The 72089-nt window shown below is 35.5% G+C and overlaps 2 protein-coding genes and 1 long non-coding RNA gene across 6 annotated transcripts; all 3 read right to left on the bottom strand.

The window, feature by feature from the left end:
• Positions 1 to 25270: 25270 nt before the first annotated feature.
• LOC108993848 (importin beta-like SAD2) lies at positions 25271 to 47905 on the bottom strand. 4 transcript variants are annotated; one of them, XM_018968882.2, is made up of 22 exons: positions 47651 to 47905; positions 47269 to 47404; positions 47093 to 47180; positions 46597 to 46746; positions 43940 to 44102; positions 43175 to 43359; positions 42824 to 42997; positions 33952 to 34097; positions 33746 to 33869; positions 33475 to 33655; positions 32369 to 32528; positions 32217 to 32258; positions 32008 to 32126; positions 31721 to 31919; positions 30756 to 30887; positions 29925 to 30028; positions 29565 to 29744; positions 28478 to 28617; positions 28143 to 28282; positions 27907 to 28064; positions 26271 to 26403; positions 25271 to 26137 (listed from the first exon to the last, which is right to left on the bottom strand). In XM_018968882.2, the coding sequence occupies exons 1-22, from the start codon at positions 47738 to 47740 to the stop codon at positions 25980 to 25982; spliced, it is 3102 nt and encodes a 1033-aa protein (XP_018824427.1). In that variant the 5' UTR covers positions 47741 to 47905; the 3' UTR covers positions 25271 to 25979. The 4 variants fall into 4 exon arrangements, with proteins under 4 accessions (XP_018824427.1, XP_018824426.1, XP_018824425.1 ...); XM_018968881.2 differs by having other exon boundaries at positions 27907 to 28067; XM_018968880.2 differs by having other exon boundaries at positions 32345 to 32528.
• A 17260-nt stretch (positions 47906 to 65165) lies between these two features.
• Positions 65166 to 65880, bottom strand: LOC108993831 (uncharacterized protein At1g05835). The gene is made up of 2 exons (XM_018968865.2): positions 65709 to 65880; positions 65166 to 65627 (listed from the first exon to the last, which is right to left on the bottom strand). The coding sequence occupies exons 1-2, from the start codon at positions 65773 to 65775 to the stop codon at positions 65320 to 65322; spliced, it is 375 nt and encodes a 124-aa protein (XP_018824410.1). The 5' UTR covers positions 65776 to 65880; the 3' UTR covers positions 65166 to 65319.
• A 3129-nt stretch (positions 65881 to 69009) lies between these two features.
• On the bottom strand, positions 69010 to 71133 carry LOC118343936. The gene is made up of 2 exons (XR_004797724.1): positions 70974 to 71133; positions 69010 to 69232 (listed from the first exon to the last, which is right to left on the bottom strand). It is a non-coding gene; the product is annotated as an uncharacterized LOC118343936 (long non-coding RNA).
• Positions 71134 to 72089: the final 956 nt, after the last annotated feature.

Consider the following 72089-nt stretch of genomic DNA (forward strand, 5'->3'; position numbering starts at 1 on the left):
GACGCGCGTTTTTTTTTTTATTAGAATTTTCTATCTAATGTAATATAAAATAATTGAAAACTATTTATTATTCATTATTTATAATTTAATTATGGAAAATACTTGTTTGCCTCTGATCAAATGTGCCCCTCCTATATTTTATTTATTTTTTTTAATGATTAATAAAATGATTACTATTAAATTTGTATTTTTTTTAAATGTTTAAAGATGTTTTTAAAATATATATCATTGAATTATGGTACATTTAAAATGCACATTTGGTGTGGACCGTGACATCGTCCTTTTTTTTATTATTAATAGACCTCACATAAAGAGATTGTGAGCGTAAGATAGTGGATAGAAATTTTCTTTACATTAATTGTGGTGCGACGTGAAGGAGGCCACACGCATTGCGCAATTTGACCATAAATGACTGATTGTCACATAATAATTTCATCATTGATCTCTCTCTCTATGTCGATATATGGGACCATGTAAAGAAGATTCCACTCATGGAACGTACGCCTTGAGCTCATTGAGCTCAGAGAGAGTTCTTTGTATCTAAATGTAACTTTTATACGAAATTTTAAGGGGGACATTTTGTACCCTATGTCAGGGTTTGGTCGTCCCGCCCGTTTGGCTCTCTTTGCATGGGCTAAATAGTTGACGATTCCTCTCCCATGTCGCTTCATGTAGCATATATTGCGGGGTTTGTATCCATCCACCTTCCTTCTTGAAGTGTGTGTCTCGCCTGTTACCTAGGTCAGTTCAACCAACGTGGGTGGCTATTTTAAAGCCCCTTCCTTTCCTATTTTGGGTCTGCTTGCCTTTACTCTCTTTTGGTGTCTTAGAAACCTTTCTCTTGTTCCCCTTCTTCTCCACTACCTTATCTCCTTCTTCCGTGTCTCTAAACAATCCCATTTTCTTGATCTAATGGCTGCTAAGAATATGTCTTGCACCACCACCCGAGGCATGAGGTCTGGTCATCCCACCGAATCCCTCCAAAACACTGGGGAACTAACCCATTACTGGTTCACGAATCCTCCCAACTTTTCGAGGGCTCCAACTAGAGGTTAGAGGTCACTTCTGCGATTTGACAATCGCTGAAGGCCACCTATGGACTCCAGACTTTGTCATCTTGAAGGTTCCTTGGGCCCAAGAGGGGGCCATGGATTTTGAAGGTTATGCCTCGAAAGTGGCGCTGTATCCTTGTATGTTTTCTAGCAGGTTGCAGCTCCCTCTCTGTCGGCCAGTACGTGAGCTACTGGACTTCCTTTGTCTAGGCCCTTGCGTAGCTTCAACCCAACACGTGGAGGATCTTGATGTGTTCTGCATCGTCTAGTGTAAGCCTTTGGAGGAGGTCAACCCCCAACACCTTGATCTCACCACCCAAGAGTTCCTCTTGACCCAAAATATTTTGAATCACAAAAGAAATACTTGCAATTTCTGCTCACATCCAAGGTAGGCAGTGACACGTTTCAAGCCATGATACAACCGAGTCAAAGACTGGAACTAGCGTTTCTTTTTCCTATTTGGCAAGGGGTGGAAGTTTCTAACAGGGCAAACTGTCCGACGGGAATATCCCGTGCAAGCCATATGGGGGGTTGTTCCTGAGGATAAAGACGTTAGGCCAAAGGCGGCCCTAGAGGAGGTGAGTCAATTGGAGACCGTTTGAGCTTGGGTCAAGGTACATTAATACTGTAAAAAATAAAATAAAATATAGCAAAGAGAAGCGAGATGGAGAGAGCGAGAATGAGGGAGAGACTTTTAGGGTTACATCTTTACTATCCTGAATTGTGTTTGAGTACATAACACACACACACACACACACATATATGTATCCCTATTTATAGGAGAATGAAGTTAAAGAAATAATAAAAATACAATAAATCAATGATATTAATTGATATTGATTGATTTACACAATAAAATAAGGGTAGTGCTACAGCCCCTGCTGGGGGCTCCCGCTGGGGCTGTAATATTATTTAATATATATTTTATTTAAATAATTTTTATATAGATTTTTTAATATTTTAAAATATTTTAAAAAAATAAAATAAAATAAAAATATTATTAAGAAAATATTTTTTTAATCCAAAAGTAAAAACTATATATTAAAAAATATTTTCTTAATCACGAAGTAAAATAAAAAATTATAAAAAAATATTTTTTTATAATTTTTTATTTTACTTCATGATTAAGAAAATATTTTTTAATAATATTATGATTTTTTTAAAAATATTTAAAATAGTCATATTACAGCCCCCGTTGGGGGCTCCCGTTGAGCTTAACATATACTTTTTTATGTGTAATTTTTTAATTTATTTTTTATATAGATTTTTTTTTACACTTATAAATATTTTTAAAAAATAAAATAAATTTAAAATATCATTAAAAAACACTTCCTTAGTCAGAAAGTAAAAAAAAAATCATTAAAAAATACTTTCTTAATCAGAAAGTAAAAAAAAAATCATTAAAAAACACTTCCTTAATCAGAAAGTAAAAAAAAAATCATTAAAAAACACTTCCTTAATCAGAAAGTAAAAAACAAATCATTAAAAAACACTTCCTTAATCAGAAAGTAAAAAAAAAAAACATTTCCTTAATCAAAAAGTAAAATACAAATCATTAAATATTAATTTTTATTCTACTTCGTAATTAAGAAAATATTTTTAAATAATATTATAATTTTTATTTTATTTTTTAAAATATTTAAAATTATTAAAAATATCTATATAAAAATAAATTTTAAAAAAATATATAAAAAAATGCTACAGGCCCAACGGGAGCCCCCAGCGGGGCATGTAGCATTTTCCATAAACTAAATATGGTAGAGAATAAGTCATATTACCATACATACTAGAATATTATAAATATATTCTAAGTATGATAATATTCTAACATCCCCTCAAATTTAGGATGAAAGGCTTTGAAATCTTGAATTTGAAGTTTGAGTGTAGTCTTCATATCCATTGATTAATCGCCGATGATATAGTGAAAATGGTGTTGGGGGCAAAATGACGTGCAACTAGAGCATCAAATCTAGAGCAGTGATCAACAATGGGTTGTATATGGTCATGGTCAACTATAGGACCAAAATTAGAAGGCCGAAACCCAATTAAAAGAGAAGATGACTCAAAGCTAATAACAATACTCCAGATGCATGGATGTGACGATATATGGGATCGGACTTTCATAGATTGGATTATTTGTACCATGCAAACTTAATTATGAAATTTGGTTTCAGAATATCGTGAAATTTTAATTATACTTGCAAGTGCACAAACCGTACCGAAATTTAGTTTAGCAAGAATGAGGTCGAACCTACATGGATTTGTAAAAACATAGGAAACCAATAAAATATAAACCAATTAAATTCTAATCTAATTCAAAAAGATGAGTTGTAAAATAAAATTAAGAAATTAACTACAAGTAAACAATGAATTAATCAAAGCAAGAAATAATTAATTTAATAAACAATCACAATAAAAAGAATTAAAATAAATTCTAAAGAGGCAAACTAATGTAGATAGGGAATAAACTATTAATGGAGAATTAACTAAGGTTTTGAACTTCACCTCATTAATTCATAATAATATATTTATGAGAATTGATTTTTTCTGATGTTATGAACCCACTAGGTAGAACTCACCCTTGAAAACTAGCTTACAAGGGAAGGGTGTCTAGGGGCTTATAAACCATCAACCAATCACATACTTAGTTGATGTGGGATTGTAACAACCACCACGCTCCGCAGCTGACGTCCACGGCGGTCCCGACGCTCACACAGGCTGGCTGTGTGCTAGGTCTTTTCCTAGCTCCGGCGAACACTGCCATGTCGGCATCACCCCCCGTGCCACACGATTGCAACCGTCGCAACATGGCTTTAGATGTGGGGTGGCTCTGATACCATTTGTTATGAACACACTAAGTATAACTCACCCTTGAAAACTAGCTTACAAGGGAAGGGTGCATAGGAGCTTATAAACCATCAACCGATCCCATACTTAGTCGATGTGGGATCATAACACCCGAACATCTATATGATAATCTAGAACTCAATCTTGTTATCATGGAAAATATCATTGTTGAAAATCTTTTTAAAGAAAATATCTAAAGTATGTTCTTGTTTGCTCAAATATTAAAATCAAACCATCACTTGTATCTATTAAAACAAATCACAAAAGATATATAAGATTTTATTTTTTAACAAAATTATAGATCAGACTCTAAATTGATTAAGATTATTCTAAATCATGAGAAAAACATGATTGAACTCATATCAAGAACTCTATTATATCTTTAAATTGATATGAAGCAAGAGTAATATATCCTTGAACACATAAATAACTGGGGAAAAAAATAAATCTCATAAATAATACTACTAATCATCATCAATGAGGTTTCATCCTCAATCTTAGTTGAAAACTTAGCTACACATGTTCATGAAAATAAACTTCAAAATATGAATGTAATAAACATTATCAAAATAATATTTAAAAGAAAATAAAGAAAAATAAAAATTACAATACTCTCAAAATATAAACATAGCTATAAGACTAGAGGTAGAACCCCAATTTTTCTCTCTCCATAGAAGCTCTACGGTGCGTCGGTGCTAGGTATTTCTCTTCATCATTCGGCGTGTAGAGTGAGAGTCCCTTATGTGTTGTTTCTCATGTATTTTGAATTATGTTACATACAATCACTTTAGCGTATTGTTTATACACTCCACTAATATAATTGATCAAAATAATTATTTTATATTAAAAAAAATAATGCAATCAATCACATTAATAAAATATATAAAGAACACACAAAACTAACTGCACATAAAAATTTTAATGTATTTATATGCCCCTCGCTTGCCGTTTCCAAATCCACTACTTCTTTTAATCACATACTTTTCATTCCTTTTTATTTCTTCCGCTGAGTCTTTTTTTTTTCGTGCGGCTCAAGAGTTTCTTTTTCACTTCTGTTCTTTTCATTTCACGTTTCTTTTCTTTCCTTTGCATTCCTTTTTCACTTGTCTTCTATTAGGTTTTTTTTTTACAATGGGGCCCACGGAAAAAGTCCATATTCCTTTCCACGTCCGGCCCTCAATGTGCAACACCTCAACATCATATTAATTTTGAAATACAATTCTTCCTCATTTCAATTCCAATCAAGATAAAATTTAAAGCTAATTGAAAAAAATAAAATATTTCAAAACTAATAAAAATATAATTAATAACACTACATAATTGTGATAATGTTTTATTTAAAATAATATACATAAAATTATTCACAATTTCACTATTATCACAGAACAAACAGCGTTGAAGGTTGAAAAATACCGAGAGTATATAGTGATCTATGTCATGATTATATATAGACACGTACGCATAGTTATCTCACAAGAAAGTTCGTCTTAAATTAAATTTAAAATTAGGTCGTAATCTGGTTATTATATTGTTGTATGTGACATAAAGTGTTAGTACAGTACCATTTCGAAAATTAACATTTGAATAAGCTATATATATAATACATATATGATATGTCAACAAATAATTATTAAATACTATGGTTGCTTTTCTTCCGAAAGGTAGTCATGCATTTTATATTTATGCTGACTGTCATTAGCTACATCAGATGCCGAACTGTTAATTAGACTAAAGATCCAATTAATAATTACTAGCTAGCTGTGTGAAAAAGCGATATATGTGTATATATATATATATATATATATATATATATATATATAAATTTAATTATGGGCAATGTGCCTAATTATGAACAACTCAGGCTAAAAATCGAAGATAGACCACATGCAAGGTCCAAGCTGATAATTGTTGTATGTGAAAGATGGAGTTTTAATATATAATATAATTAAATAAGACTACAGTCTTAAAAGTGACAAGTCCACATTGATTGGTTATTTAGGCTTTGTTTGGAAAAAAATTTTATCTCAAAGTTTTCAACTCATCTCATCTTCTTCTCAAACATCACTCAAACACAAATATTAATTTTAAACTAATCATTACAACTTTTTCAAATTTTGAAACAAAAAATAAAAAAATAATTCAACTTTTTCGAATCTCCAAACAAAAATACTATTAAAAAACTATATTCTAATAATATTTCAACTTTATAATATTTTTCATTCAGTTTTTTTTTTCTCTCATTTCCCAAAACCCCATAAAACATTACTCAAACTATCCTACTACTATTCACAAACTATTTTAGTACTTATATTCACAAAATTCTCATCTCATCTCACTTCTCAAGCATGCCTTAGTGGAATTGGCTTTATAATGATTCAGCAAAGTTCTGATAATAACATTGACTAATCATTTTAGAATTGAAGTGTAGATGTAGGCTAGTGCATTCGATGTGTCCTTAAAAACTGGCATTAGAGTTGATATCATGTCACAAGTTCAACTCACATAAGGTATGAATCATAAACAAGATTAAAATGTTATGACATTATATATATATATAGGCATACTTTCACAATCTTGAATCACACGTGGAATGATATATAGGTTTAATTAAAATATTTTGGTACTATATATATATATATATATGGATGAACTATATATTAAAAGTCATCAAATACTGATAAATGAGTGGATCTGCTAAATAAAAAAATTGTTAATTATCAATATAGTTAAACTGAACCGTCTTAGATATCGAATTCAGTGGTGGAATAATGTTATATTACATACGAGGTTATCTTATACTTAGAGCTGGTACGTACGTACATAACCACCAATCGGGCGGGAAAAATGCGAGACACAGATGAGAGTGGAAATTAGAAATGAAACAAGCAAACACTCGGAAAGTTTTCATAGTGAATTAACATCAATATCATCCTTAATTATATATAAATTGCAGTACGTGACCTGAGAAAACAAATAGATATAGCCGAATAAAATATAAATGGCCTGAAATATTCTCAACCTTATTGTTAGATGGAATGTTGCACTCAACTTTATATATAATTCCGTGTTAAAGAGTCTTATTTTGAGCGCTGAATGAGTCTTTGATCTATTGATTTATTCACCTAATATTCGCTGGTTGATTGAAAAGTGTGCGGTTCCTCTTCAATTGCCTGTCCAAATGCCTTGGACCCCTTTGATCTCTCTCAAACTAAAAGGACTTTAATTTGTTATATATAATTAAGCTCATGAGGCCCCAGCTTCCTTCTTTACATTAATATTCCATCCATTTTCATAAGCTGTTATCTGCATATTGCTGGTACGTGCAGTCTAGTAGTATATATACTGAAAAAGCAAAGAGAATGAAACAAGTAATTAATAATTTCAAATGGGTGTTTGAAGATTGAAGTTGCTTAATTAATTTGTATATAGTTTGTGAACAAAAAGGCTTGACGCTTCAAAGAAATATTATGTCCAACTAGTCTAAAATTAAGATGATAAACAGTAACAATGCTGCATGTAGCATGCATATATATATATATATATATGAGCCTTGCTAAGTACAAGCGGTTTGGCATATCAAACCACATACCAACATTGACATAGTTTTTTTTATTGAAAAGTAAAAAAAAAAAAAAAAAATTTGAGAGAAGAAGAAGATTATCTATCTCACGAAAATCATTTCGGTCTTCAATTCGTACTGTTTCATTAAACGGATGCCTTACATATCAGTATCGGTGTGCAGTTTGATGTGCAAACTTGCTTGTAAGAAGACTTTTCCTATATATATATATGCCACTCATTAATTAAGAAAGCTAGCTATAGTTGGAGTAGTCAATTAAACTTCATTATAATAATAAAAGATCGAAAAGGACGATTGTAGATGGGAGGACTAATTTAAATGTTAGGGCAAGTGGATGGAGGACAGTTTGATTAAGAAGCATGCATGCCAAGATAACCACAACATAAATCAAGCTATAAGCCAATGACCTTGACCCTGTCAATTGAGTAGGAGAGATGCATACCTCAGGCGTCAATTAAATCTGATTTCTGTATATCAAATGTGGACCCTTTGTTTTTCTGCTTGCTAAATCACTTGGTAATCGGAAATGTCGCACTTTCCAGCCGATCGATCGGGTCTGAAGAAGTGATCAAGAACTTCGAGTGGCATTAATATTTATGAAAAGTATTTTACAACTAGTAAGATTAATCAGCCCGATCGATTCACATCAATGTTTTCATACATAACAGCTGTATAAATTATTAGCTAGTAATTGTCATGCATGCATACATAGGGATATAATTGGTCGAAACATGATGAGTTCCGTCGATAAAAGATCCCCTCAAATTTACATGTCTATTTCTCTCACTTGAAACGTCTATCTCAAGTCTGAATAAGAATCAACTTTAAGAAACCTTGATACTGTGCAAAGTGGCTTGATCAAGGTCGGGAGCAGCTGAACTGGCGGGACAGTGAGCTAGCTTGTCATGAAAATTAAGAACCCTAGGATTCGAGCAACCATTTTTTGAAGATACCATAGAGCCAAATGCGCTCCCCTAGCTATAAAGTTTAAACTAGTGCTCGATATTCGGTTTCAATAATTGCGCAAGTATTGCATGGCGCGCTATTTTCAAGAGCTCTTAAAGATATCAGGCCTTGTTCCAAACAATGGGCTTGTACTCTATTTGGTACCTGTAAAAACAAAAAGGGCAGCTGACAAGCTTTCTTCTTCTCTTTTTTCCCCCTAAGAAAGCCTTGTTTTTTTATTGATTGGCATACCACTGTCATTCCTTCCCTAAGTGCCATCCCTAAGTGCCATTTACTTTTCTTACATGTTAATTTTTTTCTCGTTTGTTCAGTGGTAGTGCCAAAACTCAAGTTAAGTCCTAATTTAGTTTTCAGTGTCGAAATTCTTCTGTACTTACAAATGAAGGGCCAACATAAATCCATTTTTGTGCTTAATATTGAAAACATGAGTATTCCAAAATGCTACAGGACCAGCGCCATTTAATATTATCATGTTCAAGGATGAAAGGACGGATCAAGAGAAGAAACTCCCAAGTAGGGGTGTAAAATTTCCGGTCCGCATTGGACCGGACCGGATCGAAAACTTGTTTAATTGGTTTCAGTCCTCCATTTACGGAATCGAATGGGTTTCGGTCCAATTCTGGGATGGAGTTTTTTCCAAAAGGTTGAATAAAAATATTGAAAAATTAAAATATTGTTAGAATATAATTTTTGTTTTGGGATTTGAAAAAGTTTAATTATTTTTTTGTGTTTTATTTAGAAGTTTAGAAAAATTGTAATAATTAGGTAATGATTATATGAAAAAGTTGATGATTTAAAATTGAATAAGTATTTGTGTTTGTGGTGTTTGGATATTGAGATGAGATTTGAGCATTTCTCTATCCAAACCAAGCATAAGTCTCACTCTCATTTATTGATTTTGAAGTATCCCCACGCCCACTTTATGCAACTTGCTCAATTTCTCATGACATACCCGTGTTAGATGAACCAAAGGGCTAGATAATTGGGGGCTACAAAGTGTTTTTTTTTTAAGAAGAGCTGGTAGACACCCACATAGCACCCCTGTCCCAAGTTTATTAATGAGCCCTCACGCGTAGTTACAAAACAATCATCTGAGAGATAACACAGGTGGTGAATAAAAAACCAAGCTCAAAAAAAAATCATAAATCAAAATAAAAATTACACCCGTAAATATGAAAGTCCCCAATAATCCGTCCGTAATAAGCCTCCAAGAATCCCCCGCCCAATGTCAGAAGCTATAAAATACTTACACCGATTATAAGCACCTTCTTTAGCAAGATAATCCGAAACATATTAGCTTCTCTATAAATATGATGAATGGAACAATTTAATTCATAAAGCAACCTCTTTATATCATCCCAATAATCCCACAAATACCAGAAGTTACAATTGTTGTCCTCAACCCACCTCACAATAACTTCAGAATCTGACTCCACCTCTATGTCTCGAATACCCAATTGTTGAGCCAATTTTAACCCATCCATTAAAGCTCTTCCTTCAGCCACATTGTTGGAAACCGGTCCATAATAATTTGCAAAACCCGCAATAAAACGACCTCCATGATCTCTAATCACACCTCCTCCACCCCAAAAACCAGGATTTCTGAGCGAGCTACCATCAACGTTAAGTTTATACTTACCTCTACATGGTTTCTTCCAAGCCACAGCTCTCATATTTTTATTAACAACCTGAGCAATGGGGCAACCTAAATCTTGTACAATTTTAAGATCATTTTGCCACCATCTCTAAAACTTCCTGTGCACAGAAAAAATATCAAATAACATTAGCTTAATCCATCTCAGCACCCCTCTCCAATCAGTTTCTCCTTCCATTCTATCATCACAACGAGCTCTCCATAATGCCCAAATGATAGTGATAGGCAAAATACCACGGCAACACCTTGCTTGAGAAGAAGAAGAGGCCCGAACCCTCCAGAAATTCATGACTACATGCCATCTTCGGACTTGAGCCAAACGAACCCCCACAATACCTGCAAAAAAATTCCACACCGTAACAACCAAATTACCACTACAAAGAATATGATCAATAGATTCTTGCTGTGGTAAACACAACAATGACACTTAGAGACTAGAGATATTCCGAGCTTAATGAGGATATCATCAATTGGTAGCACCTATTTTTTAGCACGACAACAAAGAAAAGACATTTTCTTGGGGACAGATTTATGCCAAAGCCATTTTCTCCACAAAGAAACCGGTCCTTGAGCTCTAATGAGATGCCAAGCAGATTATTGTAGTGAGATTTCCATCCGAACTAGGCTGCCAAATACACACATCAGTACCCCTAGCAATCTAAATCGATGAAGCAATAATTTTTTTAACCATTTCTTCCGACACCAACCTACGCAATTTGACGACATCCCACCCTGTATTAGTTAGGATTTCAGCCACCAATAAATTTTCAACCTCTTCCGAATTCACAATGGTTGCATCCCCTAGCCAATTGTCAAACCAAAAATTACATTCACCACTTCTAAGCAATATTCTTGAATTATTAATCACAGTCGGCATCACTGACATAATACCCTTCCAAAACCTTGAACCATTAGAATTAGAAAGGAGCAATGGATACTTCTCACCCACATATTTAGCCAGAAAAAATTTTACCCAACACGATTTACTATCTAGTAACTTCCAAGTAAATTTCATGAATAATGACATTTGTACATCGGCAATATTCCGAATGCCCAATCCCCCTTCCTCAACCGGTAAGCAAATATTTTTCCAAGACACCCACTTCCTTTTCTTTTTATCCTCATTCAAGCTCCAAAGGAAATTAGAGAAAATACTCTTGAGAGCTTTGAACACACCCTTAGGTAAATTCACAATAGATAAAACATGAATTGGCATGCTAGATAAAACATGCTTGAGAGGCGTAATTTTACCTCCAAAAGATAAAATATGGCTCTTCCAACCAGCCAGTTTCTTCTGAATCTTCAACAACAAAGGGTCAAATAATTTGATAGTAAGCCGCCCCATATGCAACGGAACACCAAGATAATTACACTGCCATTTACCCTCCATAAACCCCATTACCCTCAATACCTCTAATTTTCGAGTAAGCGAAAATTTTGTAGAGAAAAAAATAGAGGATTTATCCTTACTAACCAATTGCCCCGACATAGATTGATAAGCATGTAAGGTCTTCATAATCTACACTAAAGATCTTTTACCTCCATTTGCAAAACTCAAAACATCATCAGCATAAAGCAAATGAGAAATCAAAGTATCTCCATTAGCATAAAAAGGCTTGATTGGCTTGATTCTCTCCTTTTGAAGATCATCATTAATCATCCGAGAAAGAAGCTCTTGTGATAAAATGAAAAGATATGGCGAAAGAGGGTCACCTTGTCTAATGCCACGAGAGGGTTTAAAAAAGCCCTTCATCAATCCATTAAACATAACGGAACACATTGGGGAAGAAATACAATTAAAGATTAAACTCCTCCAATGATCTGAGAATCCCAAATGCTTCATCACTCCCATCAAAAACCTCCAATTCACCCTATCATACGCCTTTGCTATATCAATTTTAATCATGGTACCGCCTCTCACTTTCTTGTTCATACTATGAATCATTTCTTGGGCAATAGAAATGTTATCAAAAAGCTCTGCCCCTTTAGAAACGTCGACTATTCCTTAGAAATTAATTTATTCATGATAGGCTCCAACCGATTCACCAAAACCTTTGAAAGGATTTTATAAACAACAAAACATAAACTAATTGGCCTAAAGTGCGAGAAATTCTTGGATCTTCCACTTTCGGAATCAAGACAATATTGGTAGCCTCAAAAAACGTAGTTAACGGCTTTCCCTCAAAAATTCAATAGCCAACTTCAATAAGTCATCTTTGATAATATCCCAAGCATGGTGAAAGAAACTTGCAGAAAAACCATCAGGCTCTGGACTACTATCTTGCAGAATCGACCATAAGGACTCCTTAATTTCAAGCATGTGAGAGACTCTACAAAGCAACCGATTATCAGCATCAGAAATAATAGAGGTTAAAAGATTCAAACCAGTTTCCGCAAGGACACAGCCGATGTCAAAAGCTGCTTCTAGAAGAAGTCCACAACCCCCTCAAGAACCGCTTCACTTGATTCCAGAATGGTATCATCTTCAAGAGTCATTTTTTCCACTACTTTAAACTTCTTTTTACAACTCAGGGAAGCATGAAAGAAAGCCGTGTTTTCATCCCCTTCACTCATCCATTTAATTCTTGATTTTTGACACCTCATTATCTCCTCTCTATGCAAATACTGAATATGCTTTTGCTTACATCTCAAAAGCTCTGCCTCCACATCCAAAGAATAGTGTTGCTGAACTGACGTCTCAAGTTCCAGGAGCTCCTCTTCAATTTCTTTAAGATACACTTCCACTCTTCCGAAGACCTCCCTATTCCACTTCTTCAATACTTGTTTCAACAATTTTAGTTTACCACTGAATATCACCATCGCACACCCTTGAATTTCCTGGTTCCAGCATTCCCTCACCACATCCAAAAAATCAACATGATGGCACCACATTCTTTGAAAGCAAAAAATCTTTGGACCAACACGCCTTTCCTGCAACAACGATGTAACCATTAGGCAATGATCAGACGACGCCCGAGGAAGATACTCCATACGGCCATATGGAAAATTCACTAAGAACTCTATATTCACTAGCACTCTATCAAGTCTAGCTCAAATTCTCCCACCCCTTAATCTTGCATTTCACCAGGAAAACCGATTACCGGAATAGGAAATATCAACCAAGCCACAAACTTGAATACAATTATTAAAATCTGCACACCCTCTAGATGAGTGACCAATGCCACCAATTCTCTCTCCTGCAGACAGAATAATATTAAAGTCCCCTCCAAGGAACCACGGCAAACCACCAGCATCCATATTCATCAGATAATTCCAAAGAAGACACCTCTGTTCTTGAAAGCAACTAGCATAGATAAAAGAAGCAAACACTTGAGAACTATCATGAGAAAACCACCCAGATACAGCTTGATCCATCACTAAATGCAGCTAAAAATCAATGCCATCGGCCCAGAACAACCAAACCTTACCACCCACTTCCATATTATTACAATAATTAGGAAGATGTAACCACCGACCCCAACGAACACACTTATTTACTGAAAGAAGTGGTTCTAACACTGCAACAACCGAAGGGCGATATTTATTAAGAACACGCCGCAACCTTGCCTTAGATGACCAAATCCCTCTAATGTTCCAGACCAAAATATTCATCGATTAATAACGTTTATTGGAGCGTGTTCTCCGTTCAAGAACAACAATTGACTTTTTCATTTTTCCTCCTCGAAATTTCTTTTTCCAGAGTTCAATCTCACTATCCGAATCATAACATTTAGCTGCCAATTCTTCGATCTCTTCTTTATTTTCGTTATCCGTCAATGAATGATTCAGCAATGGATGATCCAAACATCCATTACCCACAATAACCTTCCTATTATCACTTCAACATAATTCACATTAAAGAGTTTTAATGAACTTCTGGGTGACCCACACTCTCCTAACAGCTCATCAGCAACGACATTATCATCCTTCATCTCTGTTTCCTCAAACCAAGACAAATCGGGAGCCCGTGCTACTCCACTAGCCCGAACGTCTTTAGAATATTTTTCCTTCTTACCATCCGTAATCAACTAACCCAATGGAACATCCACAGGATTATCATGTAGAATAAATTGATTCTTTGAAAGTGACACACCATTTGGATCAACATACAAAACCTCCATCTGATGTTCATATTCGGCATTATTTTGTTTTCGAATACGTTCCAAAATATCCTTCCTTCTCGCATTCGATTTTTCTTTCTCGACCTCTATGGTAGGCTGAACATTCTCTTCTACTTTTTTCTTAGCCACCATTTTCCAAACCTTTTTCTCAGCCCCCGTTCTTTCTCGTTCTGCTACCACCTTTTGTTTCCCCTTCCTGATATTCTTATCCTTAGCTTTACACTGTTTTTCTGCATGGCCTTGTTTTTAACACCAAATGCAATATGCTGGAACATGCTCAAAAATAATAGTGACTGCTCTAGAACCAAGGCGGGCCAATCCAGAAATGGGATTTGAGTGCCACCGAAACATCCATCTCCACACATATTCTCGCCGCCTCCAGTCTCATAACGCACAACGTTGCATTGTCACATTTCAAGAACCGGCCGAATCCATCCCCAAAACTTTTTAGCATAGAATACGGTGGAAGCCCTGGTAACATGATCCATACAGGAACCATAGGAGATTCTTCATCTTCATTAAATCCTGGGGTCCAGTGGAAAATTTTATAAGGGACTCCATCAACATCCGAATTTCCTCTGGCCATAATAGACACAAAATCCTCCTCATTTATTAGTTTAACCAGAATATTACGTGGATTCCGTAATTGCCCAACCACTCGCATGGACTGTACACCCCATCTATGTTTGATAAATCCTCTAATAAGATCAAGAGATGGCCAACTACGTTGAAACTTGATAACAATCGCAAAATGAAATGGTTCGACCGATTTTGAGATTTTTGCCTTAGAAAACCTAAAGAACATCTCCCCCTCAACAAATCTAGGTTCACGAACCAAGATACTCAACGCTAGTAGAGGTTGTGGTATATCAACCACTATATCAGCATAGCCTCTACGTAAAATAGCTCCACCCACAATCTTCACAGATTCTCGAGTGCCTCCATATTCCTCCCCAGCCACAGCAAACGGTTGAGCCGTCGCCTTAGACAACGACTCCCCTGGATTCACCATGCAAGAACCCTAGGCCAACGCAAAACCAACGGCAACCCTAATTCTCACGTAGAGAGAAAAAAAGGTAAAAAAGTCCGGCTACAAAGTGTTAGAAATATAGTTTAATTAATAAAATCATATTACATTTAGCAATCAACTTCAAATATAAGGGGTAAGGAGTTGGAGGAGCATTAGTTCTTGGAGACGCGAGCATTAGGGTTTGGAGGAGTAGCATATGGTTTGGAGGGGGAGCATAGGATTTGATAAGCATATGGATTTGGAGCATACGAGTTTGGAGGGAGAGTATGAGGATTTGGATGAGGAAAGAGACTTTGAAGCGCATTGGGTGTTGGAGGAGCATATTGAGATTGTGTCCCAACAAATGTAGTTAATAATGGTGTTAACATAATGCCATAATAAGCCTAAATAAAAAGCAATAGTATTAGTTTAAGCCATCACCTTCGTAGAGCTTGACCAATCACTCAAAAATATCTTCGAGGTGCCATTAAAAGATCTATTATCTTCCCTTTGCTTATCGATCTATTTGACCAGAAAATAGCATAAACTATATTACAATGATATTTTTTAAAAAATGGAAATTAAGTTAAAAGGCTATTGATAACAATTTCATTCCAAACAACAACCAAGAACATATGAAGAAGTATCTATAAGAAGACCAATAAAAAAAATGCCTCTAATTTTATTCTTATGATTTCTGGACTATAGAAAACTCTATGTGATGCCTCAAGGCTACAAAACCAAGATAAGGTCGAATGACATAATAAAAGATGGACGTCAACTACATGAGAGGAATTGAAATTACTTTCAGCATTAGTAATGGTATTAACATCACTGTTTTTGGTACCGTACCGTATCGACCAGTACGACCGGTATATGCTGTACCAGCGACTCGGCTGGTACCGATAATATACAGATTCCATACCAGCCAAAATATCGGGTGTACCAGTCGGTATTTTTTGTTTCAGCCAAAACATATATTTCGGCCTGTACGAGACTCAACAACTTCCATTTGATGGAATTTTCGAAATTTTATTAAAAACATAGGGGCAATTTTGGAATTTCACTTAACATTAGGTTTTGCATAATTGCATATTGCTTCTCTCTTCTCTCTTTTCGGTTTCACTTCCACTTCCAGGCGGCAGCACGGCAGCAGCACTCGAGTTCCAGATGGCCAACCAGTAGTTCGTCAGCTCCACCGCCGGTCGTCTCCTCCGTCTCGTCGCCCTGTCGCCATTTGCCGTCATCTCGGATTCTCGATCGGTATTTTTTTGTTAATTTTATTATCTTTTTTACTTTTTTTTTAATAAATATATCATAATTGTATTTTTATAAATGTTTTAGATTATATTGTTATAGTGTTTGTTTGTATTTTTATAGATATTTTAGATTATATTTTTATATATATTTTAGATTATATTGTTATAGTGTTTTTTTTTTGTATTTTTATAAGTGTTTTAGATTATATTGTTATAGTGTTTGTTTGTATTTTTATAGTGTTTATTTTATTTTTATAGATGTTTTAGATTATATTGTTATAGTGTTTGTTTGTATTCTTGTAGATGTTTTAGATTATATTTTTATAGATGTTTTAGATTATATTGTTATAGTGTTTGATTATATTTTTATAGATGTTTCAGATTATATTTTTATATATGTTTTAGATTATATTGTTATAGTGTTTGTTTGTATTTTTATAGATATTTTAGATTATATTTTTATAGATGTTTGAATCTCTGATCAGTTCAGTAGCTTTAATCTAGTTTTACTAAAAAATAGTTCTTTATCCAAAAGAGAATGCTAAACTAAGTAATTTTAATTTTTAAGAACCCTATTCGAGTCTAGGATGCATATATGCATGTTGTTTTTTTAAAGCTAATCATGTTTGGATTTGATGAGTTTCTTCTTAATGGCTTACTTATAAGTGTTAATTTTTTTTATTTTAATAGTTAAAAATGTCTAGTTGTCAATCAACCGGTGGTATGACTTCAACTCCAACACTTGCTCCTGTAGGATCAGAAGATCCAGCATGGGCCCATGCACGTGTTGAGCCAGGGGCAAGAAATAATATTGAATGTTTATATTGTAATAAAGTAATTAGAGGTGGCAGGATCACTCGGTTGAAGTATCATCTAACCGGAATTCCAGGCGATGTAGAAGCATGTATAAAGGTGTCTAAAGATGTAAAATGGCAAATGAAGGAGTTGCTTGATGAAATGAAAAAAAGCAAAGAGAAGAAAAGAAGAATAAGGTCAAAGATTGGAGGCGATATAGATTTAACATCTGATGATATTGATGATAGTAATAGTATGTAGGGACAGTCTCAGGTTTCAAAAAGTAAGGGGAAGTCGAAAGAATCTAGAATTAGAAAGTCAGTGGGGGGATTGAGTAGATATTTTGCTCCAAGAACAACTCTTGGGGCCCAACCTTCAATTAAGAGTTCTATGTGTTCAAATGAGATGACTATAAAAGCAAAGATGGTTGTAGCACGCTGGTGGTATGATGCTAATATGCCTTTCAATGTGGCTCAATCTAAGTTTTATCAACCAGCTATCGATGCCATGACTGCCATTGGGTTAGGATTCAATGGCCCATTTTTATATGAGTTGAGAGGAAATTTGTTAAAGATGGTTGTGGATGAGATTCAAGATTATTTGCAACAAATTAAGAAGGTTTGGAATGAAACCGGTTGTTCACTAATGGCAGATGGTTGGACGAACCAGAAGCAACAATCAATAATCAACTTTCTAGTTTATTGTCCGAAAGGTACAATATTCTTGAAGTCTGTTGATACATCTGGCCTTAGGAAAGATGCTGAAACATTATTTAATATCTTTGATGAGGTTGTTCAAGAAATTGGAGCTGAGAATCTTGTGCAGTTCATAAAGGACAATGATGCAAGTTATAAAACTGCAGGAAAAAATTTACAACAGAAGTATGGTTCTTTTTACTGGTCTCCATGTATAGCTCATTGCATAGACTTAATGTTGGAGAATTTTTCTGATCCAAGATATTTTTTCCTTATTGATGATACCATAAAAAAGGCAAAAAAGATAACAAAGTTCATCTATAACCATGGTTGGGTTTTGGCATTGATGAGAAAAGACTTTACCAAAGGTCATGATTTGTGTCGTCCTGCAGTTACAAGGTTTGCGACAAATTTTTAAAGTATCCAATGCTTGCTCTTGTTTAAGAAAAAACTCAAACAAATGTTTACTTGTGATAAATAGATTGCATTAAGTCATTCTAAGAGCAGCATAGGGAAGGAGATAGCTAAGATTGTTTTAGAAGATAAAGAGTTTTGGGCTCAATGTCAATTTATTGTTAAAGTTAGTGAGTCTTTGGTTCATGTTCTACGACTTGTTGACGAGGATGAGAAGCTTGCAATGGGATACTTGTATGATGCAATGGAAAGAGCCAAAGAGAAGATAAAAGCAAGATGCAATAATAAAGTTAGTTTATTCAGTCCATTCACCAGGATCATTTATTCTAGATGGGATAGGCAGCTTCACAGTCCATTACATGCGGCAAGTTGTTTTCTTAACCCTGGAATTTACTATAACCCCAATTTTAAAAATAAAAACGATGTTGTAAGAGGCTTCAACGGCTGTATTATGAAAATGGAACTTGATTTCGATAATCAAGACAAGATCATTGCAGAACTTGACTTGTATAAGAATGTAGTAGGTGAGTTTGGACATTCTTTAGCAATCCGCCAGCGTGATAAGATTAATTCAGGTATTATCATTTATCAATATCATTTGTTAAATAGTGTGACCTTGTACTTTAAATTTTATCTTATTTTATTTTTACTTGTATTAAATTATTAATTTATAATTGCATTATTGTTATAGTTGCATGGTGGACCCAATTTGGTTGCGAGGTTCCAACACTTCAAAGGTTTGTTGTTCGAGTACTAAGTCAATGTTGTAGTGCAACTGGATGTGAAAGAAACTGGAGCACATTTAATTTTATTCATGCAAATAAGAGAAATAGATTAGTGCATAAATGTTTGAATGACTTAGTATTTGTTTGTTATAACTTGAAGCTGAGAGAGAGGTAAAATTTTTTAATACTAATGTTTTCACTGTTGAAAAATATATAACATTTTCACTTATATTTGATTTTATTTTGACAGGAGCATAAAAGGGGAAGAGATGCTTTAGATCCAATCAACCTTGAAAACATTGATTTGATGGAATAATGGGTGGGTGAAGAATCTAAGCTTCTTGATGGAGAAGATTTGGATTGGGCAAGTATTGAGGAGCCATTAGCCTCACTAAATGAGGAAGACAATGATATTGTTGGTGTTGATGTTGATGTTGATGACAGTGATGACGTTGATAAAAATATTTTGATTAACATGTTGAATCCTGATCCTTATTGTCTTTTTGATGAGGATGAGTATCTTTGATGACATAGTGATGTTAATGATTTTATCATGATAATATTGGTGTTTATAACTTTATGTTAGTTGTAACTTAAAACTTAAGACTTGTATTGAGAAGTATTGAGTTTATAACTTTTTTGTTGTTATTTTGGAATGCAGTTAATGCTTGTATATATATAATTTATCTAAGTTTAAATTATTCCAAAACGGTACCGATACGGTACAGTACCGATACCGAAACGATATCGTTACCGAAATATTATTTCAAAACGGTATCGGTACCGAAATATTTCATTCCAGTGCCTTAACCGGTATGGCTTCCAATACGGTATTCAAAACATTGATTAACATCCATACAAGTGAACAACTAATAGTAATATACTAATAACCTGGAAAGCATGTCAAGATCTACTTGAAGATCTTGAGCCATTGATCCACCTCTAGCACGGGCTCCAGCCAAAGCCTAGCTACTAACGCCAAGAAATTTCTGTGAAATTGCCGCTTCAGCTGGTTACAAAGTTTGTACAAGTCAAGCTAATGTTAGGTATTAAGTCCAAGGACTTTGAAAATATAGGAACTATCACCCAATAAAGGGTACAAGCAGTAACGGGAAAAGCTATTAGGTGAACAAGAATGTCAAGAAAGTAGCATACTAAAAACAAGCACATTGTGTGCAGATGAGAATCTAGTTTGAGAAAGACACATACCTATGAGCCTACCATTGGAAGCTGCTATGGATGAATCAGTTGGAGTTTCCATGGAAGAGGTCATCGGAAGCTAGCCATTAAGATGTTGTTTGACAAAGAAATTCATCCATGGAATTTCTTTTAGGTCGTTACATCCTCTCCTCATATAAAAAGGATTTTGTTTTTAAAATCTAAATGCGTACGTAATATAACTATTACTACAGAAAAGGAGTAGATAAATACTCACCCAATCTACTACCTTTCATAGGACATAGAGTGGCTAGGTGATGCGGGTGATGGTGAGTCAAGCTCTGGTGAAGTGGTATGCTACAGCAGATACTATAGCACGTCATTGCCGGAATCATGCACCATATTGCCGAAATGCTCGGGGGCAATATGCTCCTCGACCTCCTCATCGTCACTATCTAGAATGTGTTCTTGTATGAGCAGTCATCCTCGGTGAGTCGAAGACATAGATGATCTTGATGTCTCGAGCTCAAGATCGGCGACACGCTCCTCGATTGTGAACTCTGCCCATGTAGAGGGGTGGCAAGGTGGAAATCGCTCCTCATGGGGAAGGGCCTTCTGCTCGTATCCCTTACCCTCTCTATCGATATCCTTGGCATGGGTGTGGTGGTGCTCCCACTTCTCCATGGCCTGCCAATAGGCAGCGGTCTGCCTATCCAGCTCCATGAGTCACCTTCTACGGCACTCCCCTCTCATCTCCCTAATTTGTTGTACAGAAACTATCAACTTCCTCGTGGTCTTCCACTCACGTGCCATAAAAAGCTACAAAAGATAAGAGTCTATGAAGGAAACAAAAAAAATTCATAGAACAGCCATACACGGGGCCATAATAGATTTGAGGTGAACATACTTTATTTGATATCCAAATAAATGAAGTAGAATGACTGATTGATGCAATGCAACCCCATACAAAATAGTGAATTAAAAAATCAGTTGAGCCATGCTCACAAACAAAACAAAACTATAATATGATCCAAACATATGAGGGTACTTGGCTTTCATATATGCTTCTTTGTCCCAAGTTGCTTCCTGAACATTATGGTTTTGCCATAGTACTTTGACCAATGGAATCTTATGGTTACGCAATTCTATCTCCTTCCAATCAATGATCTGCACTGGTCTCTCCTCATAGGTCAGGTAGGGTTGCAATGGTATACTCTGGGATCCACAAATGCTGGTGTCTAATCCTCAAAGCTCATCTTCAGCAAAGACATATGGAAAAAATTATGGATTCCATGGAACTCAGTGGCTAAATCCAAATGGTACGCAATTACTCCCATCTTCTCCAAGATCTCATAGCGTCCCATGTATCTCGGACTTAACTTTCCCTTAATGCTGAATCGTGTCACTTCTCTCATAGGAAACACTTTCACATAGACCCAGTCTCAGACATCAAATCTAGATCCTTTTTTCTGTTGTCCACGTAGCTCTTTTGCCGACTTTGTGTCATTTGTCGTCTTCATCCTTTTTCTTTGATCATTAGGACTTGGTCCTTTATCTCTTACAAGACTTCCGGTCCAATCACTTTTTTTCCCGACTTCGTCGCAATATAATGGGGATCTACACTTTCTTCCATACAGAGCTTCATAGGGCGCCATCTAAATGGTGACCTGGACATTGTTGTTGTAAGCAAACTCTACCAAAGGTAGCTGCTTCTCTCAATTTCCTTCATGCTAAAGAACACAAGCCCTAAGCATGTCTTCCACAGTCTGAATTGTCCTCTCGATCTGTTCGTTTGTTTGAGAATAGTAGGCACTGTTGAATTTTAGACTAGTGCTCATCAAACTCTGCAAACTCTACAAAAATCGAGACGTAGATGAGAGTCTCTGTCTAACATGATCGTTCTTGGCACTCCGTGCAGTCATAACAATTTTAGACACATAAATCCTTGACAATCTTTTCACGGAATGTATATTCTTGATGGGTATGAAATGGGTACTTTTAGTCAATCGATCAACTATCACCTAGATAGTAATATTCCCAGCTGTAGTTCTTGGAAAAATCCACCACAAAATCCAATGAGATATCTTCCCACTTCCATTATAGTGAGTGTTATGAGCCTCCCTTAAAGCCTTATCTCTTAATTCCTAGTCGGCGGAAATCACCCTTCGATCCTTGAAATACAAAGTTCCATCTTCTCTGATGCTGAAGTCTTTTGGCCATTCAAACTTCTCTATTTCTTTTTATGATTTCCATTAGCTTGTTGTCCTCCCTCTGACAATCCTTGAGTTCTTCCCAATCCAATGGGACAAACTCCTAGATTGAGCTCAGAACGACCTCATGGCTACGGTTTTTGGTCAACAAACCTATCATGCTGCTCAAAAGAGATGTCATGTCTGATCGTGAAGCAAACGAATCTTCGATTCTGCTCTTGCGACTCAATGCATCTACTACCACGTTTGCCTTTCTAGGGTGGTCCTTTATGTCACACTAATAGTCATTGATCAATTCCAACCATCTTATCTACCTCATATTCAAGTTCTTCTACTCAAATAGATACTTGAGGCTTTTGTGATCTGTGAAGACTTCACACTTTTTACCATACAAGTAATGTCTCCGAATCTTCAAAACAAAAGCCATGGCAGCTAACTCCAAGTCATGAGTAGGATAATTTTGCTCATGGTCCTTTAATTGACGTGAAGCATAGGTGACTACTCGTCCTTCCTACATCAGTACACATCTAAGTCCTGCCTTGGATGTGTCACTATACACCACATAAGTACCGATGTTGTAGTAAGCCTCTTCTTCAACTCAAGAAAACGTGCCTCACAATTGTCGCTCCATACAAACTTTGCATCTTTCTTGGATAAGGTGGTAAATGGTCCAAACAAACTAGAAAATCCTTCCATGAACCTTTTGTAATAACCAACCAGTCTCAAGAAACTACAAATCTCGTGCACACTAGTCGACCTTTGCCAGTTCATCACTACCTTGATCTTACTAGGGCCGATCGCTAGTCCACCATTGAAAATCACATGACCCAAAAACTTCACTAAGCCAAAACTCGCTCTTACTGAGTTTGGCATACAGCTCCTGATCTCTAAGTATGGTCAACGCCATACTTAGATGGACTTCTATGCTCCTATTCGCTCTTTGAATAAATCAAGATGTTAACAATGAATACGGCAACAAAACTATCTAGGTAAGGTCTGAATATTTTGTTCATCATATCCATCAATGCGACTGGAGCATTGGTTAACCCAAAGGGCATTACCAAAAACTCATAGTGGTCGTACCTTGTCCTAAAGGCAATTTTTGGCACATCTTTTTTTTGACCTCCAGCTGATGATATCCGAATAGTAGATCGATCTTCAAAAATACTGATGCTTATTGCAAATGATTTAATAGGTCGTCAATTTGAGGTAACAGATACTTGTTCTTTATCGTCACTTTGTTCAACTCTCTGCAGTCAATGCACATCCTCATTGAACCATCTTTCTTCTTCACGAATAGCACAGTGCACCCCATGGCGAAGAACTGGGACAAATAAATCCATTCTCTTATAGTTCCTCCAGCTACACCTTGAGCTCTTTCAACTCTACTGGAGCCATACGATATGGCACTTTATGCATTAGAGTCATCGCAGATTCCAACTCTATTTCGAACTCTGTTTCTCTATCAGGTGGTAATCCAGGTAACTCGTCAATGAAAACTTCAGGAAAGTCTTCAACCACGAGTATCCCACAGATTCCTTCACTTCTGACTAACTTATCTACAACCGTCACCATAAACGTTGAGGCACCATCCTCAATGCACGCTTCTTCTTGGTTTCGAATCAGCATTTAAACTTGCCATATAGTATTGCTCCTAATTGAAATAAGAAATGGTTGAATTTGGCTTTTGTAGTAGCATGTTTTTATTGTTCTGTGTGTTGAAAAAGCTTTCTATTGCATTCACTTTATAAAACACGTCTCTTTTTTAAAACCAAAATATAAAACATTTTATTTGTAACCCTAAACATAACATAAATAACTTAATAGGATTGCCACATAGGAATTTTGTTTATAGAAATGTTTGATCTAAAAAAAATTACCTAAAGAACAACAAATAAATTTGATATATGTTAGTTTATAAGTTTTCTTTTTGTACTTCCTAAGAGTATTGGGACCCTATTGTTTACTAATGGCAAGAAGACTTATTGATCTTTAGTTGAGTTCCTTGATTCTTTTGAGATTTATAGGCATGTTTGGATAATACCAAACATTCTCAAAATTTTTCATCACTTCATTCCCAAACATCACTCAAAAGCAAAATACCGTATTTCAAGTTTTAAACTTTTTATCTAATCATTATCATATCATTACTCAAACACAAAAATCAATATCATTTTTACAAACTAATTTAAAACAAAGATTATATTAACAAATTATATTCAAACTATTTTTTAACTTTATCTATTCACTTTCACAAACTCGGAACACAATATTTTAAAAAATATTTTTATTCAACTTTTTCTCTATTCTTCACCCCAAACATACCCTTAGATGTTATAGTTTCAAGTATTGATCTGTCTGAAAATTTTGGTTGGTAGTGATCAAGACAAAGTGATATATAATATAACAAAATAACGTCGTCCTATAGAAGTTCTAGAGAATCTTTTTTAGCAGCATATAGGAACTCCAATTTCAGGCTATCTTTGCGCCTCCGTTAATGGAATTGCTATTTTAGGGTAAACCCAATCAATGAAGCGTTATATAATATTTTCCATTACATAATTTTCCTTGATTTTGTGCTAGAACATTGGTGGGTGCGCGTACACGTATCTAATGGTATTTAGCTGGAGTGTACAACCCCAAGAATGGAGAAATGATGCCCATTTTTTGTATAGCCATGGTCAGTGACTCAGTTACTACTACTGCTACTACTACTATCATTATGACTTTGGTAAACCACCTACCACGAAAGAAAATCATTGCAAGGAAGTACATACACATGATATCAAAAAGGATCTCTTCTCGTGAATCTACGTATCATATAAAGAATATGTAACGTAAATGTTTTACAATCGGCAGCAAAGCTACCCTTGGAAGCCCTCTGCAATCAAAACCCAAAAAAAACCAATATCGAACCCTAAGACTCTATACACCGGGGAGGGAGGGAGGGAATATCTGTTGGTGACCCAGCAGCTAAATAATAATAATAATAATAATCAATACAGCCATCAACCAGCCGTATGAAACGTAAAAGAAATCCTACATAACTTTTTGTATGCATGAAACCCACCCTGCTGCTGCTCTCAAGCCATGAGAGCAGAGATCCTATGGTTCCCAAATAACTCAAAAGGGAATATACTCAACCCAAAGAAATTGTGGCTAATGAACATGAGAGATGAAGGAGGAAAGGACAACACGGACTTTTCATTCGAGACGGGACAGCCATATATACCTCTGAATGCTGGAAGAACAGAACAAAGGACTAGCTCCAGTGTTCACTAATCCCACTGTATGTCAGTGGAACTTGAACAAGCAATGCTTCCATGAACTTTAGACCCAAGAAATCATTGGGGCTCAATGACCTTCGTGATCATCGAAACAACCAGATGCTTCGAAAGAGGGGTGGGGGAGACTCGCAAGAACTGTCTCCAAACCATTATGGATTGGATGTAATATGCAAAGCAAATTTGTAGCCACAACATGGCATCAAAAGCTTAAGAACCACCAGCAGCCACCTTCTCCATTCTTTCCTTTTCAATCTCTGCTTTCCTCTGTTCGGCATGCTGGGCAACACCATTGGCAAGGGCTTGATAATGAAAGTCAAGTGTTTGCGTGAGGTTCTGGAAGCTCAATGGATCTGATGCTTGCAAGGCTGGATATGAAAGAAAGTGAGGCAAAAGTAAATGTACGTTGGGGGGGAAGGGGGTGGTTACAGATTAGACACTAACAACAAATATTTAAATTGTTCAATCTAAAACATGATGGAAGGGAATATTCTCACTTACATTTGACAGTATCCACAAAGAAAACAAAAGGGTCCACCTCATCAATTGGTGATTGCAACTCTTCATCATCACTATAGTCATCATCCGAATCATCATCGTCCTCATCATATGGGCGAAAAGCCTTAGCCTTTGCCTAGTGATAAAAAAACATCAAGTTATGATAACGTAAATGAACAAAACAGTGAAGCTAGATATCAAGGAATAATACCAAGCCATAGCACAAATCGATAATGAATGGTGTTCTGATACATTAAGCAAGACTCTTTGTATTGGATTGAACCCACAAACTAACCCTGGACTCCTTGTTTATGGGGTGAATGTCATCTGGTCCAAACACCATTGTAATCATTTTGACCTTCTAGAGTGTCTTGTGCATGCACTATGTGGACAATTAGGCATGCCCATTGGAGGGCACACGTTTTTTCCCCATTCCCATGAGCTGTAGAGTTATTTATCCCTTATCATCCCTGGTATTCCTCCTCTCTATTGGATGTGGGATGCACCCGCAAGCCCTTCCCTTTCTACATCCTTTTGGATGATAAGGCATGCCTATCCATGTTTCATCCAGCCTTTGCTCCACTATCAACCACCAGTATGGTTATTTTGCCTGCCCCACTTTCCTCTCCCTTGGAGAGAGTGTGTTTGCCAAGTCCAAACTCCAAACTCCCACTTTATCATCCCACTTCTGCTCGGGCCTTGATTTTTCTTCCTTTTCTCCAACATAAAAAGACCAGGCCTTGTATTCATGAGCTGGGCCTTTGCTCCCCACTATCGACCTTTGCATAAGAGTTGGTTTTGATAGCTACAGGCAGGTCAAGTCAACTTCTGAAACACTGGTTTCTGCTTGTGCCTGCCCACAATGGCTACTTCACCATTTTCCTTGTTTCCCCATAACACCTCTTTTAGTAGTCTGTCACATAAGCTTGACCCACCCGACATAGCACCGCCATGTACTTCAACTCCACCTGGTATCCCCCATGGCCCTAGAGCTTATGCGAGCTCCTCCCATGAGCCATTACCATGGGACAGGAAAACCAAAGTAGCGGCTTTGTGCGCAAGGATGCATTTCTACCTTCCCAGACTTTTTTGATAAGTAATTTCTCCCTTCCCAGACTTTCCACACCTTTCAGTATTAACTCTGAAACCTTGCCGGCTTCTACAACCATATTTGGCAAATGCTATGTAGTGACCATGAGCTTTAGAGCAATGTTGAGCCAAGTATGTTCTGTTCTCATTGTATGTATTCTTTGAGTCCCAGCTGTAACATTGTGATCACCAGCCACCCTACACTGATATGACCCAATGAGAACTTGAAAACTATTGATTCCACCCACAAGCTGCTCAACAAAACCATTCTGTTCACCAAATCTATCGTAACATAATAACCAGCAAGAAAAGTGTAAACACACGATGATGCCACTGGCTTGAATCACCGCAAAGATCATCCATCACAAAGAGAGAGAGAGAGAGCACTTTTTAACTCATAAAAAATTCATGCAATTTCAAGAACTCAAACAATGCAAAACAAATATAGCACACGCAAAAACAAATGTCTACAATATAAACTGTGTAACCATTGTCCTGTATTTCGCAACACACATAAAATTAATTTGAAAATCTGGGTTAAAATCCACACCTGTTCAGCCAACTTTTGAAGTCTAATGCTGTCAGCTTTATCCCCATCCTCGGTATCAACTCCCATTTCCTTGTCAGATACATCACCATCATCCTCTTCGTCGTCCGTTTGAAAACCATCCATATCATCATCGTCTTCCACCTCTTCTTCCTGTGCAGCTTCTGCCCATCATATAAGTTTAGAAAGTAATAATACAAATGACACAGATATATCAACGGGGAGAGATAGAGAGAGACCTGCAATTTGATCCTTGTATGCAACTAAAAGATCAAGGGTTGCTCTGAAAACGCGTCCCAAAGCTTCCCTTGGCAAATGACCAGCAGGCAGTGCTAGTAGTGATGTCAATCCCAAGCAACAAACTTTCTTATCATGTTCCCTGTAACATAGAAATTCATATGGCATGCCATCCTCAAGGGTAAACGAGCAAGTACCAGATATATGGGGTATGATGGAATTAAAGAGGCTTTTCTTCCCTTTGATCTTCTGGGGGAGCAGAAGGGCAAGTGTGGGGGGGGATGAAGAGATGGAGGGTTGGCAGCACTAACAACAGGAAAAAGAATTGAAAGTTCACCTTTTAAAATTAACGCGTACACCACTCTTTTTAACTTCTTGCAGCATCTGGAACCAAAGATTAAATATTTCCGTTGCAACACCTAGCTTTTGCAATATGCCGAGTGTCAAAGCTGAATTGTAGAAAAGAGCATCTGCTATCTGCGATCAATTTTCTTTTTAATAGTAATCACCTCAAAGATGCTTCCATCTATCACAGGTATTTTTGAAGCACATGACTAGGAAAAGTTAAAAGTAAATCATCCACTGTTAAATCAAGATAATAAGAAAAACAGAACTATTTTCAGCTGATATCCAAACATTGAGTTTTTAGCACTGGATATTTGTATCAACTAACAAGGCTTTGATGGTTTCCTCTATTGGCTCGTGTATAATAAAAACCTCTGTTTTCAAGGCCATAATGGTCTATTTAATTGGTTTATATCTACTTCTAATATTTAAGGGCTCATTGCATCCAACTCTTTTTTTAGGATTTCAATAAGTTAAAAACAATGGACAACCAGACATGTGCTGCTAGAGGAACAAAGGTATGACACGTGACCAAACCTTACAACCAATTCAAGTTTTGTACATCATGTCAGGAAACATTTAGACGATGTAGATTCTAAACAGATCAAGTCAGAGATAAAATAGTTTTAGCCAGAGACAAGCCAACAAAACCATGTGTATTATGAAATCCATATCCAAGCCATCTAAATGCCTCAGTTGCAAGTTCAATGGTCACCAAAAGGTAGATGTGTTAAACTTGAGTAGTTTATCTGGCTAATGGGTCCGACACAAACATTATTGCAAGAATCACATGATCTCCAAGGACCATCAATGGTTTCATCTTTCAGTTACAAGGGAGATCAAGCTCGTAATTAAGAGTCCTATGCTGTAAATATAGCTCCCCATCATTTATTCTGTAGAGAGACTACACAGGTCAAATTTTCAATTCAAAAGGCAAAAACTAAAGCAATGGCTCTTATTTATTCTGTTAAGAGAGATGTGCTCCACATACCAAGTCCCCTTGCAACTCAGAAACACAATCCTTTTGTTAAAAGGAAAATTTGAATATTTGTAAAAAAAAGTTTACATATGCTCCCTACCACTTGCATGAGAAGACATTTCAAGTATGACTTCTCTGCCCGACGTAATCGCTCCACTGTGATTCTGAGATATGGCTCAACCCATTGATCCACCTGCCCCTTGCAGTTCTGGAAGACAACTTGAATGAGCTTTGGAGCTGGCTCAATATCATTGTCCTCGATATTTTTATCTAACATGGTCTGCAAAATTAAAACAGCACACATCTTATCAGCCAAAGGGGAGGAAAGGAAAGAAAACACAAGAAAAAATAAATACATCAGTGTCACAAAAAGTCACCAAGATTTTTCACATTTTCATTTCAATGCTTTATCTTAATTGCTAGGCATCAAAACAAACTTTATTAAGCAGAAAGAACTCACAGATGAAATCATAGTCCAAAGGCTTTGCTGGTAATCTGGTTCTTTACAAGTGAGGAAATATGCAGTTCCCCTGGATATGTAGTTGTCCAAAGGAACCAAGATATCTGCATGAAAATATCACTTCTCAGAATTAAAATACAGGAAATGTACATGGAAACTGATTCTAAAGATAAATCAAGCTTAAATGCTTTTGTTTTTTTTTATACAAGTAAATTGAAAGCGCATTACACAGAAGGTATAAAAGAGAAAGCACCTACTTAGGGGGAAGATGAACAACAAAAACTCCAATTCTAGTCTTTGGTCAGGCGGTAGACAGAAAGTTGAATACATGATACCATAGATATATAAGGAACTTCCTTGTTTAATATTCTTTCCTTTTATTTGTTACCCATCAAATGCGTATATATATACACGAAACTCAATTTAAATAGAATACTAAAAAGGGGATGCAAAAAGGTCTACAGAAGAGCCTTTTTCAGCTCCAAAAGAAATCACAGGAATACTTGGAATTGGTAGAATAGGTCTGCCAATGTTACGTTGTAAATGAATGGTTTTATATAGAGCATAGACACGGATTTGAATTTTTTTCTCTAGATTTGGTTTAATTTTACACTTTGGTTTCGGGCTTGATTGATTATGTATCCTCAAGGTGCTGGATTGTAACCGCAGCATCCACTCGCCATAAGTGAGGGCTTATCAATAATATTTAGGTATCATCCTCTTCTAAAAAATAAAGAATACCCAAACTAAACAAAAATACTAATTGCAATAGTGCCAATAAATTTCCCTTGAATATCCAGCTAAGTATATAAATGGCAGAGAAGATCATACTTGGAAAGTACTCAATAGCAAAATCTGCCAACGCTTCCATCATCAATGACCACAGACCCCACATATCCAGAGATATAGTTGGAGAAAAGAGAGTTATATATGATACAATTTCCAAAACTTCTTCAAAAACCTCTGCACAGGTAACAGGAAAAACAAACTATGTACTTAAGTGGGGAATGAGATATTGAACTCTAAGAAAAAGGGCAACTAAAGCAGCAAATCACACAAAAGTTTAAGATTCCAGCAGCTAAATGAAACAGTGACAATATTAAATAGGTAAACTTTATATCCCCTTTGATTTTCAATAAGCAGGAACGCTTCAAAATTAGGAAACTGCATGTGCTGCTTAGAGACTCACAAGAATCATTAATGTACTGCTCTCATGGGACTCCACAAAAAGCCGTCTAAAAGTGACAAAATTGATAAACATAGTTTTCTGCATTGTATATTATTTCCAAGTGTACTGTATTATGTGGACTTTTTTATATTATTTATACAATTTGGTTGATGCAGGCATGAGAGGAGATTTAGCTGCTTTTTGTACGTGTGCTTCAACTTTCATAGTTTAGGATTTTTATATAAGTTATGATTCATGTTGGGTAGGTCCACGTTAACTTAAAATACTTTAGAGATCAAAATGCCAGGCGTTCAAAGTCCAGATACTCAAACTTACGACGAACTCCCAGAAACTTGTCCAGAAAATGAACCTGACTCCTCGAGGAACAAAACCTTAAAAAAGCGGATTCTACTAACTTCAGCTTCAAGGGCTTTCATGACCTATACTATACCAACGATCTACTAACTAATTCAACAACTATGTTGCAGAATAATATACATTACAGAGGAAACTAGATTTCTTCATTTTCTTTATACATTTTCAATTTCTCAGTCATGAGTGAAAGACATCCACTACATATGTTGCGAAACAATTTATATTTTCATTTGTCAAAGTATAGAATGCACACCTTGGCCATCACTTGTCAACATTCTACGCATTATAGGAAGCAAAGTTGGCTCAATTTCCACAAAAATATGAGGAAGCCTGCTCACTGATTCAAGAATTGTGCTAATGGCACGTAAACAACCAACTGCAGCTAAAGCACCAGGATCATCAACTTCATCATCAGCTTCAGCAGTGTTCATACACCTCCAAAATGCAGCCGCCTAAATTTAGAGAGAAAAATGGACTAACATGAACTGAAGAAGGAAGTTACATATAATAAAATCAAATGAGATTGATAGCAAATATTACCAAATTCTTGCATAACCCAAGAGCATATGGTGCCATTTCCTCCCCAAACTTGTCGACTATAGTCTCCAGAGTAAATACAAGGTCCTCGTTCTCAACCTCATTCATAAGTTTAAAGAACTCTGGATGGAAGAAAAATTTGCATAATGTAAATCTTTTATTCACAAAGTCACATTGTTCAGAGTCTTGGCAAGATTTCATGAACCACATACCATCAAGAAGTTGAGGAAGAATTGGGCGAATTTCATTCAAATCTGCATAGTTAAAAAAATGCAAATTCTATCAAGCAGCCAACATCTAAACTAACAGAAAAATAAAATTATGAAAAACAAACACTCACACATAGTGTGCAGCATATATATACCTCTGCAAGCTTCAACAAAAGAGCGCAAAGCAAAAACAGAATCAATACGAACAGGAAGTTCTGGATCCCGCATCCCAGACACAACACTGTGTAAAGCCTTACGGAAAGTGTTCTGATCCGAGAAATTTATATGGGCATACTGTCCAGCAACCCATGCAGCCTAAATCCAGAACAAAATTTTCATTCAACTATAATAGGAGCAGGTGCAAAAGTAGCAGCACTAGCACACACTTCCCTAATACCAGTAAAGGCAGAAAAATAGTAATGCCTTTAAAATGAATGCCCAGCTAATATGAACGCTCATGCAAAAACAATCAAACGTGCATTTCTCAACCTTCTTTCACAAGGCAACAAAAAAAATCAATTGAAAACAATGTTTGTGATATGAAGATTTGGAGATCAAAAAATAAAGAAAAAATTAACATGAAGTTACTAAATCAGTGTTTGAAGAAGAAGAGCTGACAATCAGTGTTTGTAAAAGGCAAAGCCCAAAGTGCCATGGCCAAAGTGCTTTGCTTTCGGAAAGCAAAGAGCATTTACAAAAGCATACTTGTGGGCACGTTTTTTGTGCAGTTAAAGTGCATAAAGCACGCTTTTATAATTCTTGAGTTTTTTGGTATATTATGATCTAACAATGTATTTAATTTGATTATCGCTATCAAATCTAAATGATTTGTATACTAGTGAAGTACAAGAGAGTAATATCAAAATGTTATGTTTAAAAAAAAGTAATTAATTGATTACTTGATTTTCATGTTGCTTACTACTCTAATAAGTTGAGTTAATATACTAAATATGTTAGTATGTGCTACCATCTTACCATCTTACTTTTAAAGCCTTTTTTTTTATAAGTAACTTGTAAAGGCTTCTCGTATTATATTTTACAGATTTATCGTTATTCTACATCATCTTTAAAAACGTGCGCTTGCACTTTATGCCTTGTGCCAAGGCTAGACAGCGTTTATGCTTAAATCCGCCTAGCGGTTTCACCAACACTGCCAACATTAGAGTTTAAGACCATCAAAACTCACTGCATTATGAAAACTAATAAGTAGCCAAATTGCACAAAGATAAATAAACAGAAAATAAATTTTAGCCTAACAAACCTTGGCCCTAAGATGCCCAAATGGACTAGTAAACTCAGGGAAAACGTGTTGCACTAACATATGCTCAAGTTGAGACCTGTAAGGTTCAGTTTGCTTCAATTTATCACAAAGGGCTCCAATAGCGAGAAGTGCACCATCTTTCTGTCTATAGAGTTTGTACTCTACCGGTGCTTCATCATAACTGGAGGAGGAAAAATACACAGGAACAAATAATACACCCAGTTATTTAATACCCAAATGGTAGACAATAAGTTAAATAACAAATATATACCTCTTAAAAATTCCCACAATGAATTGAATAAACTTATGAAGATTTTCTTTTCCACGTTTTCTAACCAGCTCACTGACAAAATCCATGGCAGCAGTCCTTGGACTGTATAGATCTTCAATGATATCTGAAGCCAACAAAGAGAGTCCTAAATAACCTGCAGCAATCCAAGGCCTTTAAAGCAATAAATTCATATCTTGAGGCCATACCATAACCCTTCCTCACGTACTCATGTGGGTCTTCATCCCAAAGCTTTTGATCAGTGTCATTGAAGCACATAAGGGGAAAAATTATCTCAAAAAGAAGAGTATCAAGTCGAGATTGGAGCAGGTTATACATAGTGTTCTTCGAGATACTGCATATATATTAGAAATGAGGAGGTCAAATAGATTCTTTCCACTTTAAGTATATATCATGGCAACGAAGCAGCAATAAATAAGGCAAGGCATCAAGAGATTGATGATCTTGATATTAATTAGATGAACAGCCAAACACAACAGTAATTTCAGTTTCAAGGCCCATGGATAAGAGAAAAGGCGGTGTTGGTGGGATCTATAACTTTCAGAAGATGCATCATAGCTCGATGCAAATACAACTTTTTTCTTGTTTTTTTACATTAGTTGCCTACTTCTTTAGATGTAAACAAGAACTTCCACAGACTATGATCCTTTCATAACATGTAAGTTCCCATTCTCTCTACAAAAGGGATTTCAAAGAAAAATCCTGACAAAAAATGATGCTTCTCCGAATGACATGCAGGAAATCCTATCCTCGTGCCCAGAGTCATATTCAATATTACTTTTGGAAGTATGTGTTCCTTTACATGAAATGAAAAGGACCAAAACTATATTTACATAACACTACATGGACAAGGATTCCATAAGATAATCCTTGGATCAAAACACAACGGGAAGGGTCCTACGGCTCTCCAAGATAATCTGACAACAGTGCCAGAACGGATATGAATCCAATAATACTTGCATGGTACTTCTCAAATGTATCAGCATAGCTTTTGGACTTTGAAGATCAATCTAATACTTGCTTAATATTTATGGACTCATTTATACACAGCTCAAACATTAAGTTGTGAAATTCTCCCACAAAATATGATTGCAGAGAGAAACTTAACAAAAAAAAATAATGCCTCCAGCTGCCCCTCTCTAAAAAATCATTTGTGCATACCTTGAACAATTTAAACATATAGAGTATCACTAATGTTTTTTTTATAAGGATCACTATTGCTACCGAGTTCATCACCCACCTCAAGGAGCAAATGCAGCACAATGCCTCGAGAATTAGAATCCTCAGCCATATGCTAGTTACTAATAAAAAAAAAAAAGCTAGTAATTTTTAACCTGTGGACTCATTGAAAGTTTTCAGGCTGTGCATATGAGAATTTATGGCTTCAACCTTCACTGAAGTTGCAGCTGCATCAAAATGTTTTCGCTTCTCTGCTCTCCCCCAAGGCTCAAAAGTAAATAGAATTCCATTTTCACACAAGACACAACTCGTAATTAAATTGATTAATTGTAATCTCGTTTATCAATTTTATACTTTTAATATTTGACCGATAATTTCTTTAATTCCTTTATTTGTATAGATTGGGGAAACTATGGATTTGTGCAGTTACAACCTAGTCCGAACTTTATTTCACACTCTCCGAGACATCTCTTGGTCAAAAGACCAACTGCAAGCATGCATTGGCAAGAAAGATGTTCTTCTCTACCCTTAAAATTGATTCTCAAACAAAAGCTAAAAGCGAAGCCAAAAGAAGAATGAGGGTCAAGGAAGGTACCAGGCACTACAAGGAAATGGCTTCTTTTTTTTTTTGTTATTGGTAAATAAGATTTTATTGATCATAGGAATAGGCAAAAGCCGAAGCACACAGGTCATATACAAAAGCAACACCTAGGAGTGATGTTCTAGTGAGACAAGAAAATCATGAATGGTCATGCCATTAAATTCCACACCATGATATGGTATTTCTTAAAGCCATCATAAAATAGCCAACCCTTTATAGTTGATAACAGGATTTATTGAGTTCAGTTCAGTTTATCCAAAACTTATAATTTGAGCAAGATTGTAACATGAACAGATCTTCTAGCACCATTAAGAACAAATAATCATTTTTTTTTATAAATAAAAATATTATATATATCAATAGAAGTAACCAGGTACCCTGGACGTATACAAGAAAACACTTAGCCCATACTAGCTAGCCCCAAAAGACCTAAAAAGCCCATGAAAATTAGAAGTCTATCCAAAATACATCAAGAATTGGAATAGAACACACCTCCCCAACCCCCACCCTCCGTAAGACTAAGGAGACGTTTGGATTCGAAGATGACTTGAGATGAGTTGAGATAGATTGTGAATAGTAATGAGATGAGTTGTGAATAGTAGTGAGATTTGTGAGTTAAAGTTGCTGAATAGTAATGAATAGTAGTGAGATGAGTTGAGATGAATTGAGATGAGCTAAGATGAGCTGAGATGTCCTACGAATCCAAACGTCTCCTAATACTCCACCCGAAACTCCCTCTACAAGAACGTCTTCATAATATCCTCCCTTTCGTCTTCCCTCAACTTGAGCTACCTGGTAGGAATCCATGTTTTGTGGCCCATGGCCAAGCCACTAGCCATGTGGAGACAAGGCTAGACAATCCCAAAACAGTCTTAGGGGCATGCCATGAGGCCTGCCTTGACATGCCCAGGGTGCCCAAGGGGGCTAGTGACCAAGCCAACCCATTCAGCATGGTCATTGCATGCACCACGCGTAGCCCAGTGCGCCTAGCACCCATAGCCCGCGTGCGCGCAACACCCAGCACTGTTAGGGACCCCGGTCTTGTCCCTATCACTAAGGGTCCACGGCTAGTCTTGGTGATGATGGTGACCGAGTGTTCTTGCCACTTGCTTGGCCCTTCCACAAAAGGATGGTGTTTGAGTGATGGATGATGGTGTATTTGGGTAGGCTAAGTGTTTAGGCTAAGACAAATCGATGTGGGTGACTAGACTTGATCTTGAGTGAGGTGCCAAGATGATGGGGGCAATGATTGAATGGATGACATGAGATTAGGGTTCGGGTTGGAGGCAACTTGGGTTGTTGTGGGCTATGGTAGAATGAGGGTTAGTGTGGTCTTGGAAGATTCGCTTAGGATTATGGGTGTTTGATGCAATGGGAATGGCTTAAGAGTTACCCTTAATGTTTGGCCCACTTGGATAGTGATTAGGGTAGGTAAGGTGAAATCTAGCTAGGGTTTTGTGAGGTGGCTAGGATAGATTTCGAGATTTGCAAGAGTTGGCTTAGGGTTGGAGTTTAGGATGATTCTAGGGTTTGAAATGAGATAGAAGAGTGAGGCTAGGGTTTGGTTGGCTTGGGAATGGTTATGGAAAGTTTGTAAGATGGAAGGAATCTTTGAGTGAAGAGGAAAGTTTGAATTTTGAATTAAGATGGCAAGTCAATGGTTGACTTAGAGAGATTGTAGGAAGAGTGATTTAAGGAATTGAAAAGGATTTGCAATTCCTTAAATTAAGGGATTGAAATTGGGATTTGAATTTGAGTTTGAATTGGAGGGAGTCAAGTCTCCTAAAAGGAATGGGTTTCCTTATAGAGCTTTGAGGTGGGTGGCTAGGGCTTATGTGGATGATGGAGACAAGACTCCTAAAAGGAAAGAATCACCTTAAGGAGCCTTGAGGTAGGCGGCTAGGGTTTATGGTGGATGTCTTGAGGATAGCCGAATATGGTAAGTGGGTGGTGTGGCTAGGTCAAGTCCAAATAAGGCAAATAGTAGCCAAATAGAACTTTGCACCAAGGGGGAAGGTGTGTTTTGGCTAGGCTAGGATTTGAAGAGGCAAATCAAATATGGAAAGTTGACAAACACTAGGTTGGTCGACTTTTGTGGCTTGGATGGATTGGAAGAGCAAACTTATGAAGAACACTTAGGAACAAAAGCAACAATACTTATGAACTTAAATGAACAAAAGAACAAACAAGATAAATTCAACACTTGATTCACGAATTGCACAAGAATTGAATATAACTCATAAATTGATAAACACAACTTGAATTCACGAATTGCACCAAGTTGCAAGAACAAGATAGATAGATTGAACCACACATATTCACGAATTGCAAGGTGTGATTCTCTCTTTGGGATTCACGAATTGCACCCAAAAAGCCCAAGTGCCTAGCACCGATGGGTGATCTCAAGAACTAGTCTACCCACTTAGGGAATTTGCCAAAGGTTCAAAAGATATGAATGCAAAGCCTAAGGGTCCTATTTATAAGAGTTACAAGTTGGAAACCCCCAATAGGTCCCTTGGAAAATAAATAATTAAATAAAAATTAATAATGAAAAATAACATAGTTGGCATGGGTCAAGTTGACCCATGGCATGCATGAGCCCATGGATGGACTAGGTTGGCTGATGGCATGTGGCTGGCAGGGCCCTGGGCTGGTCTGGGCGTGTGCAAGCTGACATGGCCAAGGCAGGTTGCCTAGGCGCTGGGCCTACTGGGGCGCGTACGCGCTAGGCGTGTGTGCGGGGCGCGCACGCTGGGCGTGCTGCGCGCACGCAGCCACACGTGCTGTGCGCGCTGGGCGTGCGGGATGCATGCTGAATGGGCTGGTTTGGTCACCAGCCCCCTTGGGCACCCTGGGCATGTCAGGGCAGGCCCCATGGCATGCCCCTAAGGTTGTTTTGGAATTGTCTAGCTTTGTCCCCACATGGCTAGTGGCTTGGCCATGGGCCACAAAACATGGGTCTCTACCAAGCACGCCCAGCGCGCCCCCCGCACGCCCTACGCGCACGCCCAGCTCGCGCGCCCCAGCGCCCAGGCAGCCTGCCAACGCCCAGACCAGCCCAGGGCACTGCCAGCCACATGCCAACAGCCAACAGCCAACCCCTAGCCCACCCATGGGCTCATGCATGCCATGGGTCAACTTGACTCATGCTAACTATGTTATTTTTTATTATTTATTTTTATTTAATTATTTATTTTCCAAGAGACCTATTGGGGGTTTCCAAGTTGTAATCTTTATAAATATGACCATTAGGCTTTGCATTTACATCTTTTGACAAATTTCCTAGTGGGTAGACTATTTTATTCTTGAGATCACTATTCGGTGCTAAGGCATTGGGCTCTTTGGGGTGCAATACGTGAATCCCCTAAGAGAGGATCACACCTTGCAATTCGTGAATAGGTGTAGTTCAATCTATCTTATTCTTGCAACTTGGTGCAATTCGTGAATCCAAGTTGTGTTTATCAATATATGAGGTTTATTCAAATCTTGTGCAATTCGTGAATCAAGTATTGAATTATCTTGTTTGTTCTTTTGTTCATTTAAGTTCATTAGTATTGTTAATTTTGTTCTTGAGTGTTCATCATAATGTTCTTGGTGTTCATCTTATTTTTGCTCTTCCAATCCGTCCAAGCCACAAAAGTCGACCAACCTAGTGTTTGTCATCCTTTCCATAAGTTTGTCACTTTTCATATTTGATTTGCCTCTTCAAACCCTAGCCTAGCCGAAACACACTTTTCCCCTTGGTGCAAAGTCCTATTGAGCTACTACTTGCCTTATTTGGACTTGACCTAGCCGACCACATCCTTAACCTAAGTCCAAAACCCTAATCCTAAACCCTAGCCGCCCATCATCATCTTCCCAACAATAAACCCTAAACACAAGTGGCGCCAACCCTAGTGTTTCCATCTTACCATCCTTGTCACTTACCATAAATAGCCCCATCATCCACATAAACCCTAGCTGTCCACCTCAAGGCTCCATAAGGTGATTCTTTCCTTTTAGGAGTCTTGCCACTCTCTAATTCAAATTCAAATTCAAATTCCAATTCCAATTCAAATCCCTTAATTTAAGGAATTGCAAATCCTCTTCAATTCCTTAAATCATTCTTCCTAAAATCCCTCTAAGTCAACTATTGACTTATCATCTCAATTCTAATTCAAATTTCCCTCTTCACTCAAAGATTACTTCCATCCTACAAACTTTCCATATTCATTCACAAACCCTAGCCTCACTCTTCCATCTCATTCCCAAATCCTAGCATCATCTTGAACTCCAACCCTAAACCCAATCTTGCAAATCTCGAAATCCACCCTAGCCTCTTCACAAAACCCTAGCTACACTTCATCATACCTGCCCTAATCATCATCCAAGTAGCCCAAACATTAAGGGCAACCCTTAAGCCATTCCCATTGCACCAAACAACACCTATAATTCTAAGCCAATCTTCCAAACCCACACCAACCCTTATTCTACCATAGCCCACGACATTCCTAATTGCATCTAACCCGAACCCTAACCTCTTATCATCCATTTAACCCTAGCCTCCATCATCTTGGCACTTCACTCAATAACAAGTCTAGCCGCCCACATTGATTTGTCGTAGCCTAAACACTTATCCTATCCAAATACATCATCATCCCATCACTCAAACATCATCCTTTTGTGGAAGGCCAAGCAAGTTGGTAAGAACACTCGGTCACCATCATCACCAAGGCGAACCCGTGGACCTTAGTGTTAGGGACAAGACCGGGGTCCCTAACACTACCTCCCTTAGCGTCGTAGTTGATTGCCTAAGAAAGACGCTTTAACTCCCTACTTTTCTTAAAACTTGATTTGGTTTCAAGCGAGAGGCCCGCCTCTATCACTGTGAGTAGTGCTTTAAACTGGTCTTCACATCCTCCGTATGAAAGCCCCACAATATGCTGAATCTCATTAACTTTATGCAGAACCCAATCTGATGGTGAACCCGCTATGTTGTTTGTTGGAGGAAGAGAAACCAAGGGAACAACATTATCCCTTATCCCCAGACACAGTTCTCAACTGCTCTCCCAACCCGAGACGTTCCTCCTCACAAGGCACCAACGATAAACCCGTAATTTCCTCCCCACAATATCCTATATTCAAATCCCGAACCTCCTCAACAGTTATATTGTTGTTGTCACCATTAGAGGTTCCTTCACCTCTAGCATATGCGTCGTCGTTCCATTAACGAGAACATTGCTTGTAGGTGCTACACCCCCTGACAACCCTTTTTGTGCCACTTTGTCAAACCCTACTACTCCCTCAGGAGGCATAGAACAGGTAGGGGGAGCACTACCTTCTGTTACCCCATTCTCATCTTCTGAAAAAAGCTTGTCTGCTTCTTCCAAAGTACTCAAAACCCTGGAAGGACCCCCATCTTCAACTAAAGTAAACCCTGGAAAAAGGTACCAACCCCAATTGCAATTGGTGACTGAGGGCAGTCAGACGGCAAACCGGCGTGAACAGTGATGTCGACGTCTGACGACCCTATTTGTGACGATGTGGAAGTGCCCTTTGCCGACACACTTGAGGCCTTCAAACCCGTAGTATCTCCCCCCCACCCCCCATCGTCCGTTTTCAACCCACCACCCAAACCCAAGACCAGCTCCAACCCCTTATCCACATTAATCATAAGATCTCTCACATACTCCATAACTCCCATCAATTGAGCTTTAACAGCCCACAAGAACCCCTCCACTTCTCCCACACTCAAACACTCGACCAAGGCAGCCATTCCACCCTACACCACACGGTGCTTACCTCCACTTCTCCCAATTTCACCCGACAGCCTTTGTCTCCTACAAGTGTCTTATCATTTCCTTCCGCCGCAGAGCTATTCTCGACCAGACTACCCGCTGATGACCTCAACACCAAGGCACCTTTGACCAAGGAAGGCCTTCCCACTGTCTATGATGTTGAATGTGAGAACTCCATTACCCATCCTTAACTCCTTGAAGAATCCATCATGACAGATGAGTTCTAAACAATCCTCTATCCCCTTACCAACCCATGAAGCAGCCGTCCCACATAGGCACATGAACTTAGCTATATTTTTACTACGTTCAAAGATGCGAAAGCTATTTCCTCCCTCTTTCGTAAAAACGAAAGTTTTTTATTTCACCTTCTACCACCTCTCACCTTCCATCTTAAATGAATCCAAATCGCGCGTCATCATCCTTTGGTACCAAATCACAACATCATCTCCCAAAACATCAAGCTTCCTCTCACTTCGTCATCTCCTACATCATCTCCCAAAACATGCAGATCTGATGTAGGTTTGCGCTGGTGAAATCAAAGGAGTGGTTTCCTGAAAAAATCCGATCGCCGGAGGGAGGACCGACGCCAGAGTGCCCTCAGAGGAGTTGCCTGAGCCCGATGGTATTGTCTGTGGTGGTGGAGGCACAAATCCGACAGACGACAGTCCGAGAGATCTCCTTGACAATTCTAAATCTCGTTGCCAGAGGGAGGACTGACATCGGAGTGCCCTCAGAGGAGTCGCCAGAGCTCGTCGGTCTTGTCTACGTCGGGAAGGCACAGGTACGACGGTCGACAATGCCTCCGAGAAGTCTCCTCAACGTCTCCGAGAAATTTGAGAAATTCCAGGTCGCCAAAGGAGGACCGATGCTAGAAGTGCCCTCAGCAGAGACACCAGAGTCTGTCAACCTTGTCTATGGCAGTGGTGGGGTGTCTTAGGTGAAGGGTGACGCCGGTCAATGCCCTAGGCGAAGGGTGACGGCTGGGTTAGCCTTAGGGTTTTCTCTCTCACTCACCTATCTCCGCCATAGCATCGACAAATATCAAAGGAGACAATTATAAAGAATCTAGTGGGAGTCCTTTACGATTACGGAGAAATATGTAAGAACAAATAATCATATCATATGTAAAAACAAAAAAGACAGTATCATATTCAATTTTTTCTAATAAAAACATAACTAAACAGCTTATGCTACTGATAAGATTGAATGAACCAGAAAACTCATAAAAGAAAAAGATAGAAAGGGGTTTTTTTATAATTAATAAGAGAATTTTATTCCGAGAAAAAGATAGAAAAGAGTTTAAAGATTGGAACGAGAAATCCTATATGATATTCACCTTATTTTCTAAATAAAAACATAACTAAACAGCTGAAGCTACAGATAAGAAGATTGAATGAACCAGAAAACTCAGAAAAGAAAAAGATAAAAAGGATTTTAACATTTTGAAGGGGTTTAAATGTGAAAATTTGATTTTAAAATGGGAAAAAGAATGCGTAAAATAACCTGTTGGTTAGATATTGAAGAATCAGATTGATAACTCTGTCAGGTAAATATCCACCAACACGAATGACATTCAGCAAATTTAAGTGACACTCCAAAATCTTTCCTGCATAATTCTTCTGAAACATCTGTGCAAAAGCTTTGTTTTCTGGGTTTTGAAGTTTCAAATCACCAAACCTGTGACATGATAGTTTAATGCGGATGAAAAGTTAGAATAATAGTTCGTGAGTTCGATTCTCACAACACCCCCTCAACTTACCCCAAAATAATAGTTACTTATCAAAAAAACAAAGTCAGAATGCCTCGCAAGACTCATTCTTAGTTTCTAGGCATGTTTCAAATCTAGAAACTTACCTAGTGTATAGCCTATTTAAAATGTGAATTGTCCATTTCTTGACCTTCCACCACCCCCACGATTTCCGAATCTCAGGGTCAGCAGGCTGCCCTTCTAAGGGGACAGGCCTCTCCAATACATTTAGAAAAAGAATCATCCAAGCATTGAAGAGATTCGAATCAAAGAGCTGCTTTGGAATCTCCAACTGAAAAGAACAAACAATAAACCAGTCGTGCTAAACAATAAAAAAAGGAGCGAGTTTGTAGAGATAAAAGAATAAGAAAAAAACATGATGAGAAGAAAGTTAAAAGATCATCTGCCCCCAAGACTAATGCAAGCTTTTATGAAAAACCAACACTTTGTGGAAACCAACCTTGTTCAAAAGATGCCTTAGCCCCAACACACTTGTTTACAAGGCAATGAACTTCTCACAAGCTGGTGTGTGTGTGTGGGAAGGGGGGGTGGGTGGGGTGGGGCAATCTGCTTCTCATAGTAGGTTAGAGTGTTGAAAGAGATATCAAAGAAAACAGATTGGAGCACATCAAAAGGCCAGTTTTCAGCCATCTAAAAGCTCTGTAGTCAATAACAACTCAGTTCAAAAAAAAAAAAAAAACACCAAAGGATTTCAATGGATATTCTTAGGAAAGAACTGTAATGCAACCTCAATAAACATGTAACAAACAAAAATTGATACCCAGTCAAAGCAACTCCTAAAATGAAAATTCCTTGATGTGCTCCAATACTGATGGAAGGTAGACTGTCAAACTATCCATCTACCAACTTACATATATGGATGACCAAAATATTTTACAAATAAACTTGATCAGCTCTGCTACATCAAGCGATGGTTTGTCAATCTGCGCAAGCCTGTTATATATATTGAGCAAATGAGGGAATGTCTCCTCAACAATGAGATAAACCGGTGTTCTCTCCTCATCAGACTTGAACCTAAGTATATGAAAGAATTAATTGAATTTCAGTAAACAACCAAATTGGCATCAACACAAGTGCACCTTGTAAATAAAAGAAGGGTAGAGGCTTTAACGTGGGAAATTTATGATGTGATAGAATTCCTCAAAAATCAGAAAATGTATCCATAACTAGCATTGCAAATGACAACATCGAACATAAATTGAGTGCGCTAATCCCGTCCCCACTTACACCACTTCAATGCTGGCACTGTGCACACTAACATGTGCATCAACAAAAGTTGATAGATATACACAGGAACATATAAAGAATGCTTAAGAATGCATGAACAGAAATCAAGGATTTTGAGGCTACGTTTAGGTAGCAAGAATACTTGAGAAGTGTTGAGAATGTTTGTGAATAGTTATGAGTAGAGATTGAAGTGGGTTTGTGAGTCCCATTGAGAGTATTTTGAATTGTTTAGATGTATGAAATATGTTGAGTTGTTGACTTTTGGATAGATAATTGAAAAATGTGTGGGTTCCATCAATGATTGATTTTTTTTTTTAATGATGATTTTATTTATATATAATAGTGATAAATATTATAGTGATTTTATTTTTTATTTATATATAATAGTGATAAATATTATAGTGATTTTTGGAGAGACTTTGGTACGAAGATGGTTCACTGTGTTTAGCATGTGGAGTATTTTCATCCGTACAAGAATACTTGGAAAGTGTTGAGATATCTTCGCTACCCAAACGTAGCCTGAATCTTAAAGCTTCATATACAAGTAATATGGAAATATAAGAGAGGGGCTGACAGGTTTCAAAAGGCCGAGACTGCGAAGGTGACAGTGAGTCAAATGCATGCTCTCGTGCTCTTTTCACACAAATCAGTTTTGTCTTTCTTTGTTAAGTTAAGAAACTCTAAGAAATGTAACACGTCTCATCTGGTGCATTTGGCTTGAGAGGACCGGCTGGAGCTATGTAGATCAGGAACACTCTTTGGATGAACATAGATGTTTCTTTTCCCACACCTTATTTTTTTGGAGTTCGGCGATTGTATTCAATGGAACTAGTGTTCATGATTTTCTTGTATCCTTTTCTAGTTCCTAACTTGTAACTAGGTGTTTACTTTTGTATAATTCCTATGTACTTGGGCTACACCGAATTCAATAAAGTCTCATGTTTGGATAGTGAGATGAGATGAGATGATTTTATATGAAAGTTAAAGTTGAATAAAATATTGTTAGAATATTATTTTTTAATATTATTATTGTTTTGAGATTTGCAAAACTTGAATTGTTTATTATATTTTGTATGGAAATTTAAAAAAGTTGTAATGATGAGATGAGATGAAACCGTTTCTGTATCCAAACAGGGCCTCTAAGAAATGTAACCCATATGTCTCATCTGGTGCATTTGGCTTAAGAGGACTGGCTGGAGCTATGTAGATCAGGAACACTCTTTGGATGAACTTAAATTTTCTTTTTTTAAAAAAAAAAAAAAACTTAAATGTTTCTTTTTCCACACCTTATTTTTTTGGAGTTCGGTGATTGTATTCAATGGAACTAGTGTTCATGATTTTCTTGCATCCTTTTCTAGTTCCTAACTTGTAACTAAGTGTTTACTTTTGTATACTTCCCGTGTACTTGGGCTACGCCTAACTCAATAAAATCTTATTCTTGTTTATCAAAAAACTGACATGTAACAACCTATTTTTTCCTTGGAAAGGAAGAAAAAAATAAACAGGATCTCATCCTTTTTCATATACAGAACAATACATTAATTATCAAGAAAAAGGAAAAAGCAAGTGTTAGCCTATGCATGTATGTACAAAATGATATAGCAATAATAAGAAAATATATTTAAAAAAGAGAAGAAAAGGTATAAAAGAAAAGACTCCCACACATACAGAAATATAAACATTTTTGCTGCCCAGTTCTTTTCATAACAAACATGGGATTAACCAAAACATACCAAGAAAGCAAGCTAAATGATTTCTACAAATAACTGTAGTTAAATTTATCAACTATGTTCAAAATGTAATATTTTTTTTTTATTCGCAACAGATGTCTGGAAACAGCTTCCCGACTAATCCTGGGGGTGCACAGACCCTCGGCAAGGAGTTTTCCAAAAGTGCAACTCAGGTAATTCAAGGGAAAAATCCCCCAGTCTGATGACCCCTAGAGATTGTTTGGACCCAAGGGGGGATTTGAACCTTAGATCTAGGGGGGAGCATACCCCCAAACCAAAGGCCCTTACCACTTAAGCCAACTCCTAGGGGTTTTCAAAATGTAATTAAATTCCATTCCCGAAAAATTATAGCATGGAGTCTATTCACGTGTCTGTTCATGCGTCCTTCCTATTTAGGGGGAAAAAACAAAAAAAAAAAATACTAAATTAGATATACTTAAAGAAAAATTACACAAGCCCTTACAGAATTTTAAGGGAACATTACTTAGTTTTACTTTGTAATATTCTGAATCTCAACTCTAAGCCAGAATAGGATGAAAGATATAACTTACTCATATTTTCTAGCAAGTATCCGTAACACATACAAAGCTCCATAGACTTGCTTATCTTGTAAGTTATGCTTCACCCAGTCCAAAAGGTGCGGCCATTGTTCAGGGTAGTCAGCATGGATAATCGTCTTGAGGCACTCACCTATCTGTACCCTGTACAGCATGACATTTCATTGCAATTTTCTTCACATTAGAGATAAAAATGAAGTCCACACATTGCTAGGATTATATAAAGTTCATAACATGTATTTCAAATAACACCACTTAAAAATAGATGATCACAAAGATAAATGCATGGGATTTCATATCAGAAAGAACATATCGCAAGATGATGTTTTATCAGACAATCATCCAAAGTTACAATCAACAAATTACAACTTTGGAAAGCATGCAACATAAAGAACGGACACAGCGCAAAACTAGCCATTACAAACATAAGTATAGTAAAACTAATCAAACAGCAATCAAACATCAATCAACTGTAGTTAGAAAATGTTACCTTAACAGAGGAGGAAGTTGGGGTACGAACACTAGGATATGATCCCTCACCATGTCTTTGTCGGTTCGGGAAATCTTCTGCTGCTCATCTATATCAAACCGAAAATGAACAAATTATAAATCGAAATTAACCAACAGATTGAGACGCTAAACACGAACAAGCAAGGCGTCCCACACCAGGCTCATGAGGAGACCAGTTCTTGGCGATGAAGTTCTTGAAATGAATGCTGGCGACTTGGCGCACGGCTATGTCGCAGTTATTATCCACGATGATTTGCAATACCCTCACCAAATGTTGAGGTGCGTACTGAAACTGCAATACGAAAATTATAAAATTAATCTCAAAAGGAAACTGATTTGCTATTCTCAAAGAATTCTGAAAACTAAGCTATAATTGTCTCAATTCTTGAGAAACAATTGTTTCCCAAAAACAAAAAGAAATCAGCGATCACTTCACAATCGAGCTGAAACTAGCAATAACCATGGAGCATAATTCAAACACCAATCATTCACTTAAAAAAGAAAAGAGGAAGTAAAGATGGAGAATTGAATGAGCAACCTGATTGAGGCTTTGCTCCGCGGCCTTGCGCTCATCGGGGCTGGGGCAAAGAGCACCCTGGAGGATCACGACGAGGCTGGGAAGGTCCATATTGATCAGGAGTGAACTCGAGGATCGGAAAAGAATCTACGATCGAAATTGATCTGAACCTTAACCTCCCTGTCTGGAGTGTTCTCTCTAGTATCTATAGGGTTTTAGGACAGGGAGAGAGAGTAGCGTGTGCTCGCGTGTCTCAAGATGCGGAGGGAGAAAGCTATAGGGCGTGGACTGTGGAGGGTCTATTTAAAGTTCTAGGGTTTAGCCTTCTGTTTTCTAACTTCTATTTTTTTTAATTTTAAAAACTTTCAAATTAAAAAATTACATACTACGGTTTGTTTGGATTGAAAAATGATTTCAATTCATTTTATCTCGTTTTATCTCATCATTATAATTTTTAAAATTTTTATATAAAATATAATAAATAATTTAAATTTTTTAAATCTCAAAATAATAATAATATTTAAAAATAATATTTTATTTAATTTATTTAAAATATTATTATTTCATTTAATCTTATCTTTTAATTCAAACGTACGTCTCATTTTATTCTTTAGTCCTTAATCACTAATAAGGGGTCATTATTTATTAATTTTTTATATTTTAGAAAAATAATAAGTGTTGACTCAGGAATGATAGATAGTGATATTTTATATATAAAAATAAATAAAAATAAGATAAGAGTGTAGTATATAACATAATTTTTTAATTTCAATCATATAAATTAATATATCAGATTTAGAATAACAAATATGTAAAGCATGTCATGAATATATATGATTGAAGATAATAAAATAAACTTAAAGATATTTAAAAGTTTGAAGGTAGACAAATTGATAGTTCAATCTATAAATATTATTGAAATATTTTAGCTACTAACGGCGACAGAAACAGCAATTATTTTGAGGGATGGCAATTTTTATATCGTGTGACAGTTTATGTAAAATTAAAAAAAATTAAAAAATCATAATTATATATAAAATTAGAAAAATTTTACTTATTATTCTCATACCACATATTATATATTATTTTTTTATTTTATTTCTCTTATTAAATGTGTTGTGTATTAATGATGAGTATAAGAAATCAATTAGTTTAAAAAAAATAAAACCAAAAATAGAATCATATCTAGATAATTTGATATATAAATGTAAAAAAAGAAAATCTAAAAACACAATTTTTGCATGATTATTGATTATTGATAGATGCAAAAAATATTTCTTCATTGTTTTTATATTTTAAAAAAATATCAAAAGAAAGATTATTAATATATTTTATAAAAATATAGTTAATAATAGGAAAATGTATCGTAATTCTAGAGATGAAATTATTGTAGGAATGAAGTTACTATAAAGGAAAGAAAAAAGGAAACACATAAAATAATAAAATATTAAAATGAAGATGCTACAATTTCCTTCATATATGACTCTAGGGATGAAATTATTATCACTTATCTTCTAAATGAATTGTGTTTAGTTAATCTAATGTAACAAAATTTAGTGGACATTCATTAAAATATGACTTTAACTTCATTTAGTTAAATCAATGCTAGTGTTTTTAGATGCAGTTTAGATAGTGAGATAAAATAAAATAATTTTAAATAAAAAATAAAAATATAATATAATATTATTATAATATTATTTTTTAATATTATTATTATTTAAAAATTTTAAAAAAATTAAATTATTTTATATAAATATTTAAAAAAATTATAATAATTAAATTAGAAGAATGTTTTGTATATAAACAGGCCGTAAATCCGTATATATTGGAGATTGAGAATGTTGGGCAACAGCTAAAGCAGTAGCAGAGGATATTTGCAGGTTCGAGGTTTCCGTCCAGTAGCAGACAAGGGACGGATTTTCATATTTTAGATGATCCCAATCCCATGTATAAATGCGCTGCTGGATACCTGAGCATTCTGGCTGCATTTGCGTTTATTTTCTTTATTTATAACAAATCTTTTTAACTTTATGATACGGGATCTCACTAAAATATTAATTCCGGATAACGTTAGAACCAATAATTTAGAGTGGTTCGAATCAAATAATTTAAAATATCTAAATGGACAGGAGCTAATATGAATAAAATCTCTTAATAAGAAAAATATTATTTGCACCCATAAAATATATAAGCACTATACATTTTTTAAAAAAAATTGAATAAATATGAAATTTATATAAAAAAAATTAATTTTTTAATGATGAATCTCACTCTTTTTCAAGAAGAGTGCTCATTGCTTACACTATTTATGTCTGTATATATCATTACTCCTCTTATAATTCATTTTTCTTCTTGGATGCTTACATTAAGGGTAGGCAAAAACTCTGACAACTCCGACTCTGACTGACACCCACTCTGATTTCAACTTCGTTGAAGTCGAAAAAGTCAAAATTCAGAGTCAGAGTCGAAGTTAAAAGATAAAAATAGTCAGAATCAGAGTTCGGAGTTGAACAAGACTCCGGACTACCGACTCCGACTCTGATAAATATACTTAATATTAGGATAATGATAGAGTTACTATCCTTTTACTATTCTTTATGTATTTTTTTTTTAATTTTTTATTTTACTTAATGGTTAAGGAAGTGAATATTAATGAAATTATATATTTTTTTAATTTCTTCTTAATGATTAAGAATGTTAAAAAAATACTTAAAAGAAAATGATAAAAAATAATAAAAAAAACTTCAAATATACTATAAATAATAAATGTGTAATAAGAAAGTAATAACCCTATCACTACCTATTTAATATTATAACATAAATAAGTGAGGCCGGATTAGCCTAATGATTGTTGTTGTTTTTATTAATCTCCATGATTAGAGTTTGAGCCCTAGTGCCCCACGAGAACAAATTTTGTCTTGACTCTTTAACTCAAACGGCACTGTACCCCAATCCCAAACTTATTTCACTCTTCCCCATGAGAACAATCTTTGATTCTTCACTGTTCCACAGTCCCACCCCCCTTCAGACTTATTTCTAACCCCCAATCCTCCCTCATTCAGCCTTCTTCACTTTTGGATGCCGAGATCATATCTAAATAAGAAATTTCTTAATCTAGAGTCGAGAGAAGCATGGTGCGATAGAGATGGTGCATGTTGTCTGACGAAGATGGTGGCTGAACCAAGATTGGTTAGATCTGTTGTATGATGTGAGATGGGTTTCATTAGGATGAGAAAGAGAGGGAGATAGATCAAATCTAAGTAAGAAATTTCTTAATTTTTGTTTGAATGTTGTTGTATATTGTTTGGAATTTTTGGATGGTCGGGAAGTGAGAAGAAAAATGAAAAAAAAACTAAAAACTAAAAAAACAAAACCCCAACTTCGAGTTGGGCTTCGACTTTCGACTTCAACTCTAGAGCTCCAATCGTTGTCAGAATCGGAGCCCACCTACTTATATCATGAAGTCCTAAAACGCTATTACCTATTGTTTTGAAATATTAATTTTCTCCTAGCGTCGTCAACCCCACACATATAATGTGTTTATGAACAGTTCTCCATTCCTTTAATTTTATAAGTTGATCAGCTCAAAATTAATTTTAATTACGCAAATTAAATGATAAACAAACTAAATTCCTATTAAATCAACTCGATTTGATTTAAACTCGCGAATAAAGATTGTTTTGATTTGTTTAAAACTTGTAACACCTACACATATATACACATATATACACATACATATTATGCTTAATATTTTAAAAAAGAAATTTTTTATACAATACATTACCATCTTACTTTCATCAAATTATGTAAGATGTGACATATTTATCATCATTGAATAATAATATTTATCTTCTAATAATGATAAAAATGTCACATCTTACATAATAGGATGAAAGTAGGATGGTCGTATAAAGTATATCATTACTTATATATATATATACATATATATAATATGTACACTCACATACACACATATATGATAAGCACTAATCTTAGGTCTCATTTGGAAAAGTTGTAATAATGAGATAAAATGAGTTGAGAGCACTTCTCAAGACTCAATCCAAATCGGGCCTTAATTTTAAGTATAGTACATAATCATCTAGAAATTAAAGTGACTATTTATTTTCACTAAATCCTTACCCTCGTTCATATTTGTTTAATTTTATTATCTGTATATTTCTTGTATTTTCTGTTTTATTTGCTACTGTTTATAAAGAGCACAGAACACAAACATATATAATTCGAGAGAGAGAAAAAGAAATACAATTGCATGCATGCATGCAGTGAGTCAATTTCCTTTTATAAACGCTAGCTTATTATTATCGCTTCTTCTTCAGGAAACTAACAAAGCTAATTAATTTGCAAGCTTTTCTTTTTCTTTTTAAGCAGCAGCTAGCTAGCCCACTCATATGTTTTAAGTCTGTATATAATATATATATTTATATATATATATATATTATTTATACATATATATCCATATTTATTTATCCATATATTATCTATCCATATTTATTTATACATATATATATATATATGCATTTTGTAAGTACTCTGATGAATTAATTAATTTTTTATATTATTAGTACTACTATATATATTATTATTATTTACAACCAAAAGTCTAAAACTACTGCTAATATATATCAATTGCTCTAGATTTGTTACTTTTCTTTTAATCGGCTATCTAAAAATATTTTTTTAGAGAAAATATACTTACAACCGTGAATTGCGTAACCGCCGCGTAATTACTTTGAAAAAAATTAATAAAACATGAGACCCACATGAAAAAAATTAATTTTTTAATAGTGGACCCCACTCTTTTTCAAAGCGATTACGCGGCGGTTACGTACTTCACGTTGTATGTAGAATTACTCATTTTTTTAAGTTAGGTGTTGCGAACATTCTTTGTCGTGCCAACGGCTTACTCGAAGAAGATTATAATTAATCACGGATAACTCGAGGAATGCGTGTTAAACAATTACATAAAATAAATTTATAAATTGATTTCACTTAATCTGATTTATTATATCTATTTTATAATAAAATTAATTTTATAACTTGACTAACTACATCAATTTATAAAATTATTTTTATGTAATTATTTTACATCTAGAGTATTCCCTTATAGTAATAGACTTGCATTTTATTTATAATCATAATGTCTTTTCAATTATTTTTTGATTCATTGTGAGATGGCCGGTAGGTATTTATGGGCGTCCAGTAGGGGTATAAGACTATCGGTCCAGACTGGAAAAATCGATCGGACTGAACCATTCGGCCCGAACTAGACCGGACTGATAGTCTTATTGGTCAGTCTTGAGGTGTGGTTTTTTTTAATCGGACCAGATCGAAACCAACTGAATATATACATATATATTTTTAAATATTTTATATATATAATATTATTTTATATAGTAATTGTATAAATTACTTATGTAATTTTTATCTAAGGGATCATCATTAATCATATATATAATGAAATTATTTAATATTTATTAATCATATATAAAATGTTAAAGATATCACTTAATTTTAATTTTATTAATTCAATTAATTTTTTGTATCAATTTTTTTGTCAAAAAAAGAAAAGACAAGAAAAAATATTTATAGACCGAATAGACCAACCGAACCAATAACTAATGAATCAATCCGGCAAAATGATGGATCCAGATTTTCGATCCGTGACCTCCCCAGACCCAACTGAACCAATTACACTCATAGCCGTCCATTAAGTGTTTTTGGGATAAGTGTATAGCCATAGAATTGCAACTTCGGTATGTATGGAAGGTCGTCCCCTTTGATACGGTGTTTTTGGTTGGAACGTAATGATGCTAGCTAGCTAAGACTTTCAATGATTAAGGCCTCGTTTGGTAGTAGAGCCAATCAGCTTATACCATGTGGTGCTAGAGTAGTAGTATTGCAATGTGACATGACATGGCTTTGACAAGGATTATGATTTTGATCGAGGGAGATTGTGACATCTCAAACTAAGTTTGCATTGGGTGGATGAATTGTGAAAAGGATGCATGGATGCCAACTCCTCCACATAAGATGTTGATTAGGTAAAATTGACATTAGAGCCAATTTAGTAATGCCCCGTAGTGCTAGAGGCTAGATGAGATTTTATTATGATTCTAGGAAAAGGCTTACTTGGCTACACGTTATGAATCTTCTCTATACTATGCCACCAAACACAATGGATCGCCAGAGAATATATATATATATATATATATATATATATATATTGTTAGTACTTGGTACTCTATAACTCATTTTGTGTCCATATAGATGGAAACGTTATTAATTATTTACCTCCACACCACTAAGAGTTAATTAACTTCCTACCACTACCACTTAACTTGAAGGAAGTTAATTAACCACTCATGAAAAAATTCTTTAAGAATAAAAGCTTTCCTCTCTCTCTCTCTCTCTCTCTCTCTACAATTTCCAAAAACAACTATCTAGATTTCTTGATCTTGAAGCGTAGAATTTTTTAGAAGACTAATAGCCTCCTAAGCGACGTAGAGGTGCAAACAATAAAGTGACATGGGGTATAAGACAAGCAAAGGTATAACATGTTTTAGATTAAATTCTCTACATGAAAATATTCTTTATAATTTCAAAAACATGTCCTTTAAATTTGTTGAAATTTCGTTGCATGTAGAAGAATAAATCTTAAACCCTAATTTTAAAATTCATGTTCGAACCATGACTTTGAGCTAACTTTTAACCAAACAAATTTTATTTTCTGAAAATAAATTTTATATGGTTAAAAAGCTGGGTTCATAATCTTTAAATTGACATATTAAATGCTTGATTTGGACATAATATGAATAAGTTATGACCAATTGAAAATGGATGGCCTAAATCGAAAAAAATGAGAAAAATTGATTGAGGAAGAAGATGATAAACAGAACAATTATGCATTGCTTTGTCCACGATGGAATCAGAGTACTTTGCTTGTTCAACAACTGTACAAGAGGTTGTTTGATTGAGGAGATTTTTTCAGCACTTAGAAGTTATGGCTCATGCAGATGAAGCCGTTAAGATATTCAACGATAGTATGTCAGCTTTAGCATATGCCAAGGATTCCAAATTCCATGACAGAACCAAACACATAGATATTTATTTTCATTACATTTGAGATATTGTTACGTGAGGTAAGGTGATCCTACAACATATCTCTACTAGTAAGATGATAGCTGATTCTCTTACTAAGGCTACTAGTAGAATTAGGGGTATAACCGGTCCAGTCCGGTTTTGGTTTTGGACAAATTTAGGACCAAACTGGTATGTACCGGTTTTGCATTTTCCAAAACCGATTACGCACCGATTACCCTCCTAAACCGGTACTTCCGGTTTCACCGGTTTCCAGTCCAGTTCAGTCCGATTTTTCGATTTTCTTAATTCATCTATCCTGCATTCTCTAGATTTTCTGAATTCATCTATCAATTAGTAGTACAATATTTAAATGTTTCAACTTTAATGACAGAAATTCCATTGCATCAAAACAATTAGGACTTTCTTATATCGTTAGGATATCACAATCTTATATTTGAAAATGATTCTGGGTCCAAGAATTGCTCACATGCAATATAATGTACAAAATATTATCTAAGGGGTTAATGTCAGTTGTCACTTTGATTTTATTAGATTTAATAAGAAAATGGGATTTTATTAATTCAAATGATAAGGTTCAAATACTACATACATGATTGAGCATGAAGATTCACACTTGCATGCCCATTAATGTATTAAAATCTTTTGTACATAGTTACAAAGTTAATTTTTTTATCATACATATTTTTTTCATACGAAAGTATGCAGATTGCAAACTTATTTTTTTTGTTCTCTGTTTTTATTCTAATTATATAATATATTAGACTATATAATAGTATTAATATTAGACTATTAGAATTAGTTATAGTGATTAGAATAACTATATTAGTATAACTATAAATATAGTATATATTAGACTATTAGTATTAGTTATAGTGATTTAGTATAACTATATAAGTATACGTATCAATGTTTTGAATACCGTACCGGACGTCGTACCGGTCAAGGCACTGGAACGAAATATTTCAGTACCGGTACCGTTTCGGGATAGCGTTTCGGGATAACGTTTCGAGATAATAAATATATAAATAAATTATATATATAAATATATATATAAATTATATTTCAAAATAATAGTCTATATATAAATAAATTATATATAAATACATATATATAAAAATTATAAATAGTTTAGTCTAAATTAGGGGTTAAAAAATAAATTTGTAGTTCGAAAAAACGAAAAAAAAAAAAACATACAGGCCGAAATATCGGCCAGTACCGGCCGGTATTGGCCGAAATATAGGCCGGTACAGGCCGAAATTCAGTCTGAAATGGCCGGTACCGGCCGGTACGGCCGGTATTTTAACCGGTACGGAACATATATAATACCTGTACCGATCGGACGGCCGAAACGAAAAATTTCGGCCGTACCGGCCGATACGGTACGAAATTTAAAACTTTGATACGTATAACTATAGTACTCTATATTAGTATAACTACTAATGTCCTATGTACTTATCAAAATTTAGTAATAATATTTGAGTGATTTTCTTTCTTTTTTATATTATATATATAACTTATAAATATATATATATATATAATATTTTGTATAATATTATTTTTTTTATTTTTTTCTTCAACCAGGCCGGTCTGGTTCGGTCCGGTCCCGGAAACCACGAAATTGGATCCGGACCTAATCCGGCCAATTTGTGAAAGTAAAGAACCGGTTCCGGACCGGAAAAGGTCCAAACTTACACCCCTAGTAGAAATGTTTTCCAAACTCATGTTAGGAGTTTGAGACTTTATTGGATTTGATATATGTTGTATTAAGGAAACATTAAATTTTATTGTACATTTGACACTATTAGTATCTATCGCATCAGTGAGATTATTGTGTGTATCTCATATTATGTTAAATGATACTACGTGAAAGCACACACTATAAAGATGTCACCAAGAAAAATATTAGTCCACTCACATGGATGTTAACTTTGGCGCTTGAATAGCAAGGAAGATGAGACAAATTAATTATTTTGGCTCTTGGAAAGCGAGCAAGTAAACATCTTGATGCTTTGGGAGCATTCAAGATAAATTTAAAGAATGTCACCTTAGTTTGACTAAGATGAGACTTACAAGAATAGTATATGAAATATTTTCACAACTTTATGAAGCCTGCTTAAAGAGGAATGTGAGATCTTAGGCAGATGCTAGATGAGTGACAGTGTTAAGAAACTCAAATTGGAGCGCTTTTGTGCCAACTAGACTAAGAATCCTACGACGTTCGAACGTGACAAGCCCAAATAAGTAGGAGTTCCACCGTAACATACATTTCATACTATATGTGTTACATATGACCATATGAGGGAGTGATTGGATGGGTCTTTGCTCTATCACTATACGAGCCATAATGGATCAATAAATGATCTATTCATATGCCTTTGAATATGGAACTATCATATAAATGATCTATTCATATGCCTTTGAATATGGAACTATGTCATGAGATGAAAACTTGATGTTGTTACTTCAGCATGTTTTCTCAGGGCTACAAATGATACGGTCTCACAGAGCATGTCTAGGAAAACAATCAAATCTAATTGAATTGACTTGAATGTCTAGGGAAGATTATTTGGACTCTTACTTGTTATTTTATATCTCATAGCCCAGACAATTATGTCATTTTGAATCGATATAATCATGAGCATATTATATAATGTGAGGTCAAGAATTGCTTTGAGTTATAAACTCATGAGAGATTAAGAACCCTTGACTTAGTGAGATCAAGTAGTCTGGGGCATAGAGGAGATGTTATGAGCGATGTATTATGTTAGTGAGATGGTAACTTAATATAGTACTCCTATCATTTGCATTCTTGTCAGGTCGCACGATTTATTTTTTGTATAAGTGATAATTGATTGAGAGATCAAGAAAAAATTGTCAATGGGCATAGCATCCATTGTGGACAAGTGAGAGATGTTAGAAGTGGATACCCCATGACCCATGTTGTGTCCACATTGGTGATGAAGTTATTAGTTAACTCTCCACCACTATGAATTAATTAACTATTCACAATTACCACTTAACTTCAGGGAAGTTAATTAACCACCCATGAGAAAACTCTTTAAATAAGAGTTTTATGTACGTTAAAATAATAGAAGTGGAAAAGTGAACGTACAAAAAAAAAAACCCTTATATCTCTTTACAATCAACCATCTAAATCTCTTGATCTTAAAGCGTCGAATTTTTTAGGAGATTATAGTAGCCTCCTAAGCGACATAGAGGTGCAAACAACAAAGTGATGTGGGCTATAAAATGAGTAAAAATAGGACTTGTGGTAATTCTGCTCTTTGAAGTAATTCGAATTAACCTTATTTCATATATATATATATATATATAGGTTGCACACTTCCTGTGCTTTAGGCACTATTGAAGCCTGGAAAAGTAGTGGTTTTATCCCATACAACACCTAGAGGGGGGGTGAATAGGTGCAGTTCAAATTATGTGGACTAATAAAATTTAATGGCAAGAAGCAAATAAAAGATGACACAAATCATGCAAATAATCAACACAAGGATTTGGTCACGAAGTGGAAACTCATTTGAAGAACGTCTTCAAATTCTAAAACCACTTCGGGTGTAAGCCACCACCTAAAATCCACTATAGAAAAAGTTCATTACAACCAATTTAGAGACACTCACAAAACCTTTGTAGTTCCTAAACTTGGCTTGCAACATCACGAGTGACCCACTCGTTCTCTACACGCATGTAGTGTCGGAACTCCGACCTTCTATAGCTTTCCACGAGAACCTCTCGATCTCTGCATCAACAGCAGCTCCGGAAACCTTCCGGCCAACAAAACGTCCACTTCAATGGACTTTGAATGAGATTTGATCTTGATAGTGGTGTGGTGGATTTGTGTTTGTCCAAAAGAGATTCACAAGGTGAGGAATAGGTTTCTCTCTTTGGCGCTTGAAACACTTAAGGTTTTGCTCTGTTTTTCCACACCATAGAACAGAAATGATCTGTTCTATTTATAGTCCCAGCAAGTCACGGCGCCCAAAACATGAATTTTAGGTTGTCTTTGAACATTGGCTCGAGCGAGGTGTCGAGCGAAGGTCGAGCGAGCGTCTCTGGATGAGTTCTGCTCGCGAGCAACATCGAGCACACATCGAGCGAATCACTCTAGATGGGTTCTGCTCGAGCGCCACGTCGAGCGCACATCGAGCGAACCACTCTGGATGAGTTCTGCTCGAGCGCCACGTCAAGCTCACCTCGAGCGAACCACTCTGGATGGGTTCAGCTCGAGCGCTTCGTCGAGCGCACATCGAGCGAACCACTCTGGATAGGTTCAGCTCGAGCGCCACGTCAAGCTCACCTCGAGCGAACCACTCTGTCTGGGTTCCGCTCGAGCGTTGAGTCGAGCGCCCATCAAGCGAACCTCTCTGGAAGGTTCCGCTCGAGCGCCATGTCGAGCGCCAATCGAGTGAACCTCTCTGGAAGGTTCCGCTCGAGCGCCATTCGAGCGCCAGTCGAGCCATGTTGAGCACACTTCAATATTTTTCATGTACCAATGCATCAACACTTGTTACAACTCAACTTTACATAGGTTTTCACAAGAATATGCCAATTAACACATTTTTCCCTCAACAAAGCCATACTTTTCTGGGTCGTCTAACTCACAAAGAGTGAAAAGAAAAAGTATTTTAGAAGATTTTACTCTCTATATAAAGAAGAGCCTTGTTTTTGGGCTTTTATGACTATTTTGCCCTCATATTTGTGTTAAAATTACAGTATAAGCCACTGTTAAGAGCCACACGATTTTGAATTTTCCCTTTTGCCATTGAAATCGACGATCTAATGATTATTCCCATATGATATTGTGTGGAAAAAACAACAATTATATTCATTTTGTTTATACAATAATTCATAAAAAAAATTATTTGTTTCACAATTTAACGTGAACATTATGTTTGATCACCCTCCCAACCAAGATCTATAGAGACGAGACAGGGAAGATGGCTCATAAAGCTAGAAGACAAAACTTAAAACACTGAGGACGAACTTGAAGTGGGGGGAGAGGCAATAAACATAGAGATCTATTTCATTTGAGGCTCCCTTGAAGTTGGGAATGAGTTGGAAGGATGAAAGGAAGACAACGAGAAGGCTCCTAGACTATTTAACAAATAGAACTCCATGGGATTGATTGAAGAGAGTTTAATGAGAATTGAGATCTAGCTTGTATTCACCAGTGACGTTTATTACATCTAATGCTCGTGGGCGTGGGCGTGGGCGTTAGCTAGAGTCGAACCACGTAAATATTTGTGTTCTTTATTTCCATTCACTTATCATTACGCACGTTCTAACTAAGCACACCATCACCAAGAATCACTGCGTGAGGACAACCATAGTACTATTCAGGCTGAAGAATGCATCAACATTTTGTGCTTTATATCTTTTTTAAAAGAAATAAAAGAAATGGAGAAAATTATTATTTCATATAACAAGGAACTTATCATTGGAGGAAAACAACAAAACACAAGTTATCATTGGAAAACATTTACTGAGAATGAAAATGCTATTTTTTAATCTTCAATTATTTAATTAAGTATCCATTAGGCATATAAAATATTATGGATAAGTGACTGCAGCTTGGTTTCTTTAAGGTTTAGGTTATATTATGATATTACAATTACAAGACATGCGGCATTAGAGAAAAAATTAGTTTTGATTTTTGTATTCAAAACACATTGTAAACTGGTTTTTTGGCACCTTCGATCTGTGATGTTTAAGTCTAATATGCTACAAGAAAATTGTTTATTTGTAGTTAACTATTTCTTGCGAAAATGATTATTTTCCTTTAAAATGAGTCTGTTTTTGTTGCAAATAATCATTCACAAATGCTCGTTTTTCTTGTAGAGTTATCCCAATCAATGGCCAAATATGGAAGAATGAATTATTCTCATATTGACAGATCTAGTTCATATATAGGCATGCGTTCAGTATTCTACCACTCTTATAAAGTGTTTGCTTGTATTTCAGCATTTCGAACCCGCAAGGTGTGATGGGTTACGAGTGTCGTGCCCTTTGGTTAACAGTCTTTTTTTTTTTTGGCAGAAAATAGTTGTTGTTTTATATAAGTAAGCAAGTCTAATGCAAAAACATGACCTGACCATAGATTGAGATTACTAAAGTTTACATAGCACATTGTCAAATGGATCGCTATTTATATATGTAAGCTATAATAAACTATATTTACGTCCTTTGCACTGCACATTTCATCCACATAAAATAAATATATTTTACTCTCTTCTTTTATATTTTTTTCCTTTTTCGGCAAGTTAATTTCATTAAACTAGAAAAGTGATACATGAGCAGGAGGTGGGGTTCCACAACAATCATCCCAAAAAGCAATAGAAAACAGTACAAAGTGGTGAACGAGTTTATTTGGGACTAATTTCTTGGTCCATAACCCTGTCCTACGAAAGGACGCCGTCTTATAAAAAGACGGAAATATGTTCACAAAAAAGCGAACGTTGGAACCACCATTAGAGATGGTAGAACCTCTGGTGGAAGTAGTGAAGGTGGCGGGTGCATTGTCACATTGTTTGGAGATGATTTTAGGAGAGGTCCACGATCCCTCTTACAAGATCACTGGTTAGGAAAAGCGGTAACATAGGGTAGCAGCCGGAATCTAAGTCGACTCGCCGGTGACGGGTCAACACAGGCAGTGGAGGCAAGTGCAGGACACCAACCACCTGAGAAGGTGAACGGACGAGCATATCTAAAGGACCTAAGGCCTCTGAAGTTGGTGGGGCCGCACGTGGCCGCCAATGCCACTCTAGGACGTGGTTGCGACTGGAAAACCCACGCGGCACGGGCTGCACATGGGTCGAACGCGCCAAGTAGAAACACATTTTTCTTCTGCGAACATGAAGATCAGTGACCAGAGAGGCTAAACAGGCGTCGCGTGTTGGTCGGAGGTCGCCGGAAAGTAGTAGATCGGCGAGGATCAGTGCTAAGGAGAGAAAATTAAGGAAAAACCTAGGGAAAAAAAGTCAAATAGAAAAGCATAAAAATTAAGAAGCCTTTGGGGCTAGCTAGGGGTGTAAATTTAAACCGAAAAACCGGTCCAGACTGGACCAAACCGGACCAGTTTCATTGGTTTTGAACCGGTCCGGTTCGGGACCGGTTCTTGGAATGTAAAAACAGGCCGGTTCCGGTTTTAGGATTTTTGGGACCAAAACCGGGACCGGACTGGATCGGTTGATAAAAAAACTATACAAAAAATAATATTTTTATATATAAGTTATTAAGTTTTATACAAAATATTATATATATATATATATATATATTAATATATAAAATTATAAATTCATATGTGAAATTTTTATATATAATATATATATTCATATATGAAATAATTTCATATTATAATTTATAAATTATTACATTAAATGTTAATACTAATATATAAGTTTATAAATAATACTAATAGTCTAATATAGATTATAGACTATAGTTATACTTATAATTAATACTAAAAGATTTTACTAAAAGTTTATAACTAATACTAATATTAAATATATAGTTTATAACTAATACTAATATATAACTTATAACTATACCAATAGTCTTATATTAATACTATTATATAGTCTGATATATTATTTAGCTATACTAATATTAATATTATAATATATAAGTCTATAACTATTTAACTAATACTAATATTAAATATATAGTTTATAACTAATACTAATATATAACTTATAACTATATTAATAGTCTAATATTAATACTATTATATAGTCTAATATATTATTTAACTTTACTAATATATAAGTTTATAACTATTTAACTAATAGTCTAATACTAATAGTTTAATATAGACTATAGTTATACTTATACTAATATAGTTATACTAAATCACTATAGACTATAGTGATACTAAATCACTATAGACTATAGTTATACTTATACTAATATAGCTATACTAAATCACTAAAAGTTTATAACTAATACTAATATATAGTTTATAACTAATACTAATATATAACTATACTAATAGGCTAATATTAATACTATTATATAGTCTAATATATTATATAGCTATACTAATATACAAGTCTATAACTATTTAACTAATAGTCTAATACTAATAGTTTAATATAGACTATAATTATAGTTATACTAATATAGTTATACTAAATCACTATAACTAATACTAATATATATAATATAACTATACTAATAGACTAATATTAATACTATTAATCTATTATATAGTCTAATATATTATATAGCTATACTAATATATAAGTCTATAACTATTTAACTAATATTAATAGTTTAATATAGACTATAATTATAGTTATACTAATATAGTTATACTAAATCACTATAACTAATACTAATATATAACTATACTAGTAGGCTAAATGTATATTACAAATATTTATATATAGTTACAAATATTTATATATAGTTATATTAAATTCATAATATCATTTAAGAAAAAAACACATAGATCAAATATTAATTAAATAAAAAATCCATAGAAAAAAACACATAGATCAAATGTATCGGCAACCCGGGTCCCGCATCAGCTTCAGCCTTCATTAGTCATTACACTTCAACCCTAAAAAGTTAAAAACTAAAATCGCCTATCTGCTCCAGCCTCCAGCCTCTGTCCCTCGTCAAGTCGTCATCGTCTCTCACGCAGGCGCTGTTTTCAGCTCAACTCTCAGTCTCAAGTACTCTCTCGTCTCTCAGTCTCGTCTCTCCCGAGTCTCGTGTCTCACTCTTTCTAGTCTCTAGTCTTCTCTCAAGTCTCTCGGAGTCTTGCCGTCTCTCTGCCGAATCTGCCCCTGGGTAAGTTTTTTTTTTTTTTTAAATTACATATTAAGATTTATGTGATTGGATTTTGTGATATTAAGATTTTTGTGATTAAGTTTTGTAATATTGAGATTTTTGTGAATATGTGATTGAGTTTTCAGTTTTGTGATATTAGGATTTTTGTGATTGGGTTTTGTGATATTATGATTCAATACTAATAATCACTTCTTTAACCATTAAGAAAAAATAATAATGATTAGTAACTTTAATAATTTATAATCCAAGTTGATTCGATAAAGAACTCTTGAAATTCTTGTATGTATGTGTAAGTACTAAGTTATTTCCTTTAATATGCAAGGACTTATTGTAGATAAAGCAGTTTATTGCAGGTTTTTTTATTTCAGTTTTTGTAGTAGTTATATTTATAAGTTTGTAAAACAGTTTTTTTCCAGTTTTTTTCAGTTTTTTTTTCCAGTTTTTTAGTAAAGCAATTTTTTGGAGTGAATAAGATTTTTTGTAGTAAAACAGATTTTTTTATAGTAAAACAGATTTTTTGTAGTAAAACAGATTTTTTATTGAAGTAATTTTTAGTAAAGCAGATCTTTTTATTTAAAGTTAAAACAGATTATTTGTAATAACAGTTTGTAAAACATATTTTTTTAAATCAGTTTTTTTTTTCTTTATAAACAAATTTTTAATGACAAACTATGAAATTTACATTTTAAAAAAACCGAAAAACCGGACTGGAAACCGGAAGTACCAGTTTATGAGGGTAACCGGTACGTAATCGGTTTTGAAAAATACAAAATCGGTACATACCGGTTCGGTCTTAAGTTTTGTCCAAAACCGGACCGGACCGAACCGGTTACACCCCTAGGGCTAGCTAGGGGAGGAGGTGGTTGGAGCCTAAGCTCCGAACCCTACTTGATTACCTTGCTTACAGTTGCTTGTAGTAAAGTGGAAAGGGAGGTAGCGTCTTATGAATTTATTGAGGCTATTGCTATGCTTAGAGGATTGCAATTGTGTGTCCAATGGGGTGTTCCAAAGTTAATGCTTGAAACAGATTATTTGCTTCTTGTGAATGCTTTGAATAATCTTACTTCTACTCCAAGATATTTGAAGAATGATTACTAGCTTTCAAGAAGTTCATGTTTTGCATGTAAATAGGCTATGGAATACTGCTTTACATCTGTTGGCAAGGCATGCTTGAAATGTTAGTGATATTGAAATATGGTGGGATTTTTGTCCTTCATTTGTAAGCCAAGCTGTTTGATTTGACAAAAGCAATATGTTGTAAGGACTTACTTGATTCAATGAATGAGATGTTGGTTAAAATATATATATATATATATATATATATATATATATATATATATATTCTGTATGAAGATGATGAATTTAGGACGATTTTTCATAGCTATCAAATAGTATCCCTAGGGATCAGTCCGAGCACGTGACCTAACTAGTTAACCTTTTGTTGTTAATTGAGGGTTCAAATGAATAAGTAATCCCGCCGTTCACTTCTCAGCACAAAAATTCATTGTCTTGGCATTGGGTATTCAGAAACAAAGTTCTGACTAATCTTGAGGACGGACTGATCTTATGGACATATGTAAAGAATTTACTGTTAGTGCACATCGGATAATTCAAAAGGAAATTCATTGTCTTCTTTAGTTACTACATATAGTAAAATGTAGGATACCAAAACATAAAAACATATATAGAAGAGGTGGTATGGAACAGGAACACCCAAAAATAAAACTAGATTAGATCCGAGGTGGTATGGCAGCGGACTGTCACTCGCACTGAAAAGACCAGTTTGTTGGATGCATGACAAACATGTGATGAGAGTAGTTGAAGGAAAAAGTCTGCAAGGGTGCCAAAGGCAACCCAGCGTTGAGGACACAGTCATCAAAGCCTATCACTTTGAGCAGCCTGGGACTCACCAAACGTTGAGGAAAGCTTCCGCAGTTCAAATGAACATTGATGATTGGGCACATAGGGCACTTGTTCTGCACTTCCACCATGAATTTTGGAGGCTCCCCGAACCCCACCTTTGTCTGATTCACAGTTGGAGAATTTCCTGCACAATTTGCCCCCAACCCTGCAATTTATTATGTGTAGCAGCTTGTTAGCACGGGGACAGAGAGAGAGAGAGAGAGAGAGAGAGAGAGAGGAGACAGACCTTGGTTTAAGAGGCAGGAGAATGTGAGGAAAGTGGAGAGAAGCTTGAAAGCTGCTCGGCTTTGCATTTTGCAGTTCTGTAGAGATCCTGGGCATGGGGGGAGGGGACTTTTCGTGGCTGCATTGCCTTGTTATATAGATCCCATGGCCGATAGTTGGAACGACTTTTAGCTCTGTTTAGATTCGAAAAGTATTTAATTTCATCTCATTTTATCTCATCATTATAATTGTTTTAAATTTTCATACAAAATATAATAAATAATTCAATTTTTTCAAATTTTAATTTAACTTTTTAAATCTTAAAATAATAATAATATTAAAAAATAATATTCTAACAATATTTCTTTTAATTTTTATATCTCATCTAAAATCATTTCATTTCATCTTTAAATCTAAACAAGTCCTAAGTTATGCTGCATATAAAAAAAGACATGATACTTGCAGTCATGAGTGTGCAAGTACCGTACAGTCGTTTTGAAAAAAGTGAATAAATATGAGACTCACATGAAAATAAATTAAATTTTTAATAGTGGGCTCCACTCTTTTTCAAAGCAACTGCACGACGTTTGCATATTCCACGTCTGTATGTAGCATTACTCAATTGCACTGTTTAATCCCTTGAATCTTGCTCGTAACTAAATTTTTTTAGGTATATAAATACACAATTTATCATGAGGCCTCAATAATTTGAAAAAAATTTAAAATATGAATGTCTTTGTAATCTTAATTTATAATATCAGTGATATATTTGATGTGTCAATTAGTAAACTTATAAGTAAATTTAGGAAAAGAAATGTTTTATCTACAAATGAACTTATAAATTGACGTGATTTGATACGATATGTTAGATTTTAAAGTTACTTTTATTATAAAATATATTTAATATGTTATATGAATCCACATCAATTTGTGAGTTCATTTTTTTTAGATTTCTTCATAATTGTAGCACTTCTAATTTTTTGGGCCCACTCATTGAATCTACTACCTCTTTCATCACTTTAAATTTTTGAGATAGACAATAATTTCACATGGTATAAACGATACAGATTTTGAGTTCGAACTTTGATTCTACACTATTCTATTTAATTATATATCTCATATATTGGTCTACTCGTTGAAAAAGTGTGATCAAGTAAAGGTAAGGGGAAAAAAGAGAGTCACATGGTAGGAAGGAAGAAAAAGGGAAAAAGGGTCACATGGCCAAGTCAGGGACAAAAGCATGACAAGAATTCCTCAAGCAGAGAGGAGAGTTGCAGAGTTTTAAATTGGCATGAATCTCTTTTCTTGTACACACGCCTACTTAATGATATGTTGCGAGAATCAAAGTCCAATCACATGCTCCACTCTACTCATCCATTCCGGATTTAAGGGGGCTTTTTGTGGGGGAAGAAAAAGGAAAATCCAGTTAGACCTCTGTACCCAGACAAGCCATGTGTAACACTGTGACAGAGCTCAGCCTCTTTCCCTACCTTACGTACTCTAGCTTTATGTTTTCATTATTGAGACTACACGTGAGTGTCAATGGATAAAACATGAAAAAGAAAAAACATAAAATGTAGGTGCAAGAAAGTTCTATATTAACCAAAATAAATATTACGAGAACTCTTAAATAAATTTATGAACTGACATAGTTTTAAAATATCCGTTAGATCTATTTTACAATAAAAATTAATTTACAATCTGACGTATCATTTTGTGGTTAAAATATTTTTCAAAAAATATTAGATGGTTTATGGGTATGGATGTGTATTCCTCCTACAAAGCCATTTCTAAGCGGTCGGTCTGATTTTGAAAGAATAACAGCCCTCCACTTAGAAGCTGTCATCTCATAAATCACACCACAATCACGCTAGAACTCGTGCATATGGGATAGAAATTGATTCACACTTCAGCTTAGAGAATTTCATTCGACTTCAGCTTAGCTCGACCTTGACCCCGACTCTATGCGTCTAGAACCAAAGTTGAGCATACCTCCACCGCCAGCATCCACCGCCAATGGTCCACCACCACCAGTCCGTCGTTATCCTCCTTGAACAATTTCGCCCAGAACGATTACTCCAGATCTCGCCCAGGCCGTGCCGATTTCCTCAAATTTTGCGTCATTTTTGTAGCCCACTACGCAAGCACAATCCACCACCACTGGTCAGTCCGTCGCCCACCATAATTCATCACCAATAGACGATTGTTCATGGTTGACTCCAGTGGCCTTGGTGTTGCTCAGGTATTTCTCCTCTTTTACATTATATGCTTGGACACTACTAACGTTTGACAAAATGTCTTAGACACACTGGATGAAGCATTACGAAATTGATATTTATCTCACCATCTTTTGAGCGAGCTAGATAATCCACATAGTTATTATCACGTCCAATTTAAAAGAATGGATTCGTATTCAGTCTCTAAAAACAAGAATAAAGAGAGTACAATAAGTGTTAATAATTTATTGACAATGCTAGCTGAACTTGCTCTATTTTGTTAATATCTTTTTAATACTACTTTGTGTCAAACTTTGAGTGGGCGCCCATAACCAGTTTTAAAGGATGATTTCATCATTCTGATGCTTACATCCTAACCACTGCAGGACAAGCCTCAACCTCAATGGTCTAATATTATTGTCCAGGAATCAAGTGCTGCTCCGGATAAAATAATAGTGCAATTTTTTCAAAGAATAAAATATATGTCACAATATATTTTTAATACTTTCACACTTTGAAATTGGAAGAAAAAAAAACAGAAAGATCATCTTTATAAACCACTTCTACAACTTACATTTGCAATTAGTATTACCACAACTGTTCGATATTGACAAGTAATGATGATATATGCCCATGTAACAACCAGTAATAATTGATATCTATGTATTAACGGCTAATAACGGACATTATCAACCGACTAATCAAAGCTGCCTTGTGCATAGAGCAACTTTTCCAACATTGAATCTAGGGCTGCAACCCGATCAACTCCAACCGGGTCTGGACCCGGGTCTGGACCCGGTTCGATCCGACCCGTCACTGTTTGCGTGCCAAACTAGTCCAACCCGCCCGTGCTGTACCGAGTCTGGTTTTTGGTTTTTTTTTTTCCTCTCTCTCTCTCTAAACTATATGAACGTTGATATCCCAATTATGGAAATAAGTGAAACATTCAAAAATTTCAATAAAGGCACATGGCAAACATCAAGCCATGAAACAACCTAGCTATTTGGCAGGATTATTGCATGCAAAACAGGTCAGTAAGATCTCAAAAATACAAAGATGAACAAAAACAAATAAACCAAAAGAACTAGAATATTAATTCTTCTAAGAAAGAAGTAAAGGTGCAAAGGCATGATGTGAATTAAAAAGAAGCATATGTAAAAAAAAAAGACTATCTATTACAAAAATATCTAAATTAGTCTTCCTTAGAACTAATAAAAAAAATGTACAAAAGCCATTTATTACAAAAACTATCTAAATTACAAAAATATGAACATCAACTGATAATGGACTGAAGAGCATCCAATGATCAAATTATAATAGATTCCCATCTCTGCCATTATGAAAGAGAAACCACTATCACTCACGTATATTTTTCATTACATTAAAATGATTAAATAACAATTATAGTTTGGGTTGAAAAAGACAAGATGCAAATGCCAATGTCAATTTTTGATGGGTCAATAGCTCTTAAACAAAGCAATCACTTCAATTGAGGATTTGGAAAGAGCTAGAAGGCCAGAGAAGTACTCACTCCACTCAAAGGTTGGAGAGACTTAATTTAATTAGAGAAAGTGGTGCAAGTAAGACGAACACAGACACACACAACATCATTTACAGCTCTCAAACCCATGAGAAATAGAAACTAATGAATAGAAGGGGTCCTCCATTTCGGTGCAATTTACGTTGCTCTACCCAACATCAAATTCACAAACCAGTTCAACATTTTGACACCTATATCAAACCATTGAAGACAAACTTAACACAAATTGGAATAGTAATGATTATATCAACAGACTCTGCAACCCAGAGAAAGTGCCCATCACAAAGTACTACCATCACCTCAGTATACAGCCAAAACATTTTCAAAACATTCATGCATCATTCATTCTTTTCAGTATTATACAAGAAATAATACTTTCTTTCTTCAAATCATTGTTAAACTTTCATGCAGCATAAAAATCAAATATACAAGAAATAATCATGCTGCTTAAAGGATAAATCAGAGTCTAATCCTATTGGTGGCAAATTTCTTGATAATTTACTGTGAAAGATTGGGTCTTGCATTGATTTTCATGGCAAAAACCATTCAAGAAAGATGTAGAAATCCATTAGTAAGTAATTTGAAATCTAAACCTTAATCTTGATGAAAATATAAAACTCATTTAAATCACCAAATGTGGGGCCAGCTAGGTGTAATCTTAAGAAACGTTATGACTTCTATGAAATATTTGATTTTGGGCTGAAAGGGGGCATTAGCATCTTGAGTAACGGCTGAGTTTTGTTGAAAAACACAACTAAAATCCACAACTACAAACCCCAGAATTTCGGGTGTGACATCTGTTTGAGGTTCTTTTTGTCAAAATTGTTGTTGGCAGTTGGAACATAATCTGCTTTTTCTTTCTCATTGTCTTTATATAGGTAAGAAAGAACTTGGTGATTTTATATATATATATATATATATATATATATAATATATAATATATATATATATATATAAATAGCTTAGTCAATGTCTCAAAGCAATCATTGAGATTTAGATGAAGAAATTACGGTGAAATTTCACTTCAAGAAAAGAGCCACGACAAATATTGTATCCAATTTCTATAAATTTCACTTCAAGACGAACACAAACACACACACACAGTATAAAGCAATAAAAAGGTGATGAAGACACTGATAAGAAGTTATCAGGACCACAACCCATTTTAATAGCTTAAGGTAGAAACAACATGAGTACACCAAAAAGCAAAAGAAATTATGGATAAACAAAGACAACGACAATCACCGCATAAATACATGCAGATCCAAAGGAAAAAAAAAAAAAAGAAGAAAGAAACACCCAGCATTTACAGCTCTCAAACCCATGAGAAATAGAAACTAATGGATAAAAGGGATCCTTCATTTCGGTGCAATTTATGTTGCTCTACCAAACAGAAAATTCACAAACCAGTTCAACATTTCAACAGACTCTGCAACCCAAAGAACGGAGACCAAATAGAGAACACACAGAGCACCAAACAAAGCTCGAAAGCTAAATCTTACCGAGAGAGAGAGAGAGAGAGAGAACGCACCTCTACGATGACCTCTGCGACAAGCGACGGCGAACGACGACGGAGAACTGCGACAATGACTAGGGTTTCTGCAGTGGAGAGAAGAAGGGAGTGTTTTCGTTCAGACTTCAGAGTATTTTTGTCTTAAGAAGTGTTTTCGGTTTCGACGGGTTATTTTTCATAAAACCCGCCTTTCACATTTGATTCGATGAACCTACCTTTCATAGGTTGGGAAAGTCGGATCTTTTGAATGGATCGGGCTGACGGCCCATTATGCACAACCCTAATTGATACCATATCCAAAAGTACTTTAGCCATGTTTGAGCACAATACATACAAACCAACATAATGAATATGAGAGGGAAAAAAAAATGTAAAGATACTTCATGCCTGGCTAGATAAAGTTAAAAAAAAAAAAAAAAGTAAAGAAGCAGAAAAGAAAAGGCTTGAATATAATCATGCCCCTAATAATTGACAAGCAAGACACTGATCAATGCAAAGGCATCATTAATTACAGTTAGTTTAATATTCAAACAAACAAATTTCTAATATCTTGTATGTTATTTGGATTCGTAGTGCAAATCTTCTTATATCTTGTATGTTATTTATTCCCTCTTCACTTTAGTTAAATTAAATTGTTTCTTACTTAAGTCTTTTGTATTATTTGATAGCATACAAATGTCAATCTTATTCTTTGATTAGGCATGACATGCCAGGAAGTTTTTTGAGAACGGCGAGGAGAAGCTAAGGGTGCGACGACATGCTAGGACATGCCAATCTTACTTGAAGAAAGCTATTGGAACCATATTGTTAATTGTAACCATATTATTTAGGAGAGTAATTGTTATCCCTCTCAATGATTGGAACCATATTGTTATCAGGTTGTACAAATTGAACTGCTTTGCTTAGTCTTTGAACCACATGGCTAATTTTTTTCCAGACATATTGTATTTCTATTGGAACCATCTTGTATTTCTATGGTGATGTGCAATAGTCAACTGTTAGGACATGAGTAAAGTCTCTTGTCTGGTAAAGATCAAGGTAGCTGATTGTGCCTTTTAATGTACATCTCTTGTGTACACCGTGTGCCAAGATTGTGCCTTTTAATGTAGTTTTATTACTTCGACCCTTGTACAA

This window comes from Juglans regia, chromosome 12 (assembly GCF_001411555.2).
Source record: "Juglans regia cultivar Chandler chromosome 12, Walnut 2.0, whole genome shotgun sequence".
NCBI lineage: Eukaryota > Viridiplantae > Streptophyta > Magnoliopsida > Fagales > Juglandaceae > Juglans > Juglans regia.

Bases quoted from the DNA above. Each gene is read 5' to 3' on its own strand.
- LOC108993848 (XM_018968879.2), bottom strand. From the start codon at position 47,740: ATGGACCTTCCCAGCCTCGTCGTGATCCTCCAGGGTGCTCTTTGCCCC. The intron at 34,098-42,823 runs GTTATTTTACGC...ATATATATGCAG, and splicing joins CTTCAATATCTAACCAACAG to TATCTCGAAGAACACTATGT. The intron at 32,529-33,474 runs GTTTGTTAGGCT...TTCTGGATTTAG, and splicing joins TTGGGCATCTTAGGGCCAAG to GCTGCATGGGTTGCTGGACA.
- LOC108993831 (XM_018968865.2), bottom strand. From the start codon at position 65,775: ATGCAAAGCCGAGCAGCTTTCAAGCTTCTCTCCACTTTCCTCACATTC. The intron at 65,628-65,708 runs GTCTGTCTCCTC...AATAAATTGCAG, and splicing joins CTCCTGCCTCTTAAACCAAG to GGTTGGGGGCAAATTGTGCA.